At 35.3% G+C, this 72,089-nt stretch overlaps 1 long non-coding RNA gene and 1 pseudogene across 3 annotated transcripts; one reads left to right on the forward strand and one right to left on the reverse strand.

Moving 5' to 3' along the window:
- Positions 1–9,023: 9,023 nt before the first annotated feature.
- LOC18424988 (putative indole-3-pyruvate monooxygenase YUCCA4) lies at positions 9,024–22,503 on the reverse strand (annotated as a pseudogene). Its single transcript, XR_016055226.1, has 5 exons — positions 22,500–22,503; positions 18,744–19,348; positions 18,039–18,282; positions 13,925–14,047; positions 9,024–9,469 (listed from the first exon to the last, which is right to left on the reverse strand). The product of XR_016055226.1 is annotated as a putative indole-3-pyruvate monooxygenase YUCCA4 (transcript).
- Positions 22,504–25,698: 3,195 nt separating this feature from the next.
- On the forward strand, positions 25,699–32,024 carry LOC105421879 (uncharacterized). Of its 2 annotated transcripts, none has more exons than XR_016055410.1 (2): positions 25,699–25,883; positions 31,128–32,024. It is a non-coding gene; the product is annotated as an uncharacterized LOC105421879 (long non-coding RNA). The 2 variants fall into 2 exon arrangements; XR_002279409.2 differs by lacking the exon at positions 25,699–25,883 and adding an exon at positions 29,502–29,932.
- The last annotated feature ends 40,065 nt before the right edge of the window (positions 32,025–72,089 follow it).

Here is a 72,089-nt window from a genome sequence, read left to right on the forward strand (position 1 = left end):
AATTTTGTTGTATTACCTTTTTTTTTTTTTTGCAAGAACCTTATATTTTTTTTACAATAAGCTTTTATTTTTTGACAAGAAATTTTTTTTTTGTTGTATTACCTTTTTTTTTTTTTTGACAAGAACCTTATATTTTTTTTTAACAAAAAATATATTTTTTATAAAAAACTTTTATTTTTTTTGTAAAAAAAAATTATTTTGTAAAAAGGAAAAAATTAATTTGTTTGTGAAGGAATAATGGCACCTGGGCAGGAATTGATCCTGCGACGTCCAGCTCACTAAAGCAACGCTCTAACCACCATGTTAAATATTAATTTGTTTACAAAGAGGTCACTCAATGCCTATATCATATTTCTTTATTGAGCTATTACCTAGGCGCAATTGTCACACTTCGAACCCATATAACAAATTTGGTAAGAATAAATAGTCTTCTGCTACCAAAGTTAGCCGCGCGCGAACACACGCAACAGTGTGGGTTTGTGATGGAGCACGTGTTTTTGACAATGGGTGCCCATTGTAACTCGAAAATTAACAAAAATGCCCCTTGTGACTCATGACATCATGCGCTTGCACATAACCGAGCGAGTCATGACGTCAACCAGGCGAGTCGTGACAGTGACTCGACGATTCACTATTGGGAATCGCCCGATTCTCTCTAGACACGGACGATTTCCGGTATTGTAGTGGAATCGACACGGGGTCTGCCGATTCCCGAGTCGAATCGGACGAGTCCGATTCGACTCGCCGAGCTTTCAACCTTGCTTCAATGATATTGTGTATCTTTGAGAGTATGATCTACTTACAAAATTTTAGTGGGCAATCCTAAGGGAATTAAGAGTTATAGACTCAATGAAGGGTGTCAGTTCTAACCCTGCAAAATTCAGGAACTGTCTATTGAGATCGATAATTTTTCCCACCAACCATATGACTTTATTTCTTACCGAACGTTGACGATAACTCATCAAATTGCGTCTACTTTCATACAAAAATAGTTTCATCAACAAATTCCTTATAGTTTGAAAGATATGGTCTATTTATTGAAGGGTATGCAAGTGCTATTTTCTGCAACGAAAACTATTTCCATAACTTGGAAGTCATGATTTTATATTTATTCTTAACGAAATATTTTATGGTTCACATTAAGTTTTTAGATTTGAATTCTGAGACTATTTTATAATAAAATTTATTTGAGAGAGAAATATCTATGAGAAGAGAGGAATAAAAATTTTGGATTGAAGAGAGGTCATCCTGAATTTCTACAATTTGGTTTATTCTTCATTGAGATATGAATATCTATATTTATCAAGCCTACTTAACAGAGCGATATAAGGTTTATGGAAATATATGTGTTACTATTATGTTTCTACTTTAAAACAAAATTGGTTTGAAAGGGAAACTCCATAAGAGTAGAGAGGAAATACAATTTTACTAGATAATGTTTATCTTGGAATTCTGTAGTATGATTTATTTTATGACGTGAATGTCACTTATTTATTTCTATGAAGAAAAATATTATTTGGGATTTACACTATGATATTATGATTTGGGTTTAAGTTTAGTTTTCAACACAAAAGATTTCAGGAAGAAATTCTTTGTTGATTGAGATAAACAAAATTTTTAATGAGAGGTACTCAACCTGATTTTTTGTTGAGAAATTACATTGTGACGTAAATGTCACTAAAATAAAGATTCACTAAATAATATGATTTGGGGATGAAACTTATCACTATTTTATATTTATGGATCTATTTCAATACTTAAAAGGATTCGGAGATAAGCTCTTTATGAGTTAAGAGATATTATATTTTTATCTTGGGATGTTCAAGTTCTATTATGCATTAAATTAGAAGATGTATCAAGATAAGACACATATTTTGATTCCTAATTATGGGTACTTTTTTAGGGCTCATTTAAAAAGGTTTTATAGTGTTCCATGAGTATGGGTTGTTATAGTAAAATTTCAGAGAGATGTAATACATAATTGGCCAGATATGATACTTTATATGAAGAGTTTTCTATCTAGGAATAGCAAAAAAGAACAAGAAAAACAATACAAGCATCTTGGTTTCTTAAAGATGAAGCGATACATAGAGAGACTTGGTGGTAGAAAAAAACACTAAAGATCAGTGAGAGAATCAAATCTGTGATATTTGAAATGATGAGATGAGGAAGAGAATTTCTTCACAACGTGAAACAGGGAGAATCCAAGTGCCGAAGAGATGGACACTTCATGATATGTGAAACCGATGACCAATATTTTCTCCATCAGTTGTGTACTCTTTCAAGATTGCAAAATCTTGTCAAACAAGTAAAAGCAATGAATCAAGAAAGCCTAGGAATATGTTTTGGTTATATTTTGGCTAATTGTTTTATGAATATGTATGGAGTGTATGGACATTAAGTAATGGGTGCTAACAAAATTAAAAGAGTCAATTTATGAATACCCTGTGTTTTAGTGCTTCATTGTGTTAGAGTATGAATTACTTTAGGTAGTAATACACATGAAGATGTTACTTGATCAAGGGCTTTGAGCCTTAAGGATGAAACACGAGAGATGAGTGTGGCTCATTCAAATATGTAAACACGAAAGGAGTGTTTTGATGGAACTCGATCTTAGTGACCATCTTCCCAATAATGTTTATAATACGATGTGTTACATGTGATGATGATCTCTTGGTAAATTCTCCATAATCGCCAAAAATAAAGTACTGTGTCAAGGCATTAATAACCATTCTTTAGTAATGCTTTATTTTTGATAAAATTATAGGATGGTATATATGATTTGTTTTGGTGGCCCTAAACTTGACTTGGTAAGAATCAAAGGTGAATGAGGTAAAATGATTTATGAAGGCTAAACATATATTTTAAAATTAAATAGGATGATTTAAGAAAACTCAAGTCTATGAATATGGTTTTGAGAAAATCATATAGTCTTGCAAAGTCCACTAAGTCTTTATGAAAATCATTTTAAACCATCATACTATTATAAAACTATTGTTGTGAATGCATATATATTTACCAAGTCAATATATATATATTTTATTTTATTATTAAAGAGAAAAACATTGTGTCTTGAAGGTACTTATAAAAATGGGAGAAAAACTGTCATGAATTGGTTTTTAAATACCAATATGCCTTGACCCATGTTTCTAGTTATTTAGAATCCTCGATTACCTAAGACCTTGAACCATAGGGAATGTTGTAGGAAGGCCATCTTGCTAGGCTTTCTTGACACATGTTGTGTTGATTAGATAACTTATTTTCTATAAATTTACTACCAAGATGACTAGTATGGTTGAACCTTTATGATTCATGAAGGTTTTGCATATTGTGAAATCAACAGGTAATGAATTACTTATTGCATAATAATGCTAAGAATGTATATGTTGTATGTACAGTAATTGAGTGGGAGCTGCTACAGTCCCACTTTTTTTTAGCTACTTGGGTATTCAGATAAACAGGTGAAGGTATCTCACGGATCCAGATGATGCAAAGTCTATATCTGGATATATGTTCATGCTTAGAAGGGGTACAATTTCTTGGAAATTAAAGAAACTGGATGTGGTGGTATTATCCACCGTGGAGGTCGAGTACGTGCCATGTTGTTTGGAGGCCAAGGAGGCCGTATGGATTAAGAAATTTTCACCCCGTATGTTGTGAGGCAGTAATGATTTTTTGTCACAATACAACGACGATATGCATATTAAAAGAGTCATGATTCCATAAGAACTCTAAGCATATAAAACCATGCTTCTATCATTTGAGGAATGAGGTGAGATTGAGAAAGATCCAGATAAATTAAATATTCCAATGGGAGAACCCACTAATATTTGACAGGCCAACTGGAACAACTGACTATATTGTTGCTCACCTATAGAACTCGGATGTGTGGCGCTGGTTGTATGGTTATCTATGAGAGCTGTTTGTTTGAAGAACTCCTTTGAGCTCATGAACATACGACCCCATGCGATGATGGTACATAATGATCTTTTGCGACAACATGTTTATGATTCGCAATGCGATATGAAAGATAGACTAAGACCACTTTTGGAATGAGATCCGAGCAATAAACAGAAAAAGACGTTGCTTTTATAAGTCACTTTGTGAAAGGATTGATGGCAAAACCCATAATTAATGTATTGAGAGAGAATACGTGAAAAATGCTTGAGAGAGAGATTGTAATTGGAAAAGAAAGATGAGGATGAGAGAAAGTGAAGAAGAGTGAATGTAAGACCTTCAAAGGCCAAGTGAGAGATGTTGGGTGAGTGTGGCCATTAAAGGCCTTATGAGTGCTTGTAAAATGAAATGATATAATGGAACATAAACTCAGTGTAAGTGTGGTCCTTCATGGACCATACTAAGCAAACAATGTTTGCTGATATCGGACTGATCTTGACGAGCTAGGCCAGTCGGTTGGAAAAAACCTATGTTACATGGGCATAGGAAATTATTCGATAATGGTTATAATAGGTCATCCCTTGATGAAGTCGGAGTATACCCCGGTGAGTGAGCCGAGGGACTGTGTGACCCTTGTGTATGATGGTGGCGTTTGGAAACGGGGGTTAAAGCCTCATCCGCGAGCCATCACACGACATGCATAATGATAGCCGTTTTGGGAAAGCAAACCACCTTTTATGGTAAAGTTTATGCATGTGCGAGAGATACCCCTATGTGCCAGGAGCTGTAGTCGCATCAAGTCTAGGTGACATTGGTATGTCTTTAGGGGAGAACCTAAAATTTACAAACTGGGATTACGATCCCTTGGCTCATTGGCCAGACTTTGGTGGCTCATAAATGAGTCCATGCATGGACTGTGCATCATGGGAAACACTAGGTCTATTGGATAAAGCAAGTGTGAACCGTAGTCCACAGTTAAAGGTGGAGTGCCCCAGCGTTTATTTATTTAATTCCTAGACCATATGGATGATTTACACATCTAATTAATTTACTTATGTTTTTATTAATGATATATCATTTTTAGAATTATTATTTGAATTTTTTATATCTCTGGATATTTTATTTATCAAATTTGGATTTATAAAAACAGAGATATTGATTTTAGAATGATTTAAATATTCAAATTTGATTTTATGGATTTTTTAAAATCATATAATTAATTTTAATAATTTTAATATTGCATGGGAGGGCCAATATGTTAATGGGCCACCATTGCATGTGGGTGGGGCCCAAGAAGTATCACCTAGGGTGGCACACCCCACCCTAATGAAACTTTCCTTGTGTTAGTTCAAGCTTTGGCTTGAAGATAAAGCTTTAAAGTGTTTTTTTAGAAAGATTTTTCCTTGAGGAAGCTTTCAAAGGATTTTTGGAAAGCATGAGAAGGCTTGTGCATAATTTTTGGTAAGCACTATATTATGAATAGAATTATTGTATTTAATTTCTATTGATAGGAAAATGAATTAGAAATGAGGAATAAAGGTTCTAGCACCTTCCATAATGTTGATGGCCCATTTATGAAATGGATGACTCAAATCTCTCACCCTACAAGTCACTCAAGATCAGTAGTTCATATTCAATCTCACAAGAAGAGGCAAGCGAAAGAAATCTCTAAAAAACCCTAATATTGTTCAAAGCTTATAAAAAGGGACTGTCTGTACCCAAAATATTTACACCTTATCTCTTACACCTAATTCCCATCTCTCTCTCATATCTCACAAAGGGGGTACACCCCACTTGGAATATCTTTCTCTTTCTCTTAAGAGACCCAAAGGGGTACGCCCCACTCTCTTATCTTTGATATCTGTCTCATGATGGTTCTCTCAACTCTCATGATCACTCATCTCTCATTGGAGTTTTAGACTATAAGGTTGTGGTAGAAAAAGAGAAGTATTTTTCTCAAACTAGATTGTTAAGGGGATTCACCTTAGGATTTAAGATTTGTGATAAAGGAGTTCATAGTTCCATTAGAGCGCTTGGCTTAAACTTGTTTTTCCGGTTGAGATTGAAGGTTGATCATTGATCCCGTACCATCGGATGGTGGTGACTCGGTGTAGGATGTAATAAGCACAGTTGAGCTAATCTCTGATATTATCTTTTTATTTCTTGCCATATTTAACTATATTATCCTATAGTCTCAAGCATAAGAATTGTGGATATTTTCTTTATTTAAAAAAGATTAGTTTAATGACGTTAAGATTTTTAAAATCTTTGATTTGTTAGTTTTATTTTCTTTGAAGCAAGAGTTATTGTAATAAGACTACTTGTAAGCGATCTTTGCCAAAAAAAAAAAAGTAAAAGAAAAGAAAATGAATGAAAAGAAGAAAAATAAAAATTATATATCCCCCGGCAAGATCGCATTAGTCTTTCTTTCAACCACAACAATAGGCTAATCTCTCTGTACACGTTCTTATCTTTTTCTCTCTCTAAACATCAATACTCTAGTGTCTAGTGTGAGGGTTCCAAGCTTGGATGTATAGAGCTTTGGAACATCAAAGAGACCTCTTTGTTTTCTTGTATCTAGAGGGGCAAATATCATCTTAAAATAGCGTTCCTGAATGCCCAAAAACAAGAAGGCTTTAAGCACCGATTTTCTGGTTTCATATAACCTTTTACCCTGTTTTCACCCAACAATTTTCCAACAATTCAAGAGGATATGTATGGGTGAAAATAGACTATTATGACTTCCTTGAAAGTCACGAACCATAATTTTACTAGACTTGAGCACTTCAATAGGCTAAATTTCAAGAGATCGCAACATAATGTCCTCTTCCTATTTACTACACTTAAGGTGGCTTACATAATCACCAAATCGACGCTTGCACCACCACCTCCACCACCTGATGATTCAACTGATGAGCAAACTCAAGCATACAAAAGATGAATGGAGGAAGATTATATTTGCAAAGTTCATATCCTCAGTGCTTTGGTGGATCCCATATACGACATCATGCATTGGTGGCCACGACGAGAGGACTATGGAAGCTTCTTGAAACCACGTCACCGAAGAATCTGATAACACAAAGTTTCTCATTTCTAATTTTCTTGACTTTAAATTCATCAAAAACAAGAATATTGTTTTCAACTATATGAGTTGTAGCTTGTAGCCAATGAACTTAAAGAATGTGGAATTTCATTAGATGAATATTTTCTAGTAGGCTCTATTTTTCACTAGCTACCCTACCCCCTTCTCGGAAAAAATATCAAAGGAAAATGAAACATAAGAAAGTGGACCTTGATTTGGTTCAACTTCAAAGATATCTTCGAGTTGAAGAAAAGAATAGAACTTGGAAAAAGAAAGATGAAATTATAAATTTTCATATTAAGGCAAACATTCTTGAGTAAAAATCGAGTGCTTCATATAATAAGAAACATTTCTTTCCTAAGGTCCATAATGAAAAATATAAGAACCAAAAGTTTAATGCCAACAAAAAAAGAGGAAAAGCTCTTGTTATATATGTGGAAAACCGAGACACTATTCAAGAGAGTACCGATACCGAAAAGGGCTCAAAAGGTCTAAAGACTAAGTAAACATGACCACTGATGAAAAATTTATAGCAATGGTCATGGAAGTAAACGTGATCGATAAAGATAATGGATGGTTTGTTGATACCGACGTTCCCATTCATGTGTCTAACAATCGAGCCATGTTTTTGACTTTTGAATAAGTGGGTGATGGTAATTCAATTCAACTTGGAACCCAAGCTATTTCAGAAATGCTTGGAAAGGGGGCGGTGGAACTGAGGTTTAGTTTGGGTGAGGTTCTTACCTTGAAAAATGTGTATTATACGTCAGATATGAGAAGAAACCTTGTCTCAAGATGTATCGTAAACAAGGAAGGCTTTAAAATTGTCAAACTTATTTTGACAAAAAATGATGTATTTGTTGGCAAGGGATATACTTGTGATGGAATGTTTGAGTTTGATTTAGCTAAATAAATAAATAAGTCTTCCGCTTATATTATGACTTCTTGTAATGTGTCGCATGGTAGATTATGACATGTTAACTATGCTTCTATTAAATATTTGGTTAGCTAAAATGACATTCACCCTTAAAGAAGTTCCAATATGGAGATCACAACTACCTGATTTTTTGCTTTCCTACCCTCATACAATTTTTCTTGCTTCCCCTTGATAGGGCTGTAAAATGATCTCCATTGTACTAAAATGGTAGGGCCCAAATCTCCACTGCTTGTCAAAAAAAAAAAACAAAAGAAAATAAAAACTGTGATTGATAAAATTAGTGATGTGAGCACTTGCTTGAGTCATGACTGGATTGGAAGCAAGCTACAGTGGCCCAAAACAGTCACCTTTTTTTTCTCCTTTTTTTAATTGATGCGGCTATTAGGCCCAAAACAATCACCTCTTTCTCCCCCTTTTTTTAATGGGTACGGCTTTTATAAGGTTATGATAAGGTTAGAGTATTTTATAATATTTATTTTAATTAGTGATATAGATTTGATATGTCTTTAAAAACAACATAAAAAAACAGCACATGTTTTAAAACATTGTCAATCCTATAGCATTCAAATAAAATGGATTTTTATAATATCTGTTTTAAAATTTCTTGTTGGAACACAATTCCCAAAGTCAATTCAAGACTTGAGATGTGAGAACCAAGTGAACTCCCCCGCCATAGAGCCCTTGAAATTCCTCAGTCATCTATCGATCTTAATTATTGTAATCTCAACATTATTTATGGATCAGGTGGGCCTGAGCTATACCAATAGTGATTGTCCACTTCAGTTGTCACCAAAAGTAGTTCAAGCCCTAAAATTTATATTGTAAGTACAACAATGCAAGTTGCACCAAAAATAGAAACAAAAGATATTTGAATGCGATCAATATGCATATTTCAGGCAAACATTTTTCCTTTATAAGTTTACAAGTTTAAAAACAAAGAAAAGAAGGCCATAACCACACAACACAAGGACAAGGCAAAAAAAAAAAAAAATGTGAAGACAAATATAACTAAACATCATATATAGAAGAAAAGTGTGAGCACCCATGCAAAATTGGATTATATACAAAGGGAGCACAACCACTCACTCTAACATACACCCTTTTTCCTTTTTGGTGAATCAGTGGGGAGAGGGCCCCCTATCATTTGTAGGAATGGAGCCTAGGGCGTAGTGTTGCTAATTGCCAAGCGATAACCAATTAAGTTCGGCCTTTTTTTTTAAGTAAATCTTTTTTCCCAAAGAAAAAACCAAAAGAAATAAATCAAAAAAAGGACCCACCAAAAATAAGAAAAAAAAAGCAATAACCCAAGGTAAAGAGAGGAGAAAACTTGAGACAATAATCTATTTTAATGATGGTTTGATGACTATGAAACGTTTGAACTAGCTAAATTTTCTCCATTCCATTGCTCTATCTGATGCTATTTTCCTAGCATCTATCCCAGCACCCAATATGCCTCTCTTAGTGCATCCCACACTATATAACCCCTTCTGCCCCTTCCATCCATGGGGAAATGGCATTTTGGGCATTCCATCTTCCGAGAAGAAATCGCATCCCTGCACCATATAAAGCCATCATGAGTCACCATACATGGGCATATATGCACATGCATACATAACCATTAACCTCATGCATCTATGAATGTTTGCATGTACACATACCAGGGTTTCATTCATGCATTTATAAACTAGCCACAAATGCTCATGAATGGATCACATAAGTATCCATGCGACATGCATGCTTGATCTTATGAACCCCTTATTTATCAAGAACCAATGAGAGAGGCTGGTCCAAGTAAAACTAGTTCAAACAAATTTGATAAATCAGACTTTTTATAAAAAAAAAATAAAAAAATAATAAAAATAATTTGAAAATATGAAGTATAATTCCGCAGAATGGGTCGAAACTGGATCGTCCTCAAATAGGTATAGAGGTTCCAAGAATGACTTAGAAGTTTTGAACCACGAGAAACAATAAAGAGTAAAGAGTGTCGTACTTTTCGAGATAAATCTTATTCACCCTACGTTAATTGCACTATTCAGCCATACCCACGTTAATTACACTATACTTGCATACACGCAATCATAAATACGCGCATCAGGCACACTCATATACATAAGGGGATAAGTTAAATATCAAAGGAAAAGTTTACAAAACGCTGTAGGGTAAACACCGTTGCAATTTTGCTTGTAAAAGTCTTGTAGAGCTCTTGCTGTTTTTCGTGTATTTCGCGTGAAAAATCAACCGCACCGGACATGTTATGTTTCTTGCGGTATGGCAACTAATGGATATAGTATGTTCAGTATAGACGATTTATCTATGATGTCTGAAAAAATCGAACGGCACTGAGCCTATGAGCGAAAATACTGTTCATTTTCGCCTATAGGCATACCGTAGTGGCTTCCAATATCAAATATCAATAATATAATATAGGAAAAATGGTTTAATATGGCTGCTGCCCTATCAAAATAGCAAATCCTCACTTTAAAACTCACTAAAAATTACAAATCTGGTGTTGAAAAACCTTTAAATAGATCGGCCTTGAAAATTAAGGCAGTGACAAAAAAAAAAAAAAAAGGATTTCAAGACCTTAAAAAGGTGTATATTGTAATAATATTATCTATGCCATCCCTTTTGCCGTAAACATGTTCATGGATCTCCAAGTTCAGTGCTCTTTCTTGAGTATCAAATTTGTAGTCATTGTTGGAGATTGATTTTAGAGCCATCATAAAGATTTTTGATGTGTGCTTTCGGACAAAGATTCTTTACTTGCTTTCATAGCCCACACCTTATAGAAACTTTATCATATAATATATACATATTTGAAAGAAAGACCAATATGATCTTGCCGGGGATATATATATATATATATATATATATATATATTATATTTATTTATTTCTTACCCGTCAAAGATCACTTACAAGTAGTCTTATTACAATAACTCATGCTTCAAAGAAGGCACGAGGTCAACAAGAAGAAGGCATGCGGTCAACAAGAAGAATGCTCCGATACCATGTTAGAATTCGTGGGAGCATGCATTCACAGATATTGAATGGAGAATGCAGAGAGAAGAAGAGAAAACAACGTTCATGGATCCAATGCCCAGTTGGTTATATCGTCACTATTTTGGATGATTCTTTACATCAACAATTACCTTTATATATAGAGGACAATCACATAATTAGAAAAGATAATTATGGTATGTTAACTTGATGACCAAGTAACTTGGTCTCCATCTTCTAGATACCTAACCTTATCAAGAGATATATACATATACATCCATAATGATGTATATCAATATGAACCCAAGATATCCATATCCTAACAAATAAAATCAACAAGTTCAAGATCTTTAAAACCTTGATGCCACTAAAACAATTTTTCTTTTAATCAATGAAAATAACCACTACTTCTTATGCTTGGGAATATAAAGACAATATAATTAAATATGCAATAAACAAATGTATGCCGGAGATTACCTCAACCGGACTTGTTATGTTCCACGTCGGGTCACTACCATCCGATGGCGCGAGAACAACGATCAACCTTCAATCTCAACCGGGAAAGCAAGTTTAGGCCAAGCCCTCCAATGGAACTATGAACTCGTCTTTAATCACAAGACTTTAGATTTAGGTTCAAAACCTTAAGACCTAGTCTAAGATGTTATCTTCTTGACACTACCCAACCCTTAGGTTTAAAGCAAGATGAGAGAGATAGAACTCCTTATAGGTGGGGCGTGCCCCTTAGGTCATCTTAAAGAAAGAAAGAGAGAGCCCAAGAGGTGGGGCGTGTCCCTCACAAAAACTAGAGAGAGAGTCTCCTAGGGTTGGGTGTGCCCCCTATGGCTTTCAAGAGAAAGAGAGAGAGAGAGAGAGAGAAATTTTTAGAGAGAGAAGAGAAATTTTGGTGTAGAGATTTCATGGGTAGAAGTTCTCTATCTATAGAGCAAGAATACGATTAGGGTTTCTTAGGGTTTTACATTACTTACCTCTTTTGTGAGATTGAACATGAACCATTGATCTTAGGTGACTTGTAGGGTGAGAGATTTGTGCTCTCTACTCTATAGATGAACCGTCAACATTATGAAATGTGTTAGGACCATTATTCCCGTTTCTTAAACTATTTTTGCATCAATAGAAATTAGATCAAATAATTTCAAATATAATATTGTGCATACCATAATGATGCACATGCTTTCCAAAAAAAATTATTCAAAGCTTCCTCAAGTCAATTCATTTCCAAAATGCATAACACTTTGAGTACAAGTCAAAAGTCTCTACTTCATCAAAAAAGAAAGCCCCCTAAATGGGTAGGGCGTGCCACCCATGAGACGGTCTCATGGGCCCCACCATCTAGGCCTTGGTGGGCCTATGTACACAATGGGCCCCTATGTAGTTTTTAAATATTTTAAAATTCAATAAAATAATTTTTAGAATTTATTTGAATATTTAAATCAATGTAAAAACAATATCTTTGTTTTTATAAAGCCAAATTTGATAAATAAAATATCAAGAGATTTATAAAACTTAAAATAATAATTTTAAAATAATATGTACCATAAAACAAACATAATTAAATTCATTAGATGGAAAAATGATCCATATTATCTAGGAATTAAATCAATAAATATTAGGGCACTCCACATTTAACTGTAGACTATAGACCACAATTGCTTTATCAAACCAATCCAGTATTTCTCATGACCCACAGTCCATGTAGGAGTTCATTAATGGGTCACCAAAGTCTGGCCGAAGAGCCAAGGGGTCGTAATCTCAGTTTGTGGATTATAGGTTCTCCCCTAGAGACGTTCTAAGGTCACCTAGACCTGATGCGACCACAACTCCTATCGTGCATAGGGGTATATCTCACACAGGCATAAGCTTCACCTTGAAATGTGGTTTGCTTTCTCGAAACGGCCATCATTATGCATGTCGTGTCATGGTACATGGATGAAGTTTTGCCTCCCGTCTCTGAAGGCCGTCATTACACACAAGGGTCACACAGTCAATCGGTTCACTCATCCAAGAATATTCTAACATCATCAAGGGATGACCTATTAGAACCAAATCAGATAGTTTTCTATGCCCAGTTAACATAAGTTTTTTTTTAACCTACTGGCATGGATCGTCAAGCTCAGTCCAGTATCAGCTAACATTATTTTTTTAGTATAGTCCACGAGGGACCACACTCTTACTGAATTCATGTTTTATTATATCAAAATGTTTTATTAAAAGCACTTATAAGACTTTTAATGGCTACTTCACCCAGCAATATCACCCAATAGTATATACATATTATGCATAACCATAAACATAAAATGGTCACTCACTCATAAGTCTTAGTGTACATGATTACCGGTCACATATAATATGGAAGAGAGATGTCCATGTCCTTAGTAGGTTAATGATGATCCTTAATGGTTACAGTAAGACGAAATCATGGTCTAAACACCAAATAAGCAAAGTCTTATTCCTATTCTCGTGGGAACGCCATAGCAATAATGACAAACACTAAATAAGCAAAGCTTTCTAGTATCCTCGTGCGAACCCCAAAACAATGATGACAAAACATTAGAGAAAAGCAGCAAAATAATATAAAACAACACCATTCTTTCTATAATTAATCCAATGCCATAACACACTTTTTTCTATTGTGGGAAGGGGAGAGAAACGGAGAAAAGATGACAATGATTTGATATTCTCATTTTTAGAGAGAGAAATAGAAAAGGAAGAGAGAGAAAGTAGAGAGAGAAAGAGGGAGAGAGATGTATTGATGATGATGTTGATGTTCTCCTGAGAACAAAGTCAAATTATCACGAGCTACCCAATTGTCTACGGAAATCTTATAAGAACCTCACTTTTTCCTTAAGAAATTAAGGCCAAAAACATGCTTTTGGCTCCATGAAAGAGAGATCTATCTCTAGAGAGAGAGAGAGAGAGAGCTTTTTTGTTTAGAGAGAGAGAGAGATTTTTTTTTTGTTTAGAGAGAGAGAGAGAGATCACGCATACCTTGAGCCAAGTGGGAACGTTGCTCTTGTAGCCGGTGGCCAAGATAAGGGCGTCGAATTCCTTTTCTTCTCCGTTCACGAATTTGGCTCCACGGTGCGTCACTTCTTTCACCCCACCCATGACCTGATCATCATCACATCACAAAATCAGCTCAGCTCCTGAAGCACACAAAACGTGAAACTTAACCTAGAGAGACAGAAAAGAGTAATGGATTCCGCTTTTTTTTTTTTCAGTTGAGACGAGGGGGAAAGAAAGCTGCGCATCCTTTTCTCCCCACCTTTGTTTATAACCAAGAAAGATAACTACTTAAAGATTTACTTTCTAGTGCAAGGGAGAGCTACAATTTTCCGTCTTTAGAGTAGTGTATGGAAAAAATCGGGCCGTTCAAATTCTAGCTAGTTAGACCCGGTTAGTTCAGAACCGGCAACTAACAACCAGTTTTGGTGTAAACCAGGGGTATTTTAAAAAGGGTGCAGTTGTCATACGGATGTATCCGTAGGGGTATTTTAAAAAGGGTGCAGTTGTCATACGGATGCATCCGTAGCTGTAGAGGTAAGGTGCACCTCCAAATTTTATCATGGTATATAATGTTGATGTAAAATTATTTCAAAATCTATTTTTCAATCTAATTATAAAATTTTAAATTTAAAAAATGATTAAAATCAAGTAGATCTATAAACATATGAAAATCTTGAAAATGGACGGCATAGATAATATGTTCTAAATGCACTATTTTTGAGACTTAAAATCTTTTTATTTTCATGGCCATACATCTCGATGTCGAGATGATCAATCAAAAGGTTTTTCAACATTAAAACTACCTTTTTGGTTGGATTTTTGAGGTGTATCCGTAGTTCTACATTATAAGGTTGCATCCCTATATAAACTTGTTCTTTTTAAAAAAGGGTGCGGTTTCTATAAGGATGCAACTTTAAACTATCCAATCAAGACGCGCCTTAAAATTTTATCATAACACGTAATTTTGTTATAAAAAATTCTTAGTAGTATCTTAAAATCTATTTTCATACCTAATTAGAAAATTTTAAATTCCAAAACTGGCTAAAATCAAGTAGATCTATGTAGATATATGAAAATCTTGAAAATAGACGGTCTAGAAAATGTGTTGGAAGATGCACTATTTTTGGGACATAAAAACTTTTTTTTTTTTTTCATATTTATACATCTCAATGTTAAGATGATCGATTAGAAGGTTTTTTCAACATTAAAACAACATTTTCGATATATTTTTGAGGTGCATTTGTGATTCTACTTTTTAAGGTTGCAACCTTACATAAACTTTTCCCAAATTGAAAAAATATTATATAAAATTTCAATAAATAAGGGATTTTGTTTGTAATACATTTTTTTAATGTTTTTCATCATTTTGGTAAAGTTTGGAAATTATTTTGGCCATTAAAATTTATTTTTACATTTTTTCTATTTTTAAAATTTTAAAAAATATCCCTAATTGCAAATCGATTATCTAAATTTCATTTATGTTCTACTTTATTCATATGTGTTTTTTTAATCATGCTTTAAATATACTTGCCATATTTTATTGGATTTTTTTATTTATGTTTAATTTTTAATACTTTTTACCACCCGGGACTTTTCCGATTGGGCCGGTTGAACCGTTTCAAGCCCCATGTCCGGTTAACCGTTCTTGTTCAAATTTGCCAAAATTGCGTGAGAGAGAACAAACTCTCTTCCAAATTAAACTTTTTGAGTTCCAACAATCTAAAATCGGGGAGGGAGAGAGAGAAAAAGAGCCACATTTTTCTTTCCTACGTGCTTGAAGTTCGATCCTCTACCATTGTTGGAAAGTGCCACTCGGGTCGTGTACTCGACCTATGCCCAAGCCGAGTACTCGCCAAGAAACTTCGCCCCGTCCCCAAATAACTTGAGTGCTATTAAAAAAATACAAAAATATCTTACAAAATAGAAAAAATACGTTTAAAGTAAAATTAAACAAAATAAATCTAAATGAAGTTAAAAAAATAGTGAAAAAAGGATTTTAAAAAATCATTTTCTTACCGGGGGATATTTTAAAAAGGAAAAATATCTCTATGGACCCCATTTTCAACTTTCTTTTCTTTTTAAACCCAAAATTTCAAACACTATCTTCTAACCCCCAAATAACTTAATCTATTTTTATTCCAACTTTTAATCCAAACAAATTAAGAAAGACTCTTTATACTAACTCTCTCTCTCTCTCTCTCTCTCTCTCCTCATGTTGAACAATGCTCTTGGTGACATGAGGGCTCGAGCTGTGTCCCCTGATGTGAGAGAGAGTGCCATGGAGGAGTGAGAAACATGCTTTCTCTCTTATTGCGAGCACCCCTGGTTTCGAAGACGATGTCTCTCTGAAAGGAGTACTCAAGCACTATGAAGGCTTGATGAGTGTGCACTCCAAGGCCATTAAAGGCAAGGGAGCTTGGTATTGGGCTCATCTCAAGCCCATCCCGGTTCAAAACCAAGACACTAGTGTACCCGAAGTTGTAAAGCTTTGATGCTCTCTCTGCAACTCTCTCTTCTCTGCTTCCAACCCTTCGAGAACAACTTCCGAGAACCTAAAGGGAGGAACTTGCCCCAATTTTACTGTAAATCTCTCAAAACCTCTCTCTAGCTTCCCCGCCATTTGCCCCATCTCACCATCTTCTCTCTCTGCCCCAACTCCTACCTCTTCTCACCGCTCTAGAAAGAGAAACCCCGTTCACCAATTGACCTCCCTAATGGAACCAATCTTTTAGAAAGACAGTTTTCACTATTGGCTCTATTCCTTCAAAATTTGCAGAAACGCTTTGGGACAGTGTAAATGCAATTTTCAATGGTGGAGTTGTTTAGAGATGTGTTAGTATACTTGCCGAGAGGTTCAAAGCCAAGGCTTTGAGAAATTTGGAGTTTGAAAACCATTGGATGGTGAACCTTTCTTGTCAATTCCAAGGGTTCAATAGATTGATCAAGGATTTCGGCAAACAACTACCTGTGTTTCGAAAAGTAGCTGAGAATTGCCTAAAATTCGCAAATTTCTTTAACTCGAGAGCTCAATTGAGAGCTGGGTTTCAGAAGTTGCAGTTGCAAGAGCTTGATCAGGTGGGGCTGATCAGGGTCTTGCCAAGAAAGCCATTTTTCCGGTGGGTTTTTTGGCAAAAACTTCCCTCTGATTTGCCTCACATTAGAGGACATCATGGCCACTGCTCGAGCTCTGCAACTTGCTATAATGGACGACTCTTTTAAGCTTCTTTGCTCACTGGATCCTCTTGCTAGAGAAGTTGTAGATATAATCGGAGACATGGGTTTTTGGAACAAATTAGAGGTAGTTCTTTCTCTCACTAAGTTGGTCAAGGCAATGGCTCAAGAGATCGAAACTGGTGGCATTTCTTGGAGCACATCATTGCCTCTTGTAGTTTTCTGGCGAGCAGGTGACCGGGGTTGTGTAGTTTCCCGGTGAGTTGTTGAGGGGGGAGATAGAGAGAGAGGGAGGCGTTTGGGAGGTTGATCGGGGGAGAGAGAAAGGAATCCTGTGAGGAGAGAGAGGAGTTTTAAAAAACAATGTTTTTTTAAAATTTCTTTGAGTCAAAAAAAATTAATAAAAAATAAATAAAATATGTTCAGGGGGTTAGGAGATATTATAGAGTGAATTTCTATATACTAAGATAGGTTTTGCAACCTTAGGTCCATGCAGAAATGAAAGTTGAAAAAGGGGTCTATAAAGATATTTTTCTTTTTAAAAATAATCCAAAAAGAAAGAAAATATAAAAATAAGTATTCATGCCAATGAAAATTGAAAATGGGATCTATAAAAATATTTTCTCTTTTAAAAATAATCCAAAGAAAAAGAAAATATAAAAATAAATATTCATGCCAAAACACTTTGCAATCTTGATATTTCATATTACAAATAAATTCCTCATTTTTTATAAAGTTCTTTTAAAATTTTATAATATTTGGCTAGTCTGAATTACTTGGGCGGTAAGTCCGACCTAGTCGAACGGTGCCTCTCATCGCCAAAACCTCTTCCCAACTAATTGTGGTGCCTTATAAACAGCTCCAACCACCCGAAATACAAAAATGTTTCTCTCTCTAAAGATATGCATGAATGGTACTTACGTACCTTGATACCCCCTCTTGATTTTAGAGTGCACCAACATCCACCACTGGGGTTTTTCCTGACCCGTTCTTCAGCTCGATGGGTCCAATTGTGGGCCTTGCAAGCCCATATTTATCGGTTCTACCCAATATCAAGTAAGCCATTACTAGTAGAAACTTGTCTACTACTCTGAAGGGAAACAACTTGAGCAAACTCATTGCTCTCCACAAGTGGATATCCCATACATCTCTCTGGGTAAAATGTGCACCTACAAACACAAAACAGAAAAAGACTTATAGAGAGAGAACCTAATTTTCATTTGAGAGAGAGGGGGATTCTTTATAGAGAGAAATGGAGATCATGAAAGTGGATTAGACTTGCAAGAGAGAAGAGAGAGAGAGAGTTTCTTTAGAGAGAGAGAAATAGAGATCATGAAAGTGGATTAGATTTATAGTATGGAACTTTAAAAGCCCTCCCATCTTTTTTCGAGAAAGGAGTGTAACAACAGACAAGTAAAAAACATCAGCAAATGGAATCCAGGACTACTTTCCTTTTAATAAAAGAAAAATAGAAGCACATGGCGCAAACCAACATCCAAGTATACTGAAAACAGAAACAAAGATATGCAGTTCGTTAGGGAGAGAGAGGGACAAGCTTGATAAGGATAGAGAAAGAGAGCAGCTTGGTAAGGCCAGAGAGAGACAGAGAGAGAGTGAGAGAGAGACGCACAGGGTTCCTAGCAACCATGTAAGTCTCAGCACCATGACTGCACAAGTCCAAGCAGACCTCCATGCCGGAATTCCCACACCCCACCACCAAAACCTTCTGTTCTTTGAACTCCTCCCCTGTTTTATGCACACTCGTATGTAACACGGGGCCCAAAAACGTACTCAAACCATCCATTTCGGGTATCAATGCCTCTGCATTCTCACCTGTAGCCACCACCAACCATTTCCCAATATACCCTACAAAATTCCCTAAGAACCCATTTGATAAATCCTCCGTTTTCACTCTCCAGAACCCACAAACTGGATCATAAGAAGCTGATTTAACCAGTCGGTTAAACTCCGGGCTGATTTCAGATTCTATATGACAAATGAATTGCTGCTTTGTTGGATACAATAGAAAATTCGGAGGAAAACCCATTAATGGTAGCTCACAGAAATCTTTAGGAAGATGGAGTTTCTGCCTATCATATGCTCTGTATTGCCACAGAGAGGCAATGCAATCTGATTTGTCAAGAATAATGGAGGGGACGCCATGGCTTTAGAGACATTCAGAGGTTGCAAGACCAGAAGGGCCTGCACCTATGATTATGGGGCCATTAACCCATACTCACCTGTGATTGTGGCCCTGTAAATCAGTGTCAAGAAGACCCATTTCAAGTTTTTCTCTCTAGATCTTTGTCTCACTGCGAGACCGTATTTATAAGGCCTAGTACTCCCTGTGTACAACAAATACTGAAGGAGAAATGGGTTTTCTCTTTCGACTCTCGCAGGACTAGAATGTTCACCTACACCACCGGATAAAACCCTATTTAGAATAACGATTCTACATTTTGGTTATATAATCTAGAGAAAACTATATATTTATCTATTATTTTAAGTGTTATTACTATTTTACTTTAATTTTTCACTTACTACATTCAAAATTTTGGATATTACATATATACCCAGTTTTGGGCTTTTTTCCAAAATTGCCAGGATCGTCAAGATGGAAATAAATAAAAAGTTCGAAACTTCAAGGTCAGAAATTGCCCTATTTTCCGATATTTAGGATCCAAAATATCAAAAAGAAATTCGGACCTTCAAAGCAAGAAATTTCCCTATTTTTGACTCATTAGGATCCGAAAGATAAAAAATTACAGACCTTCAATGTTCGTAAAATATTTTGGACATTTATAAACAATTTTGAATTGGGCAAACATCGGGTTTTCAAATTTTTTTACGAGAGTAAATTGTGGACTATCGGAAAGAGCAAGTATTTGAAAAGGTTTTTTTTTTTAATTATTGGTTGTGAATATAAAATATTAGTGGAGCGATTTTTTATATCATATTAGTTGAGTTTTATTTGCTGATATTTTTTCTTTTTGGAAAAAAAATTGAGACTCTGAAATTGTAAATTTTTTATTTTGTAATTTTCGGATTTTAAAAATCCAAAAATTAAAAATTTTTGGATTTGAAAATACAAAAAAAGTTAATCATAGTTAGTTCATGTAAAAATAAATTTTGGATCTTGATAATTAAAAAAAAAATGATCATTTTTAAAAAATATTGACAAAATAATGTAATAACGGATATAAAATGGGTAGAGTAGTAATAGCAGAAAATTATAGGTGAAATTACAGTAACGTTTAAAATAATGGTTATATGTGCAAATTTCCTATAATCTACTCAATTTATAGTTTAATTTCAATATCTTTTTAATTGAACTCTCTATGTACTTGAAAAATAATATTATGAGATTGAATAGAGATCATCGAATATTTAGATGGCGAAATCTAGGTGTTAGAAACTCAAATTTCAAATTATTTTCTAAGAATATTCATCTAGTAACTTTTAAATGATTTTCCAAATTTTAGATTAAAAAAATCATCCCAAAAAGGTCTTCAGACAGAGGGAGTAGTCCCTAGATGGTGAAATATAAGTGTAGACACTCGAATTATTTTTTAAGAATAATCTAGTAACTTTTAAGTAAAACACCTTCAAATAATATTGACAAATATTGTTTCAATATTGGAAATCTTTGCAATAGCTTTAAAATATATTTTTCATTCATAATCATAAAATTTAAAGCTTAAAAAATAGTGTAGATTGAACAGATCTATGAAAATGTGGAAACCATAAAAATTGACGATCCAAAAATGCATTACAAAATGCATTATTTCTAAAACTTAAAATCCAATTTTTTACTATATCTATACATATTGAAGTCGAGACGATCCATTTGAGGATATTTAAACATCAAAACAACCTCTCTTAATAAAATTTTTGAGGTGCGCTGATTGTTAACATCAAAACAACCTCACTTAATAAAATTTTTGAGGTGCGCTCTGATTTGATTGGTAGAGCCTCGTACTTATATAAAATTTTTCTTTTAAAAAATCCTCCCAAATAGGACTTTTGAGAAGTGAATTACACTAGCTCAAAATTTATGATAGCTCCTTTTTTTTCCTTTATATAATAGCTTTTTCTTTTCTTTTCATGTTTGCATAGGGAAGCAAAATAACATGTTTTTTTTTTAATTACAACTTTGAATTGACAGTTTGAGTTGGCAACAATGAGTGGAAGCTGATTACTTTGTTTTGGGTTCAGTAAAAGTATGGAAATAGAGGAGAGAGATAGGAGAAGAGAGAGAATGAGAAAAGAGGGGGAGAGAGAGAAAGGGAGAGGCAGCTTTGTGCTGGCAAGTGAGGGATAGCACCTGGCAAGTTGCAAGTACCTGAAAATTAGTTGATGCAAGCGGGATGCCATTTGGAAAAGAGTACAAATGCTCAGTGCCGTCCAAAATGTTCGTTTTTATAAAGTTGCAACCTCAAACAATTTAAGTAAAGTGTGCGCCTCCAAATTTTATCTTTGGCGAAAATATTTTTAAAATTTTCTGTAAATTTATTTTAATATTCAATTCTAAATTTTAAACTTCAAAAATGGTTAAATATAAGTAGATATATAAACATATGAAAAGTCTTAAGAATAGACGGTCTAGATAATATATTGCAAGATGTATAATTTTTTAGACTTAAATTTTTTATTTTTTATTTTTTCAGATTCCTATGTCTCAATGTCGAGATGACCAATTAGAGGGTTTGTAAACTTTAAAACAATATTTTTCGATGTATTTTTTAGATGCATTTTTAATTCTATATTTTTATAGTTGCTACAACCTTATATAACTTTTTCCAAAGAAGGAGATCTTATTCTCATAAGGACTATACTATCTATTTATTCTCTTAAGTAAAATGTAGGGTTATCGAGAACCCCTTAGCTTGCGGAACCGGGAATCCTAAATATCGAGATCCCACCCAAGATCATGTACTCAACTGGCCAAATACGAAGTAGATGGATATAACTATAAATCGAGTGCGAAAAATAAAACAAATATAAAAAAATACACCACAACAATACACGATTTACGTGGTTTACCCCTTAAAGCTATTTCCACGGTAGTCTCAGCAACTAGAAATTCACTATCATAATAAAGAATACAATTTTGGGTTACAAGAGATAATACTTATCTCTAAACATCGGTAAAAGATTATCATCAATCTTCTCTTCTAAACCCACTCTCCCGACCGAACAACACCGTCGATCAACATCCTCTTTCCCACTGCAATACCACACTTAAAACGATAACCTCGAGAGCAACATAGAGATTTTCTCTCTCTAGAAGTGAAAGTTAACCAATTAAAAACTCATAAGAATATCCAATCCAAAACTCATGAGAATACCACCCCTATCTCAAAGGCCATGTCTCTCTCTTAAATACCCATTTTCAAATTGGAGATCCATTCTCTTAACCCCCAAAAGGGTGACACTCAAAAGATGAGTATTATATCCTCCTTCACTCTCTTATAAAGATATCACTTTCTTGATTTCCAATAAAATCAATTTTCTATTTCCCATGATACCTTAATATTTAGAAAAAAGTATCGGTATGGTGATTTAGCTATCACCAAACCCAACATAAAATCTACCAAGAATTAATTTTAAGATCTCAAATTTTAGGAATATAATTCTACATATTACCCTTAGTAATTTTTTTTCTTAATTGCATCGGCTATGTACTTGAACATAATGATGTCTCGAGATAAAATGGAAACCATCTAACTTTTACACGGTGAGATCTGCGTTAGAATACTTAATTTTAATTATTTTATTTTGAGAATAATCGTCTAGAAATTATTAGGTGGTTTTAAGAATTTCAGATTGAAAAAGTTCTCCCACTTAAGTCTTCTGAACGAGGGAGTAGAAATAAACTGTGCTCCAAAATATCTTATAAATGCCACGGGTTTTGAAGCCCCTCGCAACGGGGAATCAATCATGGCAAACTCAAAATGACCTGAAGAGTAACGACTCTTTCTTTCCTCACATGCTCCCACGAGTACTATTCGAGCCGGATCAATGATTGAACCGGGACTTAGCCAATGAATTCGGTATCATTGCCAATTGGACTGGTTATATTAGTGTTCTAAAAATCTGACTGGTTATATAATTGGACTGGTTATATTTGTGTTCTAAAAATCGTTGATTTGGATCAAAAGCCGGTGATATGGAATAGAAATCAGTCGAGATCAACCTAGTTCTTAGTCAGAACTGGGAATCGGCCTAATTTTTGATAGATTCGCCCAGTTTTGTCAATGCATTGGGCGATTTGGATAGATTGAATGGTCTCGTTTATACCAATTAAGCGATTACACCAATTTTAATATTATTATTATTATTATTATTATTATTATTATTATTATTAATTTATTTTAAATTTAAAATTATTAAATAGATTATTTGAAATAGATTCCCATACTGAAAAACTGGTCCAATCTCGCCTGGACCAGTCCAGGGGATGACAAACCCGGCTAGTCGATCCCTTTCAAAACACTGAGTTATATTATTCTCCGAAAAATAAATATTTATAAGTTAGATAATAAAAAGTATTTTAATGAACGAAAAATAAGTAATGAATAGAAAAGAAGTAGAAATTTCGCCAATTGTGACGCTCACAAGTTTAGAAAACTAAAGTAGTGAATTGTGCGTACCATTCTAACACAATATCACTGTTTTTATACTCAAAGTTAGTCGATCAGCACTTTTAATGTAACACAATAAGTGCGTGAGGGGGTCACGGGAAAATCAGCAATAGCAAAAAAAAAAAAAAAGCGCTCTATTATATGTTTGAGAACCGAAAAAATTGGGTTTGCGAATGGAAAGCTAGTAGTGGAAAGGGGGTTGAGGTCGTGGTGGTAGCCTACTCTGTTTTTCAATTGAACATTGTGGCTTCTATTCCTACTGACACTTTAAAAAACCACGTATGCAAGCTTTATGTACTTTCCAACCACATATACAAGCTTTATATACTTTTCCTTATCCAACCGTCCATATTGTGGCTTATACTCCCATTTTCCTTATCCAATCGTCCATACTCCCATTTTCCTTATCCCAACCGTCCATGCTGTGGCTTCTACTCCCATTGACACTTCCATGCTGTGGCTTCTACTACCGTCCATGTTGTGGCTTCTACTCCCATTGACACTTAAAAAACCAAGCTTTCTATGTTTCTCCTACAACAAAAAACTTATATACTTCTCTTTATCCAACTGTCTATGCTGAATGGAGGGCTAAGATTGCCCCCATATTTTAATTTTAAAAAACCATGTATGCAAGCTTTCTATGCTTCTCTTACAACATAAAACTTATATAATTCCCCTTATTCAACCCTCCATTCTGAATAGAGGACTAAGATTGCCCCAGTCACAATGTCACATATCTATACTATTTTATTTTTAATGTTTTTTCTACAAACTATTTTAACACCAAATTTTGTACGTCCAATCTCGAAAAATATAAAACAAATATTTCTAATAATATAGAATGACCAAAATACCTCTGAAATTTTTAAAGGGTATTTTGGTCAATATATTTTATCAAAAAATTATTTTTAATATTTTTTATAGGTACGCCCCAATGAGAAGATGGTACGTATCAAATTTTATATTCATAAAATTTGTATAAAAAAACTTAAAAATAAAATACTGTGAGACGTTGGATCTAAAATCATATGATGAGTGGCTTTTTTGATCAAAATTGGACGGCTGGATGGTAGGGAAAGCATAGATCTTCTATACCGCAGAGAAAATATAGAAAACTTTTCCCATTTTATATTTCTTAGTAAGGTAAAAACCATTACCTTCTCCCCAGCTAACCCAAATAAAAAAGATAGTATAAAGAGAGGTTTCTATATGGTCATGATTTGGAGTTTGGACTTGCATTGAGTAATATGGCAATCCCAAAATTGTGGGCAATACGAAATTGAGTAGAGAGCGAAACTAGTCTGGGCCTCAGTGAGGACAAAAAGGTTTCGATGCACGAGGGAATGCAGTCTAATCGCCTAGTGGTTGGATTGTGTCTTTCAGTTATCAAGCATCTGCTGCGGTCCATTTGCAATAAAAGTGGTTGCATCAATCATTATCAAATTTCAAACTTTATTTTTTTGTTTCAGATTAATGATTACGATAGTCAAGATTATCAAGGCAATAAATTTTGGAAGGTGTATTCAATGTAACTCAAATTTTCAAACTTTATTTTTTTGTTGCAGATTAATGATTACGATAGTCAAGATTATCAAGGCAAGAAATTTTGGAGGGCGTATTCAATGTAACTCATGTAATGTGTTTATACTTGAAAATACGGGTAAAGAGCTGGATCCTTATATTGGCTTCGGGTGCAAATGGGTCAAAAAATTGATACAAAATTAGTCTTTTCGAATCACGTTCCAGATGAGAGTCAAGTAACAAGGCTTTCTCTTGCTCGGACTGTCGAACAAAATAGGTTTCCACACACCTTAACATTAAAGCGTTTGTGATAACCGAAAGTTAGTTCCTAAAAGATAGAACTTACTTGTTACTATTTATATTTTGTGGTTGATAAAAAAATGTAAGATATTTAAAGGAGTTCTTTATACTGTAGCTCTTCCCTCTTTTACGCTTAAAAAAAGTTCCGTGAAAAACCACGGAACTTATGAAAGGAACTTCATCCCTACCTCACCCTCTCACTTCTTTAGCACCCTCATGCTAATGCATTCCATGCCTCCGCCTCCTCCACGACTGCTCCTCCACGCCTCCACCTCCGCCTCTCCGCAACTGCTCCTCCTCATCAGGTACTTCTCTCTCGAACCCCTCTTCCTCTCTCTCCCTCTCCCTCTCCCTCTCCCTCTCTGTCTAACTCCTCTTCATCAGGTACCTTTCTTTTTCCCCTAAAAATTTCCCCTAAAACGAGAAATTTCATTATTGGGGTTCTTTGGTGGACAATAAAATGTTGAAAATTATTAGAATTATTAGTTTTGGGTGTGCTTATCTTGGAGGGTTTCAAAGATTAAATCATTAATGGAGAAAAGATGCATCTTCTGATTTTAAAGTTATGTTTAGGGATATGGTGGGATATGGTAGAATACTTTTGTGGTTTTCTTTTATTGGGCATTTTAGGGCTTCTTTCGTGGACAATAAAACCAGAATGTTGAAAATTATTAGAATCATTGGTTTTGGAGTGTGTTTTATCTCGTAGGGTTTAAAAGATTAAATTAATGTTGTATATTGCATTTATCTCTATCTCTTTTGTTTTCTTTTACTTTGTTTTTTTTTGTTGAGTTCTGAAAATAGAGTACCAGTTCGAGAGTTATTAGAGTTTTAATGTTATGAATGAGTCTTGAACTTCTAGGATTGTAAGGACAGGGGATTGTTAGTAAAAAATAAAGCATTTTCTTCACACATTTATGTTTTTTTTTTTCCTTTTGAGTACCAACATATTAAATTTCAAGAAGAATTTGTGAATGAAATGTGGTTTTTCTTTTTTATTAACATTTTAGGGTTCCAAAGGGAATTTACTAACCCTGCAGACTGTATTCTCCTCCTCGCCTAACTTAATTGGGTTTTTTTACTGCTGTCTATGAGAACACCTTCTTAAGGATGAATAGATGCCTAAGACGTCTTCTTTTTTTGAGACATTTTTTTTTTCATATATTTTATGAGTGGATGCCTATGAGATTGTTTTCTTATGAAAATATGGATTTTTAGATAAAATTGTTAGTCTTTTCTTGGATATTTGAATGGATGCCTAAGCAGTCTTGCTTTTCAATCTCTTGCTAGATGCACTAAACATGCAATTTTTTAATTGTGTGAATGGATTCTTTCTAATTACTGCATCGATGGACATTAAAGATCGCGACAATCTGATTTGGGCTTTTTTTTTTTATTATTATTGTGAAGGCCTTCTCAACATGAAAATGTAGTCATTTGGACAAAAATTTAGTCCCTTTTTTTTTTTTTTTACATATTGTTGATGAGTGGATGTCCAAGATCTGTCTTTTTTCTTTCTTGTTAGATGGGTCAAAGGTGCAATTTGAATGTGTCCAAGATCTGTCTCTTTTCTTTCTTGCTAGATGGGTATAAGTGATTCTGTTCATTACAATCTATATCATCTGTACTCTAGGTTGTTTTTTTGCCAAAATTTGGAGTATTTGATCTGCTATTGACAATTGAAGGAATGGATAGTTCATGGCGTGAGATTTATTGAAGTACTTGTTTTTAAATTTTTAGGGAGTTTTTCATCTACTCTCTATTGTCATTTTAGGGCTTGAATGATTATTATGGGAAACCTGTGCTCTACATTTTGCAATTTTTACTAGCACTTGCTAATCTTTCAGCATGTTATCAAACACAGAAACCAAGAACTTCTTTAACTTCTGAGGAGATTATCAAACACAAAAACTAAGAACTTCTTACAGTAACTTCTATCTTCCCAACAAATAGGAACTTCCAATTTACAGTTCATGAACTTGCTTCCGGTTATCAAACAGGCCTTTAGAGTTCGGAAGATGTAAGAAATATTCAATGAAGAAAGAGGGGGGTTTTAATGAAGAGCCCTTTTAGAAATAGAAGAGAAAAGAAACAAAGCAGTAAATAAACAAAGAGGTTAATAACAACCAAGGAAAACACTAAACAAGGAAAGCAATAAATCAAAATAGTCAAAGGCTAAGAACTATACATGGAAAAAACTAAAAGTTATTCATAAATGCTAACATAAACATATAAAACCAAGTAAGGAGGCTAACAAATGACGGTAAAAGAGAATAGAAAGAAGAAGAAATGATACTTGAGGCTAGGCCCAGCGCTTGGAGTCGGTGCCAATTCAAAGTAGATAGTTGCAGAGTCAATCCCGATCATTTAGGTTTTGACGGGGTAAGAGAATATAGGTTAAAGAGGGCCCGACTCAGGTTTAAGGGGTTCCGGTGCTATAAGCAATGGCGTTAGGCCCTTCTCTCTCCATTTGGATTGCTGTTGTCTTGTGTCTTTTGTGTCGCTTCTGTGTCGGTTTCGGGAGCTGCTTTAGCACCATTGGGAGTGGCACCAGAACTTTTGCTTCAAAGTTGCTCTTGGTTTGGTAGTCCTGCGTCCTAGTATGCTTTGCTTTTCTCTTAGGGCGCCTTCAGCTCTGACAGAACGATATAGGGGTCCATGGTGGTCAGTTTATGAATGGGTCAAGATCAGTGTGAGTGGCTCATGAATCAGAGTGGTTGGCCAGGGGTATTTTGGTGTCCCATACTTTCCTCAATCGAGATCGGGTGTCTATACATCGGCTGAAGCTTCAAACTTAATAATTAAATATCAATATTTTTAACTAAAGGATCATATTTAAAATGGAAGGCGTGTAAGGTTAAATGTAGAAATGAAGAAAGAGCTAAAAAATTGTTTAAAATCTCCTAATCAAGACTAGCAATGGGAGGGGCGGCCTGGAAAAGTGTTGTTCACCTGGTTTTGGCAAACTACTTCTTGGGCCGGAAAATATGGCTTGAGGCCTTGGTTCGCCTAGGCCAAGGATAAGCACATTGTTTCTCAAGTTTTTTTCATTCTTTTCTTTTCATTATTTTTACGAGAATTTATTAAGCCCTACTTGGCTTCAGTAGATATGGCCGGTCTTGGGCTAGGGGCCCTTCAACCTAGTTTGATCATTCAGTCATCCCTGCGCCACGCTCAGACTATATTCTCCCATCATAAACCATGAAGAGAACCAATCCTACTCCTAATGAGATATTTGGTCCATTGGGCCTAGAAGTTGTTCCCGTAAGCCCTCCATTAAAAAGGATGGTTTGAAAAAGGGGAAATTTTTGGAACTCCGTTTGACCCCCACAGCTATTTAAAACACTAAAAAAACTTGAATACTATTTTCCTTTTGCACTTCCCCCAAGAAAAAAAAGTCATTCAATTTATGATCAAAATATCAATCTCCACGTTATACCCACATTTTCATAGTCCTGGCTTGACACAAAACACTACTGGACCGGCTTCAGAAGGAGTACTTTGTGCCAAATCGGCTTCAAAAGCAGTGTTTTGGTGTCGGACCAACACTATGAAATCAATGTCTTGATCGGTCCAGCATATTCTTTATGTCGGAATTGTGTTGGATTGGACTCATTTTTCGATCCGGCATAAAAAAAGAGTATGACATAAACATGTGTCCAATGGGGGTATTTTAGTTCAAAAATAGTACTTTTTGACTTTGAGGTAGTAGCAAAACAAAAAAAAAAAAGGAAAAATTTACATAAAACCCCCTAAAACGAACTTCCTAACACTTTACCCCCAACCTAACTTTTCCCAACAACCTTTTCTCCAAAAGTAGCTTTCCTAGAAATTAACCCCCAACTCAAAAAGCAAAAAACAAAACTAGACCAAAATACCCCTCCCTTACCCACACGTAACCCTAACCCATTTTTTATATTTTTCTCTTTATACTCCGAGCATCCACTTTTGCCTATCTCTCACTCTCTCTCTCCACATAGGCCCGGGGTCCCTCTCTCTCGCTCTCTCCCCAAAACCAAGGCTGAGCTCCCTCTCTCTCAGTCTCTCTCCCCAAAACCAGGCTCGAGCTCCCTCTCTCTCGGTCTCTCTCCCCCAAACCAGGCCCGACCTCCCTCTCTCTCATTCTCTCTCCCGAAGCAGGCTTGAGATTTTCCCTCTCTCTCGATCTCTCTACCCTAAACCAAGGCTCGATCTCTCACCCTATCTCTCACTCTATCTCTACGAAGGACTCATGATCTCTCACTGACTCTGTGAACCATCTCGGGCTATCAATTTCTCAGCCCCAACCCAAGCTCCCAAAGCCTGAGCTCGATTTGTAGCCCGATCTCTTAGCCCCAAATCAGCCCCATCAAAGGTATGAAAGAGTATTTTATTTATTTTTAATAAAAATAAAAAATAAATTGTTGTCACGTTCCCCAAATCATATTCCTATATTCTCTTTTTCAATAATGTTTACATTTCTATCTATTTTTCTCTTCGATCCCACATGAAATTTTACCTTATTGTATTTTATTTAGGCAAATTATTAATGAAACATATTGTTGTCACATTCCTTTCGTGGCTAGATAGCATGCATTGTAGATTTAAATCGGAGAGAAGAAATTGAATCCATGTGTATCTGTTTCTCACTCTCAATTATCCACTCTGTTTAAACTATTTGAAAGAACAGATGATTGGTTTGAATGTGATATCCTTTAGGGTTTAGATGTTATTGGTAGTTGTAAATTTTTATTCGCTATTGTAAATTTATTCTTTATTGGGCAGTGCTAGCTAAATTGTGTCGAAGACGTTAAAGACTTATTTGGATATGGCTTCTGGCCACTTTGATCAAGTTGTTGAGATAGTGATAACTCATAATACATATACATTGGGGTTCAGCCTCTTGATTTACTGTCTCAAACTACAACCATAGATCACAATGTACAACTAAGCCATATCAATGCCTTAGCTCAAGGGAAGGAACTCATTTATAATTTGCTGCAACTTGAAAGTCTGTAAAATGAGGAAGATACAGGCTGGTAGATAGATCAATATAATATAGAAGTTATAAAATTGAATGCACCAGAAAGGGGTTGAAGCTAGCTTGCTACAAGTGTCATTTTAGTAGAGTTCAAGGATATTCGATACTCGCTCCAACACCTATTAAGCTTTTTTCCCTATTCAAATAGTACTTCTGGTGCTGCTTGGCTGGCATTGCCCAAATGTTTAACTACGATTCAGCTAAATTTTTATTCCCTATTATAAATTTATTCTCTATTGGGTTTGTTTTGCTGTAAATTTTAGGTATGAATGATCCATCTTATTTCTTTTGTTCAAATTTAGTTTGTCATTAAAAAACAAAAATTATGCCTAGCTCTTGTTAATTTTAGTAGTCGCTCTTGTTTTTGAAGGTTACATACCACCAACAATATGCCTACGTCTTGTTAAAATTTAATTGTAGCTCTTTGAAAAAAAATCTAGCAGCCTGCCAAACTTCCGCAAGTTCAAAGTTAATATTAAGACATTGTAATGCAATGTGTGGAGTGTAAATTATTACGATTCTTGTGCAGAACAAAAGAAAATGGGTGATAACAGATTGATTTATTGTCTTTTTGGTGGAGAACTCCGATCAAGTATTACTAGGGGAATCGAGACGTTATATACATGCGACCCATGATTTGCTATTGCAAAACACTCCTATGGAGACATATGCTAATGAGATGGTGGAGGGAGATGGTGGAAGCCAGAGCGATAAGAGCGATGGTAGAGATGATGAAAGCGAGAGAGAGGAGGGAGATAGTGGAGATGAAGAAATCGAGATCGAGGAGGGAGATGGTGGACATAAAAAAACAAGACTGAGGAGGGAGATGGTGGAAGCGAGAGCGAAGAGAGAGATGGTGGAGATGATGAAAGCGAGAGCGAGGATGGAGATAATAGAGATGAAGAAATTGAGATTGAGGAGGGAGATGGTGGACATAAAAAAACAAGACTGAGGAGGGAGATGGTGGAGATGAGGAAAGAGAGAACGAGACCGATGAGGAAAATGAGAGGATAACAAAGAGCAAAAATAACAAGGGCAAAAACCACCAGCTTGAAGCTATATCGGCATTGCATGAGGAATCAATGTGGAATTTACGATGGCAAAGAGAGGGAGATGTCCAGGAGGAAAGGACTAGGGACCCGTTGTAAAGGTAAAGAGAATTGTAAGCTGGCCAAAAAACTGGCTGAGGTGAAGAAAGTAACATGCATTTTTTAGATAATACCCAAATATGAAATTTGAAAAGTGACTAATGCAAGTTGCAAAGGCTATGAACCTTTTTTTGAGATGTATTTTTCAATTGATGGGTATGTTTGAAACATATGTTAAGTAGTGAGATTCAAAGAGTGAAATGTCCATTCTTTTTGTGCAATTGAAGCTACTCTATTATAGCAGCTAGCTAATGAAATGTCCATTCTTTTTGTTAACATATAAAGGCTATGAACCTTTTTTTTAGATGTATTTTTCAATTGATATGTATTTTTTACTTTGACATGTGTGTTTGAAACAGATGTTAAGTAGTGAAATTCAAAAAGTGAAATGTCCATTCTTTTTGTACAATTGAAGCTACTCTATCATAGCAGCCAGCTAATGAAATGTCCATTCTTTTTGTTATCATGTAAGTTCTAAATACAGGTTGAAAGATGCTCATAATCAATGCCATTGAATACTCCATTAATATGGACACTATTTTTTTTCTTCCATTTGGAGTTCCAATTGTAAGAAAGTTGCCGATAGCTAAACTTGATATGTAGTATTAGAATGCAATTGCTTCATATCTTCTCATGACAATATGCAACTATGGGATGGTGATAGAGGTTGTTGTTGCCATGAGCAAAGGTCCCCATAGAATTTAGTAAAGTTTCCATAACAAAAATATCAAATAAGCTAATTGGAACACCTAATTGGTATTTGGAAGTCCGGCACTAAAGTTTGGTACAGTCTGGCATTTGGAAGGGGCAGTTCGACACTTCAAGTAGCCAGCTTGACAGTTCCAAGAGGCAGTCCTGCATTGAACACCGGTCCAACATTTGGAGGGGCAGTCTGACACTTCAAGCATCCTGTCCAGCAGTTCAGGAGGCAGTCCGACATTGAGGTCATTGCAACTCGCCGGTCCGGCGTTTGGAAGGGGCATTGCAACTTGCCGATCGGGCGTTTGGAGGGGCAGTCCTACACTGAAGTCATTGTAAATGGTACGGTCCGACTTTGAGAAGGGGCAGTTTGACACTGAAGTCACTGAAACTGGTCTGGTCTGGCGTTTCGAAGGGCAAGTCCGGCACTTCAAGCGGATAGTCTTGCAGTTCTAGGAGGCAGTCCGGCATTGAGGTCATTGCAACTCGCCAGTCCGGTATTTGGAAGGGGTAGTTTGGCACTGAAGTCACTGTAAATGGTACGGTCCGACATTTGGAAGAAGCAATCTGGCACTGAAGTCACTGGAATTGGCCCGGTCCGGCGTTTGGAAGGGGCAGTGAGGCACTTCAAGAGGCTAGTCTGGCAGTTCCAGGAGGCAGTTCGGCATTGAGGTCATTGCAATTCACCGGTCCGGCGTTTGGAAGGGGCAGTTTGGCATTGAAGTCACTGTAAATGATACAGTCCGGCGTTTGAACAGGGACAGTTCAGCATTAAAGTCACTAGAATTGGCCCGGTCCAGCTTTACGAAGGGGCAGTCCGGCGAATATGTCAATGGAGGGTGTGATCCGGTGTTTGTAAGACGCGGTCCGGCGACTATTTGTGTGGTCTGATGTATGGATGTCGCTGTCTAGGGATTTATGCTACTGGAGGGGTAGTCCGGCATTTTACAAGTGCAGTCCGGCAATCGATCTCGGATTAATGAGCGATCCGGCATTTGTAAGCTACAGTACGGCATTTATGTCATTGGAGAGGGCGGTCCGGCTTTTAATAACCGCGATGCGGTGTTTCCTTTTATTGGGATCTAAAAATGATTTGTTATGTACGAGAAGGGTATTTCGTCCAAAAAAAATGAACTTTTTGTGTGGGGGTTATTTGCTAGGAAACAAGGTTTTAGGGAAAACGTTGCTAAAAAAAGTAATTTGGAGGTAAATTGAATAGAAAGTCTATTTTTGAAGGTTTTATGTAATTTTCCCAAAAACAAAAAAATATTAGAGTGGTATCATGAATATTGGTATCATGAATATTGGACGCACTGGGGGGTTGGTTCTTTAATAAATTTCCCTTTAAAAAACCACGTTACGCCGTCGTCAGTGAATGCAAAAGCTATTGTTAGTCGTCACATTGAACACAATGTCTCTTTCAAAATTTCCAGTACGAGTGAGGGAAAACGATTGAAACAAGGTAAGTACATGCACAGGGTAGGATTTTGTTAAGCTACTTTCCCTATAAAATTTTTTTATTTACGGTTTTTTTTTAAGATAATGCGCTTATCCCTTGACGCAAGAAGTTTTGATGAAGGGTACGTTATGTTTTGGTCAAGAAGAGTGGGCATAGATGATAAAGCTACTGCTTAATTGGTATTTACTACCTAAAGCTAGTTTGGCTTATTTATTTTGCATACCATGCATACTATGCAATGTGTACAATAAAACATGGTAGCTTAGCATGCTTTATCTTTGGACGATCGTGGAGGTTGGAACCCTTGATCTCCTTTATTATCATCATCTCATCCGAGTCTTATCCCAACTTTTGGGATTGGATACATGAATCATATTCCTCTATTCTACTTTATTGATGGCCATAACCTCAGTCGGGCCATAAGCTATGATATATCTTCTTAGTACTCGCTTTGTGTCCTTTTGGGCCTTCATCTAGCTCTTTTAAAGCCTTGACTTCCTTTATACTAAACTTAATTTGGACAATCCCATGTAAGAACAAACAACAAGGTTCTTGAATTTTATGACTATGCTTTGCCTTGGAAAGATCAGATTATACTAAGGGGATCCAAAGAAAAAGATTATCTATAAAAATCTATTTTCGTTGAAATGTATTTCTTGATAAAATTATTTCCTATAAAATATCTTTCTGTAGTGGATGGTACATGGATGCATAACATTTTTATGTTTTTTTTACTTTGTTTTTAAAATAATTTTGATTGTATTATTCATTATAATGTCATGCTTCCATTAAATTTGAGTTATTTTCTCTCTTTAAAAATTTGAAGATAATCTCTTTTTAAAATTTTCACTCTCTAAAATTTTAAAATATTTTATCTCTCTAAAACATAAAATTTGAGATATCTCTAGAATTTTTGAGATAGTTTCTCTTTTTTTCAGGTACTTACTCTCTTTAAAAATTGATATAGTCTCTCTATTTAAAATTGTAGGATATGTCCCTCTCTAAAACTTAAAATATGAGATAGTTTCTCTCTCTAATTTTTTTGATATATTTCCTCTCAAAATTTTTTTGGTTGTTTCTCTCGCTACAATTCAATATATTTTATGTCTCTAAAATTTTTAAGATACTTTCTATCTAAAAGTCAAAATTTGAGATAGTTTCTCTCTCTAAAATTTTCAAGTACTTTATCTCTCTAAAACTTAAAATTTGAGATAGTTTCTCTCTAAAATTTTTGAGAAAGTTTCTTTCACTACAAATTTTGAGATATTTTCTCTCTCTAAAAATTTTTAAGTACCTGTCTCTGAAACTTAAAATTTGAGATAGTCTTTCTAAATGTTTTGAAAAAGTTTTTTTTTTCTAAATATTTTGAGATATTTTCTCTCTCTAAAATTCTGAGATATTCTCTCTCTAAAACTTAAAATTTGAGATTGTTTCTCTCTAGAAAATTGAGATAGTTTATTTCTCTAAAAAAGTTGAAGTGGTTTCTCTCTCTATGATTTAAAATTTGGGATAGTTTCTCTCTAGAAATTTTGAGATAGTTTCTCTCTTTAAATTTTGAGATAGTTTTTCTCTTTATGCCTAAAATTTAATTTGGGATGATTTCTCTTTTCAAATTTTGTAGTTTCTCACTCTAAATATTTTAGGTACATTCTCTTTTTAAAATTTGAAATTTGAGATAGTTTCTCTTTAAACATTTGTTCAAAAAGAGTGGGCATAGTTTGATAGGAAAAAGTTTATATAAGGTTGATAAGGCTACTACTTAATTGTTATTTACTACCTAAGCTATTTTGGCTCATTTTACATACCATGCATACCATGCAATGTGTACAATAAAACATGATAGCTTAGCATGGTTTATCTTTGGACGATCTTCGAGGTTGCAACGCTTGATCTCCTTTATCATCATCATCTCATCTAAGTCTTATCCCAACTTTTAAATCGGATAAAATCATATTTCTCCATTCTACTCTATCATCGCCCTAATCTCAATCAGGCTATAGGTCATCACATATCTTCTCAGTACTCCCTTTGTGTCTTTTTAGGCCTTCATCTAGCTCCTTTAGAGCCTTGACTTCCTTTATACTAAACTTAATTTGGACGATCCCATGTAAGAACAAACAAGAAGGTTCTTGAGTTTTCTAACTATGCTTTGCCTTTGGAAAGATCAGATTATACTAAGGGGCCGTTTGTATCCAAAAAAAAAGATTACCCATAAAAATATATTTTCATTGAAATGTATTTATTGAGAAAATTATTTCCTATAAAATATATTTTTGCAGTGGATAGTACATGGATGCATAGCATTTTTTATGCTTATTTTACTTTGTTTTTAAAATAATTTTAATTGAATTATTCATTATAATGGCCTGTTTCCATTAAATTTGAGATATTTTCTCTCTTTAAAAATTTGAAGATAATTTCTCTTTCTAAAATTTTCACTCGCTAAAATTTTAAGATATTTTATCTCTCTAAACTTTAAAATTTGAGATATGTTCCAAAATTTTTGAGATAGTTTCTCTTTTTTCAGGTACTTACTCTCTTTAAAATTTGATATAGTTTCTCGATCTGAAATTTTAAGATATGTCCATCACTAAAACTTAAAATATGATATAGTTTCTCTCTCTAAATTTTTTGAGATATTTCCTCTTTAAAATTTTTAGGTGGTTTCTCTCTCTATAATTCAATATATTTTTTGTCTCTAAAATTTTAAGATACTTTCTCTTTAAAACTCAATATTTGAGATTGTTTCTCTCTCTAAAAAATTTAAGTACCTTATCTCTCTAAAAATTTTAAGTACTTTCTATCTCTAAAACTTAAAATTTTGAGATAGTTTCTCTCTAAAAATTTGAGATAGTTTCTCTATAAAATTTTTGAGAAAGTTTCTTTCATTAAAAATTTTGAGATATTTTCTCTCTCTAAAAATTTTTAGATACCTATATCTAAAACTTAAAATTTGAGATAAGTTCTCTAAATTTTTTGAAAAAGTTTCTTTTTTTAAAATATTTTGACATATTTTCTCTCTCTAAAATTTTGAGATACTTTCTCTCTCTAAACTTAAAATTTGAGATAGTTTCTTTCAAAAAATTAGGGATAGTTTCTCTCTCTAAAAAAATTGAAGTGGTTTCTCTCTCTATGACTTAAAATTTGGTATAGTTTCTCTCTAGAAATTTTGAGATAGTTTATCTCTCTTTAAATTTGGAGGTAGTTTCTCTCTCTAAGACTAAAAATTAGGGATAGTTTATCTTTTAAAATTTTGTAGTTTCTTTCTCTAAATATTTTCAAGTACTTTCTCTTTTTAAAATTTGAAATTTAAGATAGTTTATCTTTTAACATTTTGAGATCGATTCTCTCTAAAACTTAAAATTTGAGATAGTTTTCTCTCTAAAGTTTTTCAGATAGTCTCTCTCTAAAATGTTTTAGGTACTTATCTTATTAAAACTTAATATTTGTGATAGTTTCTCTCTAAGACTTAAAATTTGAAAAAGTTTCTCTCTCTAAAAATTTTGAGATAATTTCTCTCTAAAAAAATTCACGTACTTTCTATAAAACTTAAAATTTGTGGTAGTTTCTATCACTACGAGTTAACCTGTACTTTCCTTTTATAAAACATAAAAATTGAGTTAGTTTCTCTCTTTGAAATTTTTGAGATAGTTTCTCTTTCTAAAATATTTAAGATGGTTTCTTTGTAAAAAAAATTTCAAGTACTTTCTCTCTATAAAACTTAAATTTTGAGATAGTTTCTCTTCAAAAATTTTTTGAGATAATTTATCTCTCTAATGTTTTTTTATGTACTTTTCTCTAAATTTTAAAAATATTTTCTCACTCTAAAACTTAAAAGTTAAAATAGTTTATCTCTGTGAAAAGTTTGAGATAGTTTCTCTCTCTAAAAAATTTTAAGTAGCTTCTACCTCTAAAATTAGATATAGTTTCTCTCTCTAAAATTAGATATGGTTTTTCCATCTAAAATTGTTAGATATTTTCTCTCTCTGAAACTTAAAATTTGTGATAGTTTCTCTCTCTAATTTGTGGGGGTATTTTTGGTAAAAATAATTATTTTATAAAGTGGGTGTATAAAAAGTATATAGTTTTTAATTTTCCTTTTTCTCACCGACTAAAATATTTGCAAATGTTCAAATACAATAAGATTCTCTCGAAATAAACAAATAAATAACCAAAAGTGGTTCTTACTTGCTAGCACTAATTACAATTTTTTTATTCAATGAGTAAAAACAACACAATACTTATGAGAATAAGAAAGTATAAAAAGTATAATATTGTGAACCAAAAAGCAAAATGTCGGAAGATTACCACAAAGCAAGATGGTGAAAGATTACCTCAACCGGACTTAGTACACCCCCATATCGGGTCTCTTCCTCCAAGAGCACACATAATCAATGTTCTACCTTACATCTTTGAAGCATAGGAAAGCCTTGACTATAACTTTTAATCAATATGAGTGTACCATAAAACGTCACATAAACCACAAGGCCTCAATACCTTGTATGTGTGGGGTTTGCTCCTTATTCTAACTCAAGAAATGTTTTTCTAAGGGAGATAGATCTTAGAGAGAAGAAAGAGAGATGAAAGGTACATAGATTTATAGGAGACATGTATCATGTTTATAGAGTTTTTGAGAGTTAAGGTTTCTTTAGGGTTAGTCATCCTTATGGAGATTAAATCCAGACCATTCATCATAAAAGACCTTTAGGGTGAGAGATATGAGACATCGATTCCTTACATCATCCATCACGATTCAAATGAAAGTGTTAGAACTTTATCCTCCAGCTTCTTAAGCCTAATCGCATTAAATATTGTAATATGATAAATATTATCAGTCATAGTAAATTTTTCTATTAATCTTTTTACATAAGATTTTGATTGAAATCAATCTCTCTTAAATTTCAAATCATACCAAAATTGAATAGTAAAAAGTTATTTAATCACAAAACTTTTCATTCTTGTTTTAATCAAAATCTCTGCAAAACACTTTCCAAAAATTTTCAACTTTATTGATTGCCTTGATTCACAAGGCGAGAAAATGAGAAAGTACCCCCCACTAACTGGGGTGTGCCACCCATGAGGCCCCTATGTGGGCCCCACGCGCATCATAATCTTGGACTTGGTGGGGCCCTCTCAAATATTTATGAATTATAAAATTATGAAAAATATTTTTAGAATATTATAAATAAAGAAAGTTTTTCTTTGAATATTTAAATACTGAAATTGAATATCTCTCAATTTATAAATTCATTTTACAAAAATAAAATATCCAAAAAGTTATAAAAATTCAAATAATCATTCTAAAAATCCTATAACATCAAAATAATTAAAACCAAAGAATATTGATGGGAATAAGATCCATCTAGGTTCAAGAATTGTAATATTGCTTAAGCATTCCATCTTTTATTGTAAACTATAATCTACACTTGCTTTCTCAAACTAACCCAGTAGTTCCCATGACTCGCAGTCGACTGCAGGAATTCATGATTGAGCTACCTAAGTTAGCCAATAGGCAAGAGGACACAATCTCAATTTATGGACTATAGGTTCTCCCCTAGGGATGAACCCAAGGTCACCGAGACCAAATGCAACAACAACTCTATAGTGCATAGAGATAATCTCTCGCACATATACATACTTCACCCTAAATGTTCGCTTTCTTAATATAGCTGTCATATGTATATGCTATTTGATGATTCAGTGGTGAGGCTTTGGCCCACATCTCTAAAGACCAAACGTTAGATACAAAGGCCACACAGTCCCTTGGCTCACATACTTGGGCAACTCCAACCTCATTAAGGGATGACCCATAAAACCCTCATTGGTTTAATTTCATATCCAGATCATAGGGATTTTCCAACTTAACTGGCTTAGTATATCAAGCCAAGTTTGAGTATCGGTAAATACCATTTGCCTATTCGCTATTTACCTATCATGGACCGCAAAGGACGACACTCCCACTGAATATATATTCCACTATATAAGAATATTAGGTGTTGGTTGAGCTTCAATCTCGTCGCGGCTTGGGACCCACTGTGGGGCCCGGCTCGTGATCACTCTCTCGAAAAACCATGGGGCCCGTTCGCATGTGTGTGCGGTGAGAGCCTATGTACATGCTGATTGGTGTACTAACATGTGAGAGAGACTTTGTGCGGCGAGAGGTTTGAGCACCTACCACATTGTGGGTTGGGTTTGTGGATGTGCCCGAGCCCTTGTGTGCCCCCTTAGAACAATTGCACGAAAGTTCTGGCCTTCTTGCCGCGGTTTGGAACTTGCTTCCATTTCGGTTCACTGCTGCTTTTTTGTGATCGCACTATTTTTTATATTTGGGGGTAGTCTTGGGTTGGTTTAAGCTTATGGGTTAGAAGGGGGTGTCTTAGAAGGGTTTAGATGTGAGTTAGGCTTAAGGTAGGTGAGGGGTGAAGTACGAATAAAGAGAAGGAATAAGGAGAGATAACCTCATGGGAATTAGGCAGCTTTTCGGTGTGACCTTCTCTAGGAGGTGTCACCGGGAACACAAAAAAAGTACTAGGTACGAGGCGCAAGTACCCTGGAGGATTCAAGAGAGTGAAGAGTGTGGGACGAGCCTGTCAAAGAATTGCTTTTGAATAGCCCCCTAATGAATGGAGAAGAGGAAGAAAGGAGCTATAAGGAAAAGAAATAAGACTAGGAGAGAAGAGGGGGAAGCAAAGGGGACCAACTACCGCACAAGTAGCCTCTCAAGTCAGCCTCCCGCAAGTGGCTTTGCTAGGGTCTACCAGAAAGGTCCTAGCTTAAAAAAGCCTCGGCACCTCAGAACATTCAAGAGAGCAGAGTCCGCGAGTCAAGCTCGTTAATGAATTGCTTTTGAAGAGCCTCATAGTGAGCGGCCAGAGAGACTATGTGAGCAGTGAGAGATGAGATAAGTGAAAGAGTGAAGGAGAAGAGGGATGGAAGCGAGGGGTAGAGGAGAGAAGAGACGAGAAGAGAGAAGAAAGGAGAGAGAAGAGAAATGGGGTGGCCTAGCTGCCTTTTTATGGGAGAGGGGGAGAGGGAGTTAAAGAGAGAGAGAGAGAGTGTGTGTGTGTATGTATGTCTGAGAGGGAGAAAAATAGGGCAGCCTAGCCGCTTCGTTTGTGGGAGAGGGGGAGTGACCTACCCGCCTCTTTTGGAGGAGACAGGGAGAGAGAGTATGTGTGAGAGGGAGAGAAATGGGGTGATCTATCCTCCTCATTTCTGGGAGAGGGGGAGAGAGAGTGAGAGAGAGAGAAATGGGTAGCCTAAGCACCTCGTTTGTGGGAGAGGGGGAGACAGAGAGAAAGTGAGAAGGGAGAAGAAGAAGAAGGAACCAAGAAGAAGACAAAGAAAGGCGAAAGAAGAAGAAGGAAGAAAAAAAAGAAAGAAGAAAGAAAGAAGAAGAAGAAAGAAGAGATAAGAAGAAAGAAGAAGAAAAAAGAAGAGAAGAGGAGGGAGAAAGTGACTAGGTAACTATCAAGTAGGCTGGAGGCTTGAATCCAATGGCTAGATGTGCTCCTCAAGTCATTTTGAGTGCTCTTGAAAGGGAAAGGGTTAGGGTGCAAGATTGGGTTTGAATGGACCTAGATGGACTATAGTGTATGTTGGGTAGGTTAGGAATGGGTAAACTAGGGTGTATAGAAAGGCTTGGTGGAGACTAGGGTGAGTTGATTGAGATGGGTGGTCTAAGGTGTAGGGTATGGTGTGGTGTAGGGGATAGGGCTAAGTAGGTTGAGATAGGTGGTCTATGGTGTAGGGTATGGTGTAATGTAGAAAGTATGAAGTATGGAAGTAGGAAGTGGGAGGTTTGGAAGTTTGCGGTATGGAAGTTTGCAGTATGGAAGTTTGGGAGTCCAAGAGTATTCCTCTCAATGCAAAAATGTTTTTTCTCCTTTCTCTTGAAGTGAAAATGAAGGCACTCTCACAAGAAAAATGATCTCAACTTGGGCAAATCTTTGTTGTTTTCCACATAAGGTCACAAATGATGTAAAAGGACTTATATATGATCTCCACAAAACAATGGTGGATGATCAAAATACAACAAAATTGGGAAAAAAAAAAAAAAACATTAAAATGAATAAAATAATCAATCTTGCTTTGTGCATAATAACTAGTGTACCCTTGGCTAGAATATTGAATATGACAAAACCATCCCTAAAAAGGGGCATCTTTCCATAGACATGCCATGGGGCCCTTTTTGGTGCTTTATAGTGACATTTCAAGCGATCTAACACCATAGAAATGATGGTCATCTCAAGACAATCGATTTGATACCCATTTTGAAACTTGAATCGAACATTTGGTCATAAACCCAAAAATTTGGTCAAGTCCATAAACTTGAGAACTTTGATCATTGATGTAGCACAATTCGTCGTGTTTTATGTCGTTTTCTTTATCACAAATCAAATGGAAATTCGTGGTGATCGTTTTGCAATGAAAACCCTGTAATTTGAGTGCCAATTGATCATTTTCCTAATTTGGATGGTCGCCAAAAAATATAATTTTGGTGCCGAAAAATCATGCCTTGCTTCGAGCTTAAATAAAGTATCTTCCCACCCTTAATCTTGAACAGATTTTATTCAAATTGAATCCCTTTGCGTCGCGGTCGCAACAAACCCATTCTTGCGGCCATCCGATATCAGGGCTTCGAGAAACAGCCACATGAGTGAATGGAGGTCTCTCTTTAAAAATTCTGTAATTTGTACATTTTTGTCAAATTTCTCTCTAAGATTTTTTCCGTTTTGGGCATCGTCTCAAACCATGCTATATATCAAAACATGTGTCCTGATGAGATATCCATCATACTAAAATTTGGGCTTGATTGGCCTCAAAACGAAGAAGTTATGACCTTCCAAAAATTTCCCGTTTTCAAGAAACATAATTTTCATAAATGGAAACTGGTTCACCGAGGCTGCACTGGAATAGTGTAAAACCTACCTGTTTTGCATAAGTTGGGTCTAGAATGGTCCAAAAGTTTCAAAATGTGCTGAAATTGATATTTGTGGATTTTTGGGCTTTCTGAATTCAATGATGGTGATCTGGTACTCATGTGAGACCTTGAAAATATAACTCCAGTTATGAGGTATTTTTCAACATGTTAGGAAGTAGCATTGTAAATGAAATTCACTCTAATCTACTTTATCTTTATTGGATAGAGGCGAACCTTGGTTAGCATCCTTGGGACATCAAATGCCACATTCACATGTTTTTTGGAGCCAAGATGACATCTTTTCAAATTCGATTAAAAAAAGGCTTATTGGTGGGGGCTTCCATAGTCCACAGGTGTGACTGGCACCAACAGGACTGGGTCGTAACCGCCTCCTCTATTATTTTACCCGGGGAGTTAGTGCGTCACAAATACGCACAAACAATTACAAGATCTCATAAGTTGCTCGATGGTCACAGAAACTCAACATCTCTCACTTGGCCCTTGAAGGCCTTATAAGCTCTCTTCCTCACATTCTAATCCCCCAATTATAATCTCTCTCTCAAATATTTCACACTTATTCTGTCTCCTTACATTAACCCTGGTGAACTCTTTCACCATCAATCCTTTCACAAAGGATTTATAGATACAACTTCTAGAGGAGTCATGAAGCTTCTTTGTGTTTTTGCCTCTCGTATCACATCCTGATTGTGGTCGTAGTCTATTTTTTCATATCACATCACAAATTATGGACTTGTTGTCACTGAAAATCACATGTACCTTCATTACATGGGGTAGTATCTCAGCAGCTCAAGGGAGTTCTTCTATTAAGCAGCACTCTCCTGTAACCATACAACCAGTACCACTTATTAGGGTTCTATGGGTAAACAACATTATAGTGTGTTGTTCCAATTAGCTTGCCAAACACATGCAGGTACTCTCACTGGAATGTTAAACAATTTGGAGCTTTCATAATAGGATATATATATTTCTGAAAATCCAAGTAGCTAAAAATAATTGTGAGATTGTAACAGCTCCTGCTAAAACCTAACACATATAAAAATGTATTATTTCAGCATTCTCATGCTGAAGTTATGAGGTAGTATAACAAGTCTCATTCAAGAATGACTCAATGGCCATTGGTTTCGTCATATGGAAAAAAAAAAAAAAAAAATATTCCTAGGCCACAAAGGTTCAACCACACTAATCTCTTGGTTGTAAACTCATACAAATCAAGTTATTATATCCGCACAACCTGTGTTAAGGAGGCCCACCAAGAATTCTTTATGATTCATGGTCATAGGTAATCAAGGATTCTAAAGAACTCAAAACTAGTCATATAACCGGTTTTATAAAAACATGGATCAAGACATATGGGTATTTAAAACCAATGCACAGATAAAAGACACTTTCTCTCATGTTTATAGAATACTTTTAAAACTCAATGTTCTTTTGTTTTATCAAAACTCTTGACTTAGTATTATTTCACAAGCAATAGTTAGAAAATAACAAGGTAGTTTAGAATGATTGTCTATAAAGACATAGTGGACCTCCCAAGACTATGAGATTTTATCAAAGCCACATCCATAGACCTAGGTTTTTCGACATAAATGGTCTAAGCTTATTTCAAAAGAACATACTTAGTCTTAAAAAATCATTTTACTACATTCACCTTTTAATTAGTTACCAAGTCATGATATAGCCCAAAATAAATCATAAAATTAATCTATGATTTAATCCAAAAAAGCAAAACACGACCAAGAGATGGTTATCAAAACCGACACACATTTTCTTGAAATAAAATAAAGACCTTACGCGAGATCCTCATCACATGCAACACACCATATCATTGGACATTATCGGGAGGACGGTATCTAAGACTGATTTCTATATTTAAAATAAATCATTAGACCTCCCTCAGCAACATCATTTATCTAGCAAATTATGCTTCTCTCTTTTGATCCCTCAGAATTCCTTTTCTTTGTCTAAAACCAACACTCTCGCAATGATCTCGCCTCGCCTCTTGCCATAACTATTTTCACCTCATTGTTGTCATTGTGTCGAGCTTCGATTAGTTGCCTTTGATTCTCTAGAAATATAATTGGAGGAAAAAAAAAGACAAGAAAACAAGTGATTTCAAGAAGTAGCTGAGTGCCCCAACAAAATTTCATGGCAAAATCTCTAGCTCCTCTCTCTAGCCCGAATACAAAATTTGAGTCTCTTTCCACACGATTTCAAGAAGCTTCTTTCTCCCTTCATCAACCATTTATGTTTATCCCTATCAGGGCACTCCGCAATCCAAACTCTCTCCCTCTCTCTCTCTAGCCCATCTCTCCTTCTAATCAAGCCTCTCTCTATCTCCATGATAGAAAAGAATATGTTTTGAGGGAAAAAATTCACAAAAAATAATATTTGAGGGAAAAAATTCACAAAAAGTAATATTTGAGGGAAGCAAAAGCCGTAAACAAAAGGACTCCCTATGGAAAAATAGCTCGCGTGTGTTGAAGGAAAAAATATATCAAAACTAAAACTTGAGGGAAGCCTTAAACATAACAAGGGAAAATTTGTCCATTGTGTATCTAAAACAAGCCTGCATGAGCATGGGTGGCCAATGTTAAAAAATTAAAGCTTAAAATGTCCATTTTCCTAAAAAAAGACATCTTACAAGATCTTTTTTATTAAAAAGCTCTATGCGTATGTATTGGATTCTAAGGGGAATTTTGAGAGCTCTTGGATCACTTATGGGTTTTTGTTCTAGAGCTTTTAAAGAAAGAAAACTAAGAGAGAGATGGGACCTTCAAGTGTAGAGAGAGAAATTACTTTTTGAGAAGTACGTTCACCTCAGGAAGTTCTTTATCTTTTTCTTTATCTTTAAATGTCTTTTATAGAAAATATTTCATGAGATAATCTTATTAAAAAAATGGTGTTATCCTACATCTTTTTGATAATATTTCTTTAAGTCAACTTTATCCTCAATTTACAATCACATATCTCATTGGATTCTCTTATCTTTTCTCTCTACCGCTAACAAATTCAGTAATTTCATGGACATCCTCTTTCCCATAACCCTACTATTATTTTGTTTTGACCTAACTGCTTTCATAATCTGCCCCCAACCCGACTGAATTATACATGACCATGAGAGAGCATGACCATGAGAGAGCATGCTAAAGTAGCACCCTCAAATCTCGACTTCCTAATATATTTGCATGGTCACTAAGGGCACTCAGGGTCCAGCTATATCTTGCATAGTGTAATAGGGAACATGGATCATCTTATACATGTCCACCTCTATAGTACTTACAGTCTCGCTAAGAACGTATGGTATAAGTCACATACCATAATATAAATAATAAGTAATACTAGGATCCACGTGGATTTATAATAGGCATGTCTTAATTCAATCACAACCATGTATCTTGTCACATCCCATGCCCCCCGGGTCTCACACAAGCAACTAACCTGAGCATCCCAACATTCACATCTTACTATTACATGGGCTGCATTATCTAGTGGGACGCATGCTCATAGATCATGTTGATTCCTAATTATGGAGTCTCATCTAGATCACATATCAATGTGAGACTCGCATACCCCGTGTATATCTCATCCTTCAATGTCCTAAACGTTGAGCGCAATCAACGTCATGTGAGAGAGTGAACGAAACCTACCGACAATATATCTAACAATGAACAAGCATTCTAATATGCTAATATGAATGTTCTATCAAACCATGTGTGTGTTTTGAACAAACTTTAAGACCAAAAACTACTCACATAAATGGCAAACAAAAAATCATATCTATGTTCCCAAAGATTCCAACAATAATGATTGTCTAGAAAATCAGTTAGGGACATCTAGGTTTAAATCTCTCGACACGAGCTTTATACCTCTCTCTATAACTATAGGCTCAGTCACGGGGTTCACTAGTGGGATTACATGTCATGTTTGTTTCTATCTTCTCAATAGAACCTCACATCTAGTGATGCATCTTTACAAAAAAAAAAATACTTCAAATTGTAGGGTTCTCGAGAACCCCTAGCTTACGGAACTGGGAATCCCAAATATTGGGATCCCACGCAATATCGTGTATATGATTGGCTAAATGCGAAATAGATAAATACAACTCTAATTCGAGTGCGAGAAATTAAAAAAAATATATATAAAAAAAATCACACCACCATAACACATAATTTACGTGGTTCACCATATTCTACGATTATATTAGGTCAATGTTGACTTTTAATATTATAGAGTTATGCTTTCCTCGCTCCCATTTGCTACCAATACCTTGAACTTCGATATTGTATTTCCTATGGGACGCTACCAATACCCTCAACTTTGCTACTACCCTTTGGTCCACCGTCCTTGACAAGCAAGTGGGTGCAGCTGTCACTCTTAGAGTGGCACCATATGTCGAACTCTAGATGTTGAGATCAATTATTCTTTTTTAAGTATCATCAATATCTCCATCTGGTTCCCATGAATGATTAAATGATCAGTGCACAAACACTATCTGTGCCTACCATTTCAATATTGCGAAAATCACTCATGTGGCAGATCTCTGCAATTCTTTTCCTTAATTGCTATGTCATGGAGATATTTGGCAGCACATCAAATTCCCACATGAGTGTATATAATCCAGTGGCTGATGTGTGAGCAAACTATAGATGAGAGGCTTGCCTTACATGTCTAGTCATTAGAAAGATTTCTGGCTAATCTGTTTGGTCATTGTACATGCCAATCCGCATAGACTTGTATGCACAGTTTCATTATTGATCCATGTATGAAAAGTCTTTATTTAGTGACAAACCTAGGTCATGTACCCTTTCCTCAGGGGGGTCAATGCTGATGGTTAGATTTTTCAATACTGCTTTCTCATTGAGGGATCACTAGAAACACCGATATACCAATTAAGTACCTGCCATCTAAAATTTCCCCTCTAAGGGTATGGGCAATTAAAAATTGGAAATACCCTAACTGTCTAAGTTTGTGAATATGGAAAGAAAACATAGCAAATGAATAACATGAATAAGCGAATTTGTTCACACACGGTTGCCCCTTCACAAAAAAATAAAAAATAAAGAAGGTATCATTGTATTTAACATTTCCTCGAGTCATCAAGAACCAAAAACTCCTATTGCCAAAGTGGCTTGAAGCGAGAATCTTGTGTAGATAGGGGCCAAGGCTTGTAATCTACATCATATCATATTAGATCTGGAGAACAAGGCTTCTAATCCTTATCATCAAGGCAGTGGTCCATTCTAGATGTGATATCCCACATTAGAAACAACAAATAACTGAAGTCTATGGTCCAATATGACATGCAATCAGATTACTTAGGTCCTATTGGCATCGAAGGGTCACAACAAACAACAAAAAGAGGCTCTACCCTACTAGTTGCATCCTGCTTTTTGAGTTTCCCCAAAAATACATAAACTTTGCCAAACATGGACGTTTGGATACAAAGTTATGCCCCTCGGAAGTTGTGCAGTCAAGTCTACAGTGAGGTTGCAGTCACACTTGACACTATACATCTCTTGTCATATACAAATATGTGCGGCCACATGGGATAGGGACCAAGGGCACACAAAAATTGGTGAGATTGCACATGTACTAAACTGGGTGTGGGCTCAAAGAACAGCCCTGAAGCTCAAAACAAATGTATGGCTGCGGCCACAACAAACTGGGTTGCATCTTGGGCGAGAAAGCCTAATTTGTGGGTGTATAGAAATCTATATGCTTGAATTGGACTACAATATAGTTGAAAACAATCCAATACAACTTGAATATTCTACACTACACTTGCAATTACTACTTGGAAACAAAAATTACAACAAGATCATTGCGGTAACAGTGAGTTATTGACTTCCAAGAACACTCAATCTAGAGGATACAACTCAAGTGGAGTCCCTTACACGTGAACAAACAAGTTACAAAAGGATATCATCAAACTACACAAGTATAATATGCATTTAAAAGTTCAGCACCATTCAAATTTGCATAGCAAAATTATATATCAATGAATTCATAAAACTTTCTCTATTATAACAACATGTATATGATCAAGTGTAAATTACATCAAGACCATAAGAAGCCACTCGGAGCTCTTGGGTACCTGGTTTATCGCATTGGGGTATTAACTGTGTGCTAATAGGTGACATTAGATGGCATCTCACAAATTCGGGTCAATTCATCATCTAAAAAAATGGGAAGCCAATCATCTACTAATACAAAATTCAATTATGCAAGGTTTTTACAGAGATTCAATAGTCTTGAAAGTGGGAAAAATCGTTGGAGAGATCCGGTACCTTAGAACACAAAACTGGTTCACATTTCTTCACCTGGCCGCTCATAAAAAATCAACATAGTCTCTCTTTGGAAAATGGACAATTCAACGAGGCTATAAGGTAATCTAATTGTCTGATATGAGTTTGAAAACTCAGATAAAACCAGTTAAAAATTTTGAAAAAAATCAATTTATAAGGCTCGTGAAGAACTACTTCAATTTGTGCATGAATGAAGATTAGAACAACATGGATCATAAAAGATCAAATGCAGAATCAAAGGACTAAAGAATGATCAATAAAAGGGAACGATATGTTGCAGTAATTGCATATTTAAAGTAGAGAAAAGATAATCAAACTAATGGAGAATCGAAAATTTTACTCTAATGATGAAGGCTTCATGACTAGTCCATCCACGGCATGAGATTTGATCCTTAGACTACCATTAATGGAGCTCGATGGGACCTTGAAGGAGCTTCTCTCTTTCATCGCATGAAGATGAAGCTTGGAGAGTGAGAAAGAGAGAGAAAGAGAGAGGAGAGAGATTGGAGTGAGCCACTTTTAGAGGGAACTTTTAATGAGAAAAACTCATGTGTGAAAAATGAACTCAATGAGGGTATTTATAGTTTTTTCAAGCCTCAAGTGTGGAGATGCTTCTAGATGATGAATCAATGCCCTACATGTCATCTATTAAAGGCTACAAAAAGATGCATGATCATAGCATACCCTCCACCATTAGCCAACAAGATGTGTGACATATATTTAAACACCTATATCCTCTAATTCGCTCTAATTTCTCTTGTTATCAAAATGCCCATGCTATTTATTTTTAATAAACATTAAAACCATGGTAGAGGGTGTGCTCTTATGGTTATTTAACCAAAATTCCAGCATAATCAAATCTTTCAAAATTCCCTCCTTTTTAAAGAGCATATGGGATCAATAAGAACATACCACATAAGGCAAGTGATTATGTGTACCATTATGCTATGCCCTTAGGGTTAGGTTTAGAATTACAAACCCTATACCCCATCTAGAATACTTCATAAATGTGCTGAACCACTTACTTTATGCATTTAACATGTGCTAAATTTAATTTTCCAAAATCCATCATTTTATTGAAAATCAAAATTCAAAATAATATAACATAAAACAACTTTAAATGAAATGACTAAGGGGTTCACCATGGGGTAGACGTCACCCCACATCTCCATGTGGGGAAGCATGCGGCCCCATGGGGTTGGCACATGGACACCCATTAGCCATTTGTGAGGGTCATGTGCGTATCACGGGGGACTGTTCTTAATTGTCAATACATTCAAACAATTTCAAAATAATGGATTATCTTGTCCAGAAAAATATAAAAACATTCCCATAAATCTATAGAAATTATTTTAATGATTTTTCATCAACACAAATTATTTAGGCTTTGATTAAAAATATTTACAAGGGAAATAAAGATCTTTGGAGTCGAATTACAAAAATAGAGCACTCCACTCAGCTAGACCAAGAATCCAAAGCCACCTTCTCGAAAATAACCCAATAGACTCATGAACCATAGTGTTAAATCAGTGATTCAAGATATTAGCCTATCAAAGTTAAGTCGATGTGTGACTCTAAAACCCCAATGTTAAATAGATTTCAAATGCATCCCTTAGAGGACATGTACATGAGGTGCGTGGGTTTCTCTCTTGGTACATTGGCATAGCTTTATCCAATGGATCTCTGGATGAGCAAGCTTCTCGTACATTACAACTGTATATGCACATGCTACGAGAAGGTTTGGAGTAGCTCGGGATTTAGGCCAATGCCCTCTATCGATCATAACCTTTTCGTACAAGACTTTCAATCATTAAACTCATACAAACATCGTATTGTCCCTGCCTATCTCTCACTCATGAAGAACAAATACAATAATTGACCTTGACTTAAAGATAACCCTCAATCCTCTCGATATCTTCCATATAAATCCTCCTCATGACCTTATTGAGGCTCAATGACTAGTAGTCCTAGTGTGCCTAGATCCCAAAGTCATATCATTCTTATACTCCCACTCAAGTTAAGAGTCATTCAAAATGATGGAATTTAAAGCTTTGAAAGGACATAATTTCAGCACAGTCGATGTGAGAACTTACGCTTCCATGGTAACACCTATGTACATGTGGCCTCCTTGGTAAGGGAGCCGATAAATAAAAAAACTGCAAGTGTGGCTTCTGCATGCTTGCACTCGCACATGTGCAAGAACACTCATGCGTCGCATGTGCTCTAATGCAAGTCAGCCACGGGGCCACCATTCCATGCCATTATGGTGTACCCCAATTTCCACCATGTGTCCACTGTGTGGGTACACTCTCGCACGTGACATGTGGGTCCTCATGTGTGCACGCGCTATGAACTACGCATCCACATGTGAAAGCATGCACCACCTATCCACAAAGGACCATAGTGGAGGACCATGTTGGTGCACACTCCACGTGCACGTATAACACTATGCGTGTCTACACATCTCCGCTTAGAAGCACACAGCAATCCCTCACAGTGAACTGCTAAGGGACCATGCCATCTAGTGTGAGCCCAGTGCACATTTGGCTTGTCCATGCGTCCTACACTCGGTCTGTGATGACCCAAATATATATATATATATATATATATATATATATATATATATATATATATATATATATATATATATATATATATATATATATATATATATATATATATATATATATATATGCAAATATTATACGTGTTATATGCACGGGTTATGTACAAGTGTTATGTGCAAGTAAATGCTTTGAATTTTTTTATGGAAAAGCATTGTTGTTTCACATCTACTACATTGATATATATAGCCCTGCAATTGACATAATAAGGTCTTTTGAATTAATATGCATGATAGTATGGCATAGTGATGCCCCTTATGACCATATGTATAGCATAGAAATGTTGAGGTTCCTCGTAATTATATATGAGACGTGCTTTTAAGATATGTGTGCATGACAACATGCTTCTAATAATATATGTGTGCATGGCAACATACTTCTGATAAGATATATATGCATGGCAATATGTTTCCAATAAGATATGTGTATATGGTAACATGCTTTTGATAAGATATGTGTGCATAGCAGCATACTTCTAATAAGATAGGTATGCATGCTAACATGCTATCAATAAAATATGAGCACATGGAGACATGCCTCTGTTATGATATGATGAGATACTTATGCCGATAGTCATGATTTATCCTTACTCTCTATGATAGGATGAGATTTAGGATTGGATTGTGTTTGGGATGTCGCACCCTCAAACTTATGTGAGGCACTACTCATTAGGACCCCTTTTGGTAGAGTAACACTTTCTCGCCAAAAGGGTTGTGTCTTGCAAGGTCAGTGCCTATCAAAAGCTCCAATGCGTACTGGGGTTATGTGTGTGAGGTACTACGTAATAGATTTACCTGTTGGTGGTGCTTCATCCTATGGGATAATAGAAGTCTTAACCTTGAAACCAAGGCCTAGAACCCAAGGTTAGTGCTTCTATTGCAGGACTTTTGTTGCTATGAATGCTTGTCTGACTATATCTGATACTTGATTGTAGTAATATGATCTTAATATGATCATGTGCATATGGTCGATGTATTATGATTATTTTCTTTGTTTAATAAGGAATACAGAATATGTGCAAGATTAGAAGTGAATCTGTTTAATAACATATATTAGAATGCATGAAATTAGTATGTTAAAAATCTGCTTCATAAGTGTTCTTTTAGAAAATATTTACATTCTCTAAACATGATTTGTGGGGATAATGATGGTCACTTATTGAGTCATCAAACTCATCAAACTATTCTGTAATGTTTTTTCAGAGTAATCGCAACCGCATGGTTCGTATGTACAACAGAAGTAGTTGGAAGAAGGTTGTAGTCATGGATGAATTACCTTTAGTATTTTCGTTTTATTACAGTTGTATATACACATAGATCTTCATGCAAATTATAAGTATGAAGTAAACGTTGTACAAATCGGAAAGTTAAGTGGAAATTTTGTTTTGATGTAATATTTAGTGAAAATTTCAAATTTGTTTTTGTTCGTTATGAATGGATTGTCAAATCTCGGGAACTCTAGTATTATAAAACTTGGGGTGTGACAATTATGGTATCAACGCACCATGATAGGATTTTTGGCCTAGAATCTTAGTAGGACCCTTAGGTGGAGTAGGGGTAGATTAGTAACTAGTGTTTGAATATTCCTGTTTCAAGATAAGATGTCACAGACTCGTGGTAACAACTCGAATGAGAATGATAGGAACACTTAAGTTTTTGAGTAGTTCTTTAGGACACTCGGGGCCATGACTCAAGTCATGAAGGATTGTATACCAGCCCCAGTTATCCTTGCTCCTGATCATATAGATGGGAATAATTGAAAGATTCAAGAAATTTTCACCACCTACAATCTCAAGGCAAAGGGAACTGAAAAAGGCTGATAGATGGAGGAGGCAAGTAGAAAATATCTTTGAAGTCTTATAGTGTTCAGATGAGCAAAAAGTAAGATTGGGGGCCTTCATGCTGGAAGGGGATGCCGAGCATTGGTGGAATTTAGTGGAACTGTCTTGGGTAGAGTCAGGGATTACGGCCACATGGGAGAATTTCCTTGTAGAGTTCGACAAGAAGTACTTTATTGACTCTATCCAAGAAATGAAAGAGGTAGAATTCATCGAACTACAAGGGAGAATGTCAATAGAGCAGTACACAGCCAAATTTGCAGAACTCTCTCAGTATTCGCCGCATATTATCAACACAGAGGCTCGTAAAGCGAGCAAATTTGAGTGGGGCCTCATACCAAATATCCGAGGAAGAGTCATGTCATCCAAGCATAAGGTATTCTCCCCATTGACGAACCTAGCCATGAAGATCAAGAAGGACTGTAAAGAGCACCAGCTTAAGAAGGAAGAGAGAATTAGGTCTCCACCATCTGGCAACCTTGGAAAAAGGGCTTGGCTACTACCTAGGAGAGATTTTAATGGAAAGACTAAGCAAGGCACTGTGAAGACCAAGAAGACTTTCCCAGATGATGTAAGGGAGAGCCAACGCTCAGCATGCTCATACTGTGGGATGAGCAACATTCTGCTGCCGAATGCTACAGGATGACGAGAGCGTGTTTCAAATGTGAGAAACCTAGACATCTAATCAAGCACTGCCATATGATGAAGCGGCAAAACAAATCAACAGATCAAGGATGACGAGAGCGTGTTCTTCTCATTCTTTTGTTGCACCTCATTTTATATGTCATTTAAATGATAAACCTTTACCTCTTGACTATACTTTAGAAGTGTACACACCTATGGGGAACTCTTTGGTAACTAATACGGTGTTCAAACAGTGTAGGGTATTGCTTGAGGGTGTTTGATACCTATAGACTTAATACTATTAGATATTTAGGACTTTGATGTTATTCTGGGTATGGACTGGTTGTTCACACACCATGCCACTGTTAACTGTTATGATAAGAGTGTGACCTTTAAACCCCCTACCCAGCCTAAGCTACGCTTTCTCGGTATCAGGGATGCTTCCCCTATATAATTTATTTTTGCTCTTCAGGCTCATCACCTTCTAACTAAAAGATGTCTCAGGTATTTGGCCTATGTAGTAGAAAATCGAGACGTGCAGTCCAAGCTGAAGGAAATCCCAGTAGTTAGGGAATACCCCAAGGTTTTTCCTAAGGTGTTGTCTTCTTTATCCCCAATAAAGGATATTGAGTTTGAAATAAACTTGGCCCATGGCACTGCTCCCGTCTCTAGGGCCCCATATCGAATGGCCCCAGCAGAATTGAAAGAGCTGAAAGTACAATTGCAATAGCTATTTAGAAAAGGGGTTCATTCGACCCAATGTGTTTCCTTCGGGTACATCAGTCTTTTTTGTGAAAAAGAAGGATATATCCATGAGGCTTTGCATCAATTATAGGTAGCTGAATCAGATAACAATGAAAAACAAATACCCTCTACCTAGGATTGATGACCTCTTTGACCAGTTTCAAGGGGCTTAAGTGTTCTCTAAGATTGACTTCCAAATAGGTTATCAACAAATGTGTGTAAAGGAGGGAGAAATCCCCAAAACGGCATTCAAAACCCGATATGGTCACTATGAATTTCTAATAATGTCGTTCGAGTTGATCAATGCCACGACTATTTTCATGGATCTGATGAATAGGATATTCAAACCCTTCTTAGATAGATTTGAGGTGGGTTTCATTGACGATATTTATATTCAAAGATCAAGAGGAGCATGAGCAGCACCTGAGAGAAGTGCTTCAGACTTTGAAATCATAAATGTTATATGCCAAATTAAGCAAGTGTGAATTCTGGCTTTCTAGTATGACCTTTCTTGGGCATATTGTTTCTAAAGATGGAATCGTCGTCGACCCTTCTAAGATTGAGGCCGTGATCAAGTGGGAAAAACCGAAAAATATTATGGAAGTTTGTATTGTTCTGAGATTAGCAGGATATTATAGACGCTTCATAGAAGGATTTTCAAAGCAGAAGAATGTGGAGTTTGCATGGTCATATGACTGTGAGAAGAGCTTCCAGGAGCTAAAAAGGAGACTGACCACGGCTCCGATATTGACCTTACCTGAAGGAAATGAGAATTTTACAGTTTGCACCAATGCATCTCACAAAGGACTCGGATGTGTACTTTTGCAACGAGGGAAAGTCATCTCCTATGTCTCTAGACAATTGAAGTTGTATGACGAAAATTATGCAACACACGATTTGGAGCTTGTGGCTATATTCTTCACCCTAAAAATTTGGAGACATTATCTCTATGGAGCCAGGTTTGAGGTGTTAATGGATCATAAAAGCCTCAAGTACTTGTTCTCGTAAAAGGAGTTGAACATGAGGCAAAGGAGATGAATGGACCTGTTAAACGATTATGATTGTGCTATCCAATATCACCCAGGCAAGACTAATGAGGTAGCAGATACTTTAAGCAGGAAACCCATAGCATCAGTGGCTCATTAATGATTCGAGAGATGAAGTTATTGAAAGAGATAGTGGATAGGCATCCAGCACCGCCCCTTAATGGGGTGGTAGGTATAACCTGCTAGCATAAGGGCGGAACCCCAACTAGTTCAGCATGTTTGACTGGCACAAAAGAGGAACTCTCAAGTCATGAAAATAGTAGAAGAGATAAAACTGGGAAAGAGTGACGAATTCTCTATAAGCAGTAATGACTTGTTGAGATACAAAGGTCGAATTTTCATCCCGAATGATGAGAGTGTAAAGAAAGCTATTTTGGAAGAAGCACATCACTCTCGATATACTATACATCCCGAAAGTACTAAAATGTATCAAGACCTGAGAAAAACCTTCTGGTGGAATGATATGAAGAAGGAGGTGGCACTATTTGTCTCTAAGTGCTTAACCTGCCAGCAAGTAAAAATTGAGCATCAAAAGTCCACCTGGTTATTGCATCCATTACCCATGCCAGAATGAAAATGGGAGCATATTTCTATGGATTTTGTTTCCGGCTTGCTTAGAACAAGCTCAAGACATCACAGTATTTGGGTCATTGTGGACCGCCTGGCCAAAGCCACCCACTTCTTGCCGATTCGCACGACCCATACTTTGGACCGACTGGCCCAATTATATATCAAGGAAATAATGAGGTTACATGGAGTTCCGGTCCGTATTGTGTCCGACAGGGACACTCAATTTAGTTCTAGATTTTGAGCTAGTCTGCGGTCAGCTTTGGGGACAAGACTCACCGTTAACACTGCCTTTCACCCTCAGGCTGATGGGCAATCAAAGAGAACTATCCAGACCTTGGAAGATATGCAAAGGGCTTGTGTCACTGACTTTACAGGAAGCTAGGATGATCATTTGCCCCTGATTGAGTTTGCCTATAATAACAACTTCCAAGCCAATATTCAAATGACACTATATGAAGCCCTGTATGGAAGGAAATACAGGTCACCCATTTGTTGGGACAAGGATGGCGAAAGAAGGCTTTTAGCATTAGAAATCGTCCAAATAACTTCAGATAAGATAACATGGATACGAGAAAGGCTCAAGACAGCTCAAAGTCGGCAGAAGAGTTACACCAATAACCGAAGGAGGAACCTTGAGTTTGTTGTGGGTGATCAGGTCTTTCTAAAGGTGTCACCAACAAAGGGCATCATGAGGTTCAGCAAGAAAGGGAAGCTGAGCCCACGCTATATCGGCCCCTTTGAGGTTCTGGAGAGGATCAAAAGCGTAGCATATAGACTTGCCTTGTCGTCTGAGCTGGCGAACATCCATAATGTCTTCCATGTATCTTTATTATGAAAGTATCAGCCCGACATCCCATGTCTTGAAATATGAGCCTATACCGATAAGAGAGGACCAGACCTTCATTGAGCAACCAATTCAAATATTAGATAGGAGGATGCGGATGTTATGTAAAAAGGATATTCCTCTAGTCAGAGTGTTGTGGCAGTATTATTTAAAGAAGGAATCGACCTGGGAACGGGAAGATGAGATCTGAGAAAAATACCCCCATCTTTTTCTGCAATCAAGTACGAAAATTTAGAGGAATAAATTTCTTTAATGAGGGGAGAATGTGAAGATATATATATATATATATATATATATATATATATATTAATTAAATAAATAAATAAACATTTACATACATAAATGACATTAAATGATGGTCCATTGTGTTATAACACACCATGGGACCATCATTCTAGTTTACACATTTTTGCATCAAAATATTTATAAGGTAAGGAAACTCGTATGAGGTGTCACAAGATGCCACGAGGTGGCATTCACCAGTATTATGTGTCTCATGATGACACTAGGTGGAAATCGCCAGTATGAGGTGTCTCAAGATGCCATGAGGTGGTGATCGCCAGTATGTGGTGTCTCAAGATGCCACGAGGTGGCAATCACCAGTATGAGGTGTCTCAAGATGCCACGAGGTGGCAATCGCCAGTATGAGGTGCCTAAAGATGCCATGGGGTGGCAATCACCAGTAGGAGGTATCTCATGACAACATGAGGTGACTCTTAAAAAAATGATACATGGATGTCATGTGTCGAGTATAGGTTGAGTCCCACACTTATAAATACCCCATCAGCCCATAAACTAAGCCATCAACTGGTTCTCTCTCTATCCAAACACCTTTGATTCCAGTCTTACACCGGCAATGATAATAGCATATTCATCTCAAAGTGACCTATAGGTAAGTGGCTTCATTTTTCCTATAAAATCATTATTTGAAGAAAATTGATATTCCTATAGTATTCCCAAAACTAATTATGCATTTAATCATAATATTTCTAAAATTATAAGTTTTACGTACCTCCATATATAACCATAATATCTGTAGTATAAATTTTAGATACTAAAAATGTTATATATATGCAAATATTATGTGTTATATGCATGGGCTATGTACAAGTGTTATGTGCAAGTAATTACTTTGAATTATTTTATGGAAAAGTGTTGTTGTCTGACATCTACTACATTGATATATAGCCTGCAATTGACATAATAAGGTCTTTTGATATGATATGCATGATAGTACGACATAGTGATGCGCCTCATGACTATATGTACATCATAGAAATGTTGAGGTTCCTTGTAATTACATATGAGACATGCTTCTGATAAGATATGTGTTCATGACAACATGCTTCTAATAAGATATGTGTGCATGGTAACATGCTTCTAATAAGATATGTGTGCATAGCAACATGCTTCTGATAAGATACGTGTACATAGCAGCATGCTTCTAATAAGATAGGTGTGTATGTTAACATTGTATCAATAAAATATGAGCTCATGGAGACATGCCTCTATTATGATAAGATGAGATACTTATGCTGACAGTCGTGATTTATCCTTACTCTCTATGATAGGATGAGAGTTAGGATTGGATTGTGTTTGGGAGGTCGCACCCCCAAAACATATGTGAGGCACTACTCATTGGGACCCCTTTTGGTAGTGTAATACCCTCTCGCCAGAAGGGCACATGAGAGGGACGTGTCTTGCAAGGCCAGTGCCTATCAAAAAGCCCCAATGCGAGCTGGGGTTGTGTGTGTGTGTGTGTATGTGTGTGTGTGTGTGAGGTACTACGAAACGGATTTACCCATTGGTGGTGCTTCATCTTGTGTTAATATAAAAGCCCTAACTCTGAATCCAAGGCCTGGAACCTGAGGTTGGTGCTTCTATTGCAAGACTTCTGTTGTTGTGAATACTTGTCTGACCATATCTGATACTTGATTGTAGTAATATGATCTTGATATGATCATGTGCATATGGTCGATGTATTATGCTTATTTTCTTTGTTTAATAAGGAATACAGGATATGTGTAATATTAGAAGTGAATCTATCTAATAGCATATATTGGAATGCATGAAATCAGTATGTCAAAATTCTGCTTAATATGTGTTCTTTTGGAAAATATTTACCCTCTCTAAACATGATTTGTGGGGATAATGATGGTCACTTACTGAGTAGTCAAACTCATCAAACTATTCTGAAATGCTTTTTAAGAGTAATCACAGCCATATGGTTCGTATGTACAACAGAAGTAGTTGGAAGAAGGTTGTAGTCATGGATGAATTCCCTTTTGTATTTTTGTTTTATTACAGTTGTATAAACACATAGATCTTCATGCAATTATAAGTGTGAAGTAAACGATGTACAAATCGGAAAGTTAAGTAGAAATTTTGTTTTAATCTAATATTTAGTGAAATTTTCAAATTTGTTTTTGTTCGTTATGAATGGACTGTCACATCTTAGGAACTCTAGTATTATAAAACTTGGGGTGTGAACTGTTCGCACCTGTGTCTATAGCACATCCCTGAATCACACACCACTCCCACAAGGGCCTTCAAACGTCTCCATAAAAATAACAAAAAGCACAAAAAAAGAACTGAAAACATTATAGAAATACATTTTTTGTGTTTTTTCACATCAATCATACTGGTTATTAAATCCAAATGCAAATTTCTACTGTAATGGTTCTAATACCAATGTTGGATTCAAGGAGAAATCCTAAAAACAATAATAATACACAAAAACAACTAGATTAGATAAAAATCATATACATTTGTCTCGATCTGACTCTTTTTGTGCAATTGATGTGTTCCTCCTATCTTTTCTGCATGTGTTTCCTCCGGTTCGAGTGTATGAAGCTCGCATCCCAAGGGCAACTTTGAATTACTAGAACCAACGGAATTGTATACCATCGCAAATCTTGAGTGTTTGATGAAATTCCTAATAGTTCTTGGATCACCTATGGATTTTCTTTCTATGGCTTTAATAGAGGGAAAACTAGGAGAGATAGAGGGGAGCTTTAGGTGTAGAGATAGAAATTACTTTGGAGAGGTACATTCACTTCATGAAGTTTTTTTATCTTTTTATTTCTCTATTAATACCTTTTAAAAAAAATATCTTATGAAGGAGTCCTATCCAAAAAATGAGTTATTTCAGCTCTTTTAAATAATATTCTCTCAAAATCAACCTTGTCCCTAATGGGAAAGCATATATCTCGTAGGATTCTGTTATCTTTAGTCTCTACTACTAACAAGTCTAGTAAGTTTATGAATACCATCTTCTCCATTAACTACTAAGGATGTCGAAAATTTCAAGGAAGTCCCTGCATCCCCAAGGGGTGGGCTCCAAACTATATATATCCAAGAAATTGTCCTTTAAAGCATTAGAAAATGAAAATTTAACCCAAAATAACTTATGCCAAATTTTCAAAGTAGTACAGCTAGAGATGATATCGGAAGAGCCCTAGGTCAAAGATCGCAATTATAGCGAATTGGGATCCACCCAGATTGCACCAGGCGACAGTCGCAAGTGGCTCCGGCGAATCTGCACCCGAATAACCCTGTTATAAATCACTAGTTTGATATTGAGACTAAGTCTAACTGTAATTCAAGTACACAAATAAATCACCTGTGCCTCTATCATTTTGAAGCATTCAACCTTGCATAATTGAAAGGGTACGCTCACCAAACTGAAAATGTTAGTACAACTCCATGGTCGTCAATGCGAACTCAGACCCCATATGATCTCCTTCCTCTTCAGGCACAAGTACATATGATTCATAGAGAACTTAATGCTAAATAAAAGATCTAAAAGAAAAAGGGAGCATTTCTATAAACAAGTCTAAAACATTCATGTGGTAGGACCTAGCAGATTATTGAGATACTCGAGAATGATAAACAATAAGATTCGTCAATCCCTCCAACAAATCTTTGCAATCCTCATAATCATTGTGACAAATTAACTGAAGGTAGTTTAAAAGCAATCCTCATAATCATTGTGACAAATTAACTGATGGGGCAGTGCAAGTATATTCTTTTGGATTCATTTATCAAATATCGTTTCTAATTAAAATGATTGCTGGTAACTACCATGCTTATCTCTTGGATATGGGGAAGACAACTGACTATTTTAAGTGAAGGGTTTTAGGCCATTGGAATCAGATCCTAGGGGACTATTTTCCAGTCAACTAAACCTTCCTGAGTCGGTTTTTACTAGCACAACAAAAAATAGAAAACATTTTGACAACCATGAGAACAAGGCGATTCCAGGGTTTCTTAAACCAGAATCGCCCACTTGCCAATTCTGAGGCGACTTCGGCAATCCCATATCATGACCATTGACTGGAACTAGAGAGTGGGATACATCGAGCATGTCGTGCACTCATGAGAGAGAGAGAGTAGGATACACAGCATGTCTGAGGGTGCTGAGAGAGAGTATCTTTCGTTAGGGACAAAGTTCCTAGAGCCTCACACTGCTCCCTACTTCTATAAGATGGCGAATAGGATGTTAAAGTCTGTCATGGCTAGATACTGAATCTTCCTTGAATAATAGACTCCTCTTGGATCATTCCTCCTTGTCTAAGGTCGAGGAACTGAAACTTGTTGAACATGTAAAAGTAAATGTGACTTTTTTATTTATTCGTGGGCAGAAAGTGTATGACTTGCTTTTCAAAAGAGTACTCATGGCTTGTAACATATACCTACAGTTATCCTCAATAATGTCTCCACTTCTATTGCAGAATCCAGACAGACATTGGATACAAGCCTGTGTGCTCTTTGAGAGATGTTACCCCAAAAGAAAGTGGAAAATAATGTAGAATCATACGATCAAAAAAGGAAAAAAAATGTCAAATCATTTTTGTTTTCAAAATATATGTCGTCTTACTAACAATGGCATACTAGAGAAATGATTTCTAAAACACAGTATTTTAAGAAGAAAACTGTAGTCCCATAGTGTATGTCTACCCCTTGAGTAAATTATCTACTTAGGAAGATTTTTTTAAAAAAAATTTGAACATTTGTGGTCTTTTTAGAGTCATCAAATAGCTCTTTTTCATAAAAATCAAATTAGTTTTGGAGTTCTAAAAAACAGAGCTTTGACTGTTCAAAATTTGGACAAACTCTCTCAATCTTAGAACTTTATTTCACATCTAGAAGTGTGAAAATTTGTAGTATTTATTGAATCATCAAATAGCTCTTTTCATCGAAATCAAATTAGTTTTTGAGCTCTAAAAAACTTAGCTTTGACTGTTCAAAATTTGGACAGACTCTCAATCTTAGAACTTTATTTCACATGTAGAAGTGTTTTTTTTTTTTTTGAGACTGGTTGCTAGGTTGTGGAGTTTACATTCTCACAATGTGGATCCAAAAAGTACCCCTAAGTAAGGATTTGCTCGAGCGATTGAATCCTGGAGATGCTCATGTGGGAACCCACACAATCTTTTGGCTAAAATCAATGAGTGAATCATGGGCAAGGGTCCATCCAGCTTGGAAGTTGTTAGGGCACAAGTAGGAAATGATGGTCATCACTATGGAAGACAGGGAGTGTGATCTAGTGCCTAAAATGGGGTACGATCCTAAGTCATTACCTGGTTTAGGGTATAGTGGATATAAAATTGCAAGTAGACTTGTGTAACCATTTAGGCCAGTGCTAAATATTTCTTATGATGTGGGCCATTCTCTTGTTTTGTTCACCGCCCTACTCCCATCTAAGGACTATATGTCCATTAACTTTAAGGAGACAGAGAGCATGATGGTCCGAATTTGAAGGTCTATTCTAATACAATATGTCCCTAGTGCTTTGGATTTTTGAAGGCTACAAATGGCGACACATGCGGCACACACATCCTTCGGATCTTAGAAGATCATAAAAATGGCAACAGCTACCAGTACACAAGGTTTAAGTTTCCTCCTACTCCCTCATGTGCACGAGGCAGTGATTGTGTGGGCGTTAGAGAGAGAGAGAGAAGTTTTAGATAAGGAAAACGTTCTTATTTGTTAGTATTGTTGTTGTCGTCTTGTGTGCTCATCACTTACACAAAAATTAAAACCTAATTGGGAATGACCATATGCCGTAATCCAAACCCATATAGGCAATGTTTACAAACTCAAGAACCTTGTAGGACATGAATTGAATAATCCTATCAATACTATGTATCTTAAGAGATATTATTTCTAAATAATAATAATATATATATATATATATATATATGTGTGTGAAAATGTGGAGATTAGCCCACTAGCTCATATGAATATATGAGCCCAACGGTCCGGATTGAATCTAGGCGGATCTAACACACGACCTTATTTCGTGTTTGAAATTTTTTTTTTTTTCTAGGCATCCAATTAAATTGATATTTTAGGCCTCCATTCTTCTCATCAAGGTGCACCAAATAAAAATATTTTAAAAAATAATTTACAAAAAATAAATTAACCAAAATAACTCCGAAACTTTTCAGGGGTATTTTGATCAATTTATTTCTCGCAAATTATGTTTTTGATATTTTTATTAGATTATCCTATTTTAAAGAATGCACGTCTAAAATTTCATTTTATTTGGATTCATATAAAAAATGTTAAAGTTAAAATATGAAATGAGATCGTGACTGTCAGATAGGCCTAAATTCAATCTGGGCCGTTGGGCTCATATGAACATATATGTTCACATGAGCTAGTGGGCTAATCTCTATATATATGGGTTATATTAGGGTACTCACACTATGGAATAATTTATCATTGTACTCAACAAACTTTGGATACTTATATACTTTTGTTTTATACATAGAATTTTTTTTTAGTAAATATATTTTTTGTCATTAAGAGGGGTGTGCCATCATCTACAAAGAACATTAAATGCCACTAGTGTGCTCAATATGGATAATGTCACATCCTCATGTGGATGATATCACACTCTCTTAATGACCAAAATATTCTTATGAAAAATTGCTCCATGTACAATACAAGGGCATAAGTATCAAAATTTTGTTGAGTAAAATGATAAATTACTCCACAGTGTGAGCACATTAACACACACACACACACAAACACACACACACACACACACACACACACACACACATATATATATATATATATATATATATATATATATATATATATGGGAGTGGATTCAATACACGCACAGGCTGACTGCTATAGTAAACGTCAACGGCCTAGATTGAATCTGAGCTGATCTTACGATTACCACCTCATTTCGTATTTTAATTTTAATTTTTTTTTTACAAATCCAAATTACTTGAAATTTGGAGCATACTAATCAATGTGCCCTAATAAAAATATAAAAAAATAATTTGTAAAATATAAATTGACTAAAATACCCCCGAAATATTTTTGGAGTATTTTTGTCAATTTATATTTTTCAAATTATTATTTTTTTATATTTTTATTAGATTTTTTTATTTTTGAAAAATAAAAGCCCCAAATTTCAAGTGATTTAGATTTGTAAAAAAAATGAAATTTCAAATACAAAATGGGATCGTGATCGTTAAATCGGCTCAGATTGAATCTGGGCCATGGGCGTTTACTGTAGCTGACAGGATATTTTCCCTATATATATGAGCAATGATCTAATGCAACGGTTGTATCATAGTATAATGCAACGACACTTCTAGAAAACCATATTTGTGGTATTTGTATGATCCCAAATTTTGCACACACACTCTCTTCATCTCAATTATCGATCCCCAAAAAAATTAAGCCATCCAAAAAAAATTGGAAATAAAAAAATCCTTCTAAGGCCTTGATCTAAGCATCTCACCAAAATGAATGGCCTATGCTAATTGAGCTAAAAAAATATTTTCTATGTTGTGTTTTCAATTTTTTCTTTTTTTTTGTGATTGTTCATTAGAATAAAAAGAGTGTATATTTCAAAATTTCGATCAAACAAATGGCCATAGGATGGTTTTTTAAGGTTGTTGCATATATATATATATATATATATATATATATATATATATATATATCGTGCAATGGTAGTATCATAGTATAATGCAAGCACACTTCATACTTCTAGAAAACCATATTTGTGGTATTTGTATGATCCCTAATTTTGCACACATACTCTCTTCATCTCAATAATCAATCCCCAAAAAAATAAAGCCATCCAAAAAAAATTGGAAATGAAAAAATCCTTTTAAGGCTTTGATCTAAGCATCTCACCAAAATGAACGGCCTATGTTAATTGGGTTAAAAAAATACTTTCTATGTTGCGTTTTCAATTTTTTCTTTTTTTTTGTGATTGTTCAATAGAATAAATTGTGATTGTTCATTAGAATAAAAAGAGTGTATATTTCAAAATTTGGATCAAGCAAATGGCCATAAGATGGTTTTTTAAGGTTCTTGCTATATATATATATATATATATATATATATATATATATATATATATATATATATATATATATATATATCATGCAATGGTAGTATCATAGTATAATGGAAGCGCACTTCATACTTCTAGAAAACCATATTTGTGGTATTTATATGATCCCTAATTTTGCACACACACTCTCTTCATCTCAATAATCAATCCCCAAAAAAATAAAGCCATCCAAAAAAAATTGGAAAAGAAAAAATCCTTTTAAGGCTTTGATCTAAGCATCTCACCAAAATGAACAGCCTATGTTAATTGGGTTAAAAAAATACTTTCTATGTTGCGTTTTCAATTTTTTCTTTTTTTTTGTGATTGTTCATTAGAATAAATTGTGATTGTTCATAAGAATAAAAAGAGTGTATATTTCAAAATTTGGATCAAACAAATGGCCATAAGATGGTTTCTTAAGGTTCTTGCATATATATATATATATATATATATATATATATATATATATATATATATATATATATATATATATCGTGCAATGGTAGTATCATAGTATAATGCAAGCGCACTTCATACTTCTATAAAACCATATTTGTGGTATTTGTATGATCCCAAATTTTGCACACACACTCTCTTCATCTCAATAATCAATCCCCAAAAAACTAAAGCCATCCAAAAAAAATAGGAAAAATGAAAAAATCTTTCTAAGGCCATGATCTAAGCATCTCACCAAAATGAACGGCCTATATTAATTGGGTTAAAAAAATACTTTCTATGTTGTGTTTTCAATTTTTTCTTTTTTTTGTGATTGTTCGTTAGAGTAAATTGTGATTGTTCATTGGAATAAAAAGAGTGTATATTTCAAAATTCAGATCAAACAAATGGCTATAAAATGGTTTTTTAAGGTTGTTGCATTATATATATATATATATATATATATATATATATATATATATATATATATATATATCGTGTATATATCGTGCAATGGTAGTATCGTAGTAGTATAATGCAAGCACACTTCATACTTCTAGAAAACCATATTTGTTGTATTTGTATGATCCAAAATTTTGCACACACACTCTCCTCATCTCAATAATCAATCTAAAAATAATAATAATAATTTGCACTCTATATATGTTCAAAATGAGTCCCCTCCAACAATGAATCTAGACCGTCCATATGATGAATTTCAAGATTTGGGCCTTTATGAATTCAAAATTATCTTTTTTTTAATGATAATAAAATTATCTCAAATGTTTGAAAAGATAAAAGATCATTTTAAGGCCTAGACCTAAGTATTTCACCAAAATAGAAGTGCATCCTTTTCAGGCATAGGGTTACTTTGATAGACTGGCAAGTCTCTCTATCTCCTAGTGAACTTGTCAACTAGTTCATTTAGCCCTTGGGTCATAGAGAGAAGTTCTACTGCTTGAACTTCTCTTTCAACTTCATAAAAATGCTTATAGAATAAGCGTTCCATTTCGTCCCAGGAGTGTACAGGGTTTGGCAGTAGACGAGCATACCATTTGAAGGAGGGTCCATCCAGGGTTTCCACAAATTGGCGAATGAGGATTCTATTATCGGATTCCGAGCTGGTGCCATTGAAGACCGGCAACCTTCCCTTTTGTTAAGTGGAGGGAACGACAACTGGTATATAAGGGCCGGATATGGTTTTCTATAGTGTGTCATTTCCTAGATCCTCGGGATTTACATCCCTTGAAGGCTCTAACTGATCATGGCTTGGATATACTCTCGGGTGACGGCAGGAGAAGCAGCCTGGGGGATTGGTGTGGCTAGAGTATCTGAAAGGGCAGGGTTTGTGCCACTGGAGGAGGTGGTGGTCCTCGTATCTCCTCCACATATGGTGGTACAAGGGGCGAATTGCCCCTATGCTGAGAGGAGTTCCCGAGCAATTTGGCATTCTCAATCTCATTGAGCCTCTCCATAATTTGATTGAGAGTCTCATTAATTTGGGACTTCGGGTTCTCAGACTCATCATTGCCTTGGCTAACCATCATGAAGTCGGCCCTCTCCTCTAGGAGTGGTGCCTTGAGTGTAACAGGGGCTTTGTGTCACTCAGGGCCTTGGTCTGGGAGGTCGGTAAGAAGCGAGTGAGCTTGGACTTGGCTCAGGGACCGTGTCATCACCAATTCTCAATGGTCTTGGGATCGTGGGATCTTGTGGCTTGGACTGTCTTTGAGAACCTCGTTGGCCAGGCATTGGGCCTTACCACTTGATTTATGATCTGATGCCACCTGCAACATATAGAATGAGCTCCTTTTTAAGAGATCATGGGAGTTGGCTTTGACGACTTCTTTCACTTCTTGAGAGGGACTGTAATAATTCTAAAATTTAAAAAAAAAAGTAAAAAATAAAAAATAAAAAATAAAAATAAAAAAGAAGGAAAGAAACTCTTAATAAGTAATAATCTATATGAGCATGATGGTCCTTAGGGACCATCACTGTTTTCAAAATCTTTTGGTTAAGTTTCTTTTGTTTGCTCCTACCTTGCCACGTCAAGTGGATGTGGGCTTTAAGCATATAAGGGGTATTGTAACGGTTACACCTCGTTTATGAGGTGTCACTTAATAAAATATTATAATAAGGTGTCGTAAGAGTTTAAATACGAGAGGCGAGGACTCTCACCCTAGAAAACTTTTGAAATTTTTTCCTTTCTGGTCGAAACACAGTGAGCTCCTCTCCCTAGCCGAATTTTTATCGGAAGCTCCCTCTCAAATATTTTAGGTAAGTGACATCGTCTTCCTGAAAAATAGTCAGTTTTTAATAAATAGTGATATTTCCGTCCAGGATCTTTATTTTATAAGTTTTGTGTGTAAGTGACATCGTCTTCCTGAAAAATAGTTTATTTTTAATAAATAGTGATATTTCCGTCTAGGATCTTTATTTTATCAGTTTTATGTGTAAGTGACCTCATTGTCTCGAAAAATAATCCATTCTTTTTAAAAATAAAATGAAATAATTATTTCTGCTTATTATCATGAATTTTAGATGCGATAAATTTTATGCGCACACGACCTCATTATCTTGAAAAAATAATCTTTTTAATAAAAATTGTGATATTTTATCTATGTTAGAAATTTTAAATGCTGTAAATTCTTAGAAAAATAAATATATTTATTTTTCTTGGCTATTGTTAGAAAATTTTATATATTATCAAATTATTAGAAATAAATGTGATATTTCTACTTTTAGTAAAATTGTGATATTTCTTTCTACCGTTCTGAATATTTAGACATTGTAAAATTCATGTGCAAATGACTGCCTTATTATTTTAAAAAATTGACATTTTTGCAATTGATTATAGTATTGTTGTGAAATGTTTATTTGTGGATTGATATCCCATAAATTGTGATAATTCCGTATTCTTGAATTTTTATAAGAGTTTTTCTATACATATTAAATTGGCAATTATACTAGAATGCCTTTACAAATTGCTACCTTTCTAAATTTGAGCCCAAAATATTTGATTGGTTATCTTTGAAATGTTATAGAAAGTGACTGTTATTAATGGTTTAAGTGAAATTCATATTAATGATTTCAGTGATATGTTGAGTACATGATATTGCTGCTTTCGAATGTTTAAAGAGATTTAGAAATAATTTAAGTATACAAGTGGACTCATCCGGTTCGCCAGTGAGGTATAAGTGGACCTATCTGGGAAGCCGGTAGGGATTAAGTGGACTCATCCGGTACGCCGGTGAAGTATAAGTGGACCTGCAGGGATTAAGTGAACCTATCTGGGACGCCGATAAGGATTAAGTGGACCCATCAGGACGCTGATGGAGTATATAGGTGACCTACTTGGGACGCCAGTAGGGTATTTTGTGAAATCCTTTGAATTATATACTGCCGTTAAAAGTGTTATAAGCATTTCAATTACTCGGATTATACTTAATTATGCATTTATTGAAAGTGAAATTGTTGATGCATTTCTGTTAATAGATCTCATTTTTGAAAATATTGATATCTTTCAATCATGATTATTTTTAGGATTATGATGATCACTTACTGAGTAGCCAAACTCATCAAACTATGGTAAACATTTTATCAGGATAACTGCGGATTCATTTTGAGTGCTAGTCAAGATCAACCTTGGAAGATACTGTTGTTGTGCTAGCTTTCTTTATTTACTTTGTAAGACCTCGCCACTGTAAATTTGTTTTATCAATAGATGTATATATGTTTTGTCTGTCACATCTCAGGAATAACAGTACTGTAAATTCTTGGGGTGTGACAATTATGGTATCAGAGCAATAGGTTTAAGATTATTAAGAAATTTTTTTTTAAAAAAAATGTACTTAAAATAATAATGATATTGAAAAAATATGAGAAAAACAGAAAAAAAAAAAAAAGTATCCCTATCTTTTTCAGTAATCAGGTACATAAATTTAGAGGACTAAATTTCTTTAAGGGGGGAAGAATGTAATAATTCTAAAATTAAAAAAAAAAGTAAAAAATAAAAAATAAAAAATAAAAATAAAAAAGAAGGAAAGAAACTCTTAATAAGTGATAATCTATATGAGCATGACGGTCCTTAGGGACCATCACTGTTTTCAAAATCTTTTGGTTAAGTTTCTTTTGTTTGCTCCTGCCTTGCCACATCAAGTGGATGTGGGCTTTAAGCATATAAGGAGTATTGTAACGCTTACACCTCGTTTATGAAGTGTCACTTAATAAAATATTATAATAAGGTGTCGTAAGAGTTTAAATACGAGAGGCGAGGACTCTCACCCTAGAAAACTTTTGAAATTTTTCCCTTTCTGGTCGAAACACAGTGAGCTCCTTTCCCTAGCCGAATTTTTATCGGAAGCTCCCTCTCAAATATTTTAGGTAAGTGACATCGTCTTCCTGAAAAACAGTCTGTTTTTAATAAATAGTGATATTTCCGTCCAGGATCTTTATTTTATAAGTTTTGTGTGTAAGTGACATCGTCTTCCTGAAAAATAGTTTATTTTTAATAAATAGTGATATTTCCGTCTAGGATCTTTATTTTATCAGTTTTATGTGTAAGTGACCTCATTGTCTCGAAAAATAATCCATTCTTTTTAAAAATAAAATGAAATAATTATTTCTGCTTATTATCATGAATTTTAGGTGCGATAAATTTTATGCGCACACGACCTCATTATTTTGAAAAAATAATCTTTTTAATAGAAATTGTGATATTTTATCTATGTTAGAAATTTTAAATGCTGTAAATTCTTAGAAAAATAAATTTATTTATTTTTCTTGACTATTGTTAGAAAATTTTAGATACTATCAAATTATTAGAAATAAATGTGATATTTCTACTTTTAGTAAAATTGTGATATTTCTTTCTACCGTTCTGAATATTTAGACATTGTAAAATTCATGTGCAAATGACTGCCTTATTATTTAAAAAAATTGACATTTTTGCAATTGATTATAGTATTGTTGTGAAATGTTTATTTGTGGATTGATATCCCATAAATTGTGATAATTCCGTATTCTTGAATTTTTATAAGAGTTTTTCTATACATATTAAATTGGCAATTATGCTAGAATGCCTTTACAAACTGCTACCTTTCTAAATTTGAACCCAAAATATTTGATTGGTTATTTTTGAAATGTTATAGAAAGTGACTGTTATTAATGGTTTAAGTGAAATTCATATTAATGATTTCAGTGATATGTTGAGTACATGATATTGCTGCTTTCGAATGTTTAAAGAGATTTAGAAATAATTTAAGTATGCAAGTGGACTCATCCGGTTCGCCTGTGAGGTATAAGTGGACGTATCTGGGAAGCCGGTAGGGATTAAGTGGACTCATCCGGTGCGCCGGTGAGGTATAAGTGGACCTGCGGGGATTAAGTGGACCTATCTGGGACGCCGATAGGGATTAAGTGGACCCATCAGGACGCTGATGGGGTATATAGGTGACCTACTTGGGACGCCAGTAGGGTATTTTGTGAAATCCTTTGAATTATGTACTGCCGTTAAGAGTGTTATAAGCATTTCATCTACTCGGATTATACTTAATTATGCATTTATTGAAAGTGAAACTGTTGATGCATTTCTGTTAATAGATCTCATTTTGGAAAATATTTATATCTTTCAATCATGATTATTTTTAGGATTATGATGATCACTTACTGAGTAGCCAAACTCATCAAACTATGGTAAACATTTTATCAGGATAACTGCGGATTCATTTTGAGTGCTAGTCAAGATCAACCTTGGAAGATATTGTTGTTGTGCTAGCTTTCTTTATTTACTTTGTAAGACCTCACCACTGTAAATTTGTCCTATCAATAGATGTATATATG

The sequence above is a fragment of the Amborella trichopoda genome, chromosome 5 (assembly GCF_054954075.1).
Source record: "Amborella trichopoda isolate Santa Cruz 75 chromosome 5, AtrichopodaSantaCruz75HAP2 v2.0, whole genome shotgun sequence".
NCBI classification, from domain to species: Eukaryota; Viridiplantae; Streptophyta; class Magnoliopsida; order Amborellales; family Amborellaceae; genus Amborella; species Amborella trichopoda.